Raw genomic sequence first — 71,085 nt, forward strand, 5'->3', positions numbered from 1 at the left:
CACTTCGGTTGTCTTTTGCTCTCTTTGTTTGAACCCATTCTTGGTCTTTTTATTGGTTTGTTGTGAACCTTTGGCACCTGTAAAACTTATAATCTAGAGCAAACTAGTTAGTCCAATTATTTGTGTTGGGCAATTCAACCACCAAAATTAATTAGGAAAAGGTGTAATCCTATTTCCCTTTCAATCTCCCCACAAAAATTTGAGATGTCTATGATGGGGGAGTTGAAGTATTTCTTAGGATTTCAAGTGAAGCAACTCCAAGAGGGCACCTTCATTAGCCAAACGAAGTACATTCAAGACATTCCAACCAAGTTTGGGATGAAGGATGCCAAGCCCATCAAGACACCCATGGGAACTAATGGGCATCTCAACCTCGACACGGGAGGTAAATCCGTAGATCAAAAGGTATACCAGTCGATGATAGGTTCTTTACTATATTTATGTGCATCTCGACCGGATATTATGCTTTCCGTATGCATGTGCAAGATTCCAAGCCGATCCTAAGGAAGTTCACCTTAGGGTCGTAAAACGAATCTTGAGATATTTAGTTTATACTCCTAAGTTTGGCCTTTGGTACCCCAGGGGATCCACATTTGATTTAATTGGTTATTCCGATGCTGATTGGGCAGGGTGTAAAATTAATAGAAAGAGCACATCGGGGACTTGCCAGTTCTTGGGAAGATCTCTGGTGTCTTGGGCTTCAAAGAAGCAAAACTCTGTCGCTCTTTCTACCGCCGAAGCCGAGTATATTGTCGCAGGCCATTGTTGCGCGCAATTGCTTTGGATGAGGCAAACCCTTAGGGACTATGGTTACAAATTAACCAAAGTTCCTCTTCTATGTGATAATGAGAGTGCAATCCGCATGGCGGATAATCCCGTTGAGCATAGCCGAACTAAACACATAGCCATTCAGTATCATTTTCTAAGGGATCACCAACAAAAGGGGGATATCGAGATTGCATATGTTAGCACCAAAGAACAATTAGCCGATATCTTTACTAAGCCATTGGATCAACAAACCTTTACCAAACTTAGGCATGAGCTAAATATTCTTGATTCTAGGAATTTTGAATGATATTTTGCCCACATAGCTCATATATATACCTTTGATCATCTCTTTCATGTGTTATGACTAATGTGTTCTTTCAAGTCCATTTTATGCTAAGTCATAGATTGAAAGGGAAAAGGAGTCTTCGGCGAAGACAAGGCTTCCACTCCGCTCCATCGAATCATTCATCCTTCGCCGTCGCTCCGCACCAACTCTCCAACTTTGGTATAATCTTCACTCCTATACTTCTATCCAAAGGGGAGAGAGTAGTTTTAAAGGGCTTATATTTCACTCAAGCATCCGTTTTTGGCGATTCATGCCAAAGGGGGAGAGAGTATTAGCCCAAAGCAAAAGGACCGCACCACCACCAATTTCAAAAATGTAGTCTTTCACTTTGAATTTAGAAAAGAAATTTTCAATTGGTACCGTATTTTTGATATAATTTCAAATTGGTATACCCTCTTCAAAATTAATATCTAAAACCCTCTTGAACACTAAAAGGAAGATTTCATTAAGGGGGAGTTTTGTTTAGTCAAAGGAAAAGCATTTGAACCAGGGGGAGAAAATTTCAAAACTTGAAAATGCTTCTCAAAATCTTATTCATTTACCTTTGACTATTTGCAAAAGAACTTTGAAAAGAATTTCCAAAACATTTTGCAAAACAAAACATGTGGTGCATGCATGGTCCAAAATGTTAATAAGAAGAAAAGCCATCCATGCGTATCTAGTAGTAATATTTATTGGTTTCATTCCAAGCAACCTTTGCACTTACATTATGCAAACTAGTTCAATTCTGCACTTCCATATTTGCTTTGGTTTGTGTTGGCATCAATCACCAAAAAGGGGGAGATTGAAAGGGAAATAGGCTTACACCTTTTCCTAATTAATTTTGGTGGTTGAATTGCCCAACACAAATAATTGGACTAACTAGTTTGCTCTAGATTATAAGTTTTACAGGTGGATGCCAACACAAACCAAAGCAAATATGGAAGTGCAGAATTGAACTAGTTTGCATAATGTAAGTGCAAAGGTTGCTTGGAATGAAACCAATAAATATTACTACTAGATACGCATGGATGGCTTTTCTTCTTATTAACATTTTGGACCATGCATGCACCACATGTTTTGTTTTGCAAAATGTTTTGGAAATTCTTTTCAAAGTTCTTTTGCAAATAGTCAAAGGTAAATGAATAAGATTTTGAGAAGCATTTTCAAGTTTTGAAATTTTCTCCCCCTGGTTCAAATGCTTTTCCTTTGACTAAACAAAACTCCCCCTTAATGAAATCTTCCTTTTAGTGTTCAAGAGGGTTTTAGATATTAATTTTGAAGAGGGTATACCAATTTGAAATTATATCAAAAATACGGTACCAATTGAAAATTTCTTTTCTAAATTCAAAGTGAAAGACTACATTTTTGAAATTGGTGGTGGTGCGGTCCTTTTGCTTTGGGCTAATACTCTCTCCCCCTTTGGCATGAATCGCCAAAAACGGATGCTTGAGTGAAATATAAGCCCTTTAAAACTACTCTCTCCCCTTTGGATAGAAGTATAGGAGTGAAGATTATACCAAAGTTGGAGAGTTGGTGCGGAGCGACGGCGAAGGATGAATGATTCGATGGAGCGGAGTGGAAGCCTTGTCTTCGCCGAAGACTCCTTTTCCCTTTCAATCTATGACTTAGCATAAAATGGACTTGAAAGAACACATTAGTCATAACACATGAAAGAGATGATCAAAGGTATATATATGAGCTATGTGGGCAAAATATCATTCAAAATTCCTAGAATCAAGAATATTTAGCTCATGCCTAAGTTTGGTAAAGGTTTGTTCATCCAATGGCTTAGTAAAGATATCGGCTAATTGTTCTTTGGTGCTAACATATGCAATCTCGATATCCCCCTTTTGTTGGTGATCCCTTAGAAAATGATACTGAATGGCTATGTGTTTAGTTCGGCTATGCTCAACGGGATTATCCGCCATGCGGATTGCACTCTCATTATCACATAGAAGAGGAACTTTGGTTAATTTGTAACCATAGTCCCTAAGGGTTTGCCTCATCCAAAGCAATTGCGCGCAACAATGGCCTGCGACAATATACTCGGCTTCGGCGGTAGAAAGAGCGACAGAGTTTTGCTTCTTTGAAGCCCAAGACACCAGAGATCTTCCCAAGAACTGGCAAGTCCCCGATGTGCTCTTTCTATTAATTTTACACCCTGCCCAATCAGCATCGGAATAACCAATTAAATCAAATGTGGATCCCCTGGGGTACCAAAGGCCAAACTTAGGAGTATAAACTAAATATCTCAAGATTCGTTTTACGGCCCTAAGGTGAACTTCCTTAGGATCGGCTTGGAATCTTGCACATGCATACGGAAAGCATAATATCCGGTCGAGATGCACATAAATATAGTAAAGAACCTATCATCGACCGGTATACCTTTTGATCTACGGATTTACCTCCCGTGTCGAGGTTGAGATGCCCATTAGTTCCCATGGGTGTCTTGATGGGCTTGGCATCCTTCATCCCAAACTTGGTTGGAATGTCTTGAATGTACTTCGTTTGGCTAATGAAGGTGCCCTCTTGGAGTTGCTTCACTTGAAATCCTAAGAAATACTTCAACTCCCCCATCATAGACATCTCAAATTTTTGTGTCATGATCCTACTAAACTCTTCACAAGTAGATTCGTTAGTAGACCCAAATATGATATCATCAACATAAATTTGGCATACAAACAAATCATTTGCAAGTGTTTTAGTAAAGAGAGTAGGATCCGCTTTTCCGACTTTGAAGCCATTAGCAATAAGAAAGTCTCTTAGGCATTCATATCATGCTCTTGGGGCTTGCTTGAGCCCATAAAGCGCCTTAGAGAGTCTATAAACATGGTTAGGATACTCACTGTCTTCAAAGCCGGGAGGTTGCTCAACATAGACCTCTTCGTTGATTGGTCCATTGAGGAAGGCACTTTTCACGTCCATTTGATAAAGCTTAAAGCCATGGTAAGTAGCATAGGCAAGTAAAATGCGAATTGATTCAAGCCTAGCTACGGGTGCATATGTTTCACCGAAATCCAAACCTTCGACTTGTGAATATCCCTTGGCCACAAGTCGGGCTTTGTTCCTTGTCACCACACCATGCTCATCTTGCTTGTTGCGGAAGACCCACTTGGTTCCTACAACATTTTGGTTAGGACGTGGAACTAAGTGCCATACCTCATTCCTCGTGAAGTTGTTGAGCTCCTCTTGCATCGCCATCACCCAATCCGAATCTTCAAGTGCTTCCTCTACCCTGTGTGGCTCAATAGAGGAAACAAAAGAGTAATGTTCACAAAAATGAGCAACACGAGATCGAGTAGTTACCCCCTTATGAATGTCGCCGAGGATGGTGTTCACGGGGTGATCTCGTTGGATTGCTTGGTGGACTCTTGGGTGTGGCGGCCTTGGAACTTGCTCATCTTCCTTGTCTTGATCTTGGACATCTCCCCCTTGATCATTGCCCTCCTCTTGAGGTGGCTCATCTTCTTGATCTTCTTCATTATCTTGAGCCTCATCCTCATCTTGAGTTGGTGGAGATGCTTGCATGGAGGAAGATGGTTGATCTTGTGCTTAAATGGGCTCTTCGGATTCCTTAGGACACACATCCCCAATGGACATGTTCCTTAGCACGACGCACGGAGCCTCTTCATCATCTAATTCATCAAGATCAACTTGCTCTACTTGAGAGCCGTTAGTCTCATCAAACACAATGTCACAAGAAACTTCAACTAGTCCAGTGGACTTGTTAAAGACTCTATATGTCCTTGTGTTTGAATCATATCCTAGTAAAAAGCCTTCTACAGCCTTAGGAGCAAATTTAGATTTTCTACCTCTTTTAACAAGAATTAAACATTTGCTACCAAAGACTCTAAAATATGAAACATTTGGCTTTTTACCGGTTAGGAGTTCATATGATGTCTTCTTGAGGATTCGGTGTAGATACAATCGTTTGATGGCGTAGCAGGCAGTGTTGACCGCCTCGGCCCAAAATCGATCCGAAGTCTTGTACTCATCAAGCATGGTTCTTGCCATATCCAATAGAGTTCTCTTCCTCTCCACTACACCATTTTGTTGTCGCGTGTAGGGAGAAGAGAACTCATGCTTGATCCCTTCCTCCTCAAGAAAACCTTCTATTTGAGAGTTCTTGAACTCCGTCCCATTATCGCTTCTAATTTTCTTGATCCTCAAGCCGAACTCATTTTGAGCCCGTCTCAAGAATCCCTTTAAGGTCTCTTGGGTTTGAGATTTTTCTTGTAAAAAGAATACCCAAGTGAAGCGAGAATAGTCATCCATAATAACTAGACAGTACTTACTCCCGCCGATGCTTATGTAAGCGATCGGGCCGAATAGGTCCATGTGGAGGAGATCGAGTGGCCTGTCAGTCATTAAGATGTTCTTATGTGGATGATGAATGCCAACTTGCTTCCCTGCTTGGCATGCGCTACAAATCCTGTCTTTCTCAAAATGCACATTTGTTAGTCCCAAAATGTGCTATCCCTTTAGAAGCTTGTGAAGATTCTTCATCCCAACATGGGCTAGTCGGCGATGCCAGAGCCAACCCATGTTAGTCTTAGCAATTAAGCAAGTATCGAGTTCAGCTCTATTGAAATCAACTAAGTATAGCTAACCCTCTAATATTCCCTTAAAAGCTACTGAATCATCACTTCTTCTAAAGATAGTGACACCTGTATCCATAAAAAGACAGTTGTAGCCCATTTTACATAATTGAGAAACAGAAAGCAAGTTGTAATCTAAAGAATCTACAAGAAAAACATTGGAAATAGAATGGTCAGGTGATATAGCAATTTTACCCAATCCTTTGACCAAACCTTGATTTCCATCCCCGAATGTGATAGCTCGTTAAGGATCTTGGTTTTTCTCATAGGAGGAGAACATCTTTTTTGCCCCTGTCATGTGGTTTGTGCACCCGCTATCGATGATCCAACTTGAGCCCCTGGATGCATAAACCTACAAAACAAATTTAGTTCTTGATTTTAGGTACCCAAACAGTTTTGGGTCCTTTGACATTAGATACAAGAACTTTGGGTACCCAAACACAAGTCTTTGATCCCTTGTGTTTGTCCCCAACATATTTGGCAACTACCTTGCCGGATTTGTTAGTAAGCACATAAGAAGCATCAAAAGTTCTAAATGAAACATTATGATTATTTGATGCTTTAGGAGTTTTCTTCTTAGGCAATTTAGCATGGGTTGATTGCCTAGAACTAGATGTCTCACTCTTATACATAAAAGCATGATTAGGACCAGAGTGAGACTTCCTAGAATGAATTCTCCTAATCTTATGCTCGGGATAACCGGCAGGGTACAAAATGTAACCCTCGTTATCCTGAGGCATGGGAGCCTTGCCCTTAACACAGTTAGATAATCTTTTAGGAGGGGCATTAAGTTTGACATTGTCTCCCTTTTGGAAGCCAATGCCATCCTTGATGCCAGGGCGTCTCCCACTATAAAGCATACTACGAGCAAATTTAAACTTTTCATTATCTAGCTCATGCTCGGCAATTTTAGCATCTAATTTTGCTATATGATCATTTTGTTGTTTAATCAAAGCCATGTGATCATGAATAGCATCAATGTCAATATCTCTACATCTAGTGCAAATATAAACATGCTCAACGGTAGATGTAGAGGGTTTGCAAGAATTTAATTCAACAATCTTAGCATGTAATATGGCATTTTCATCTCTAAGATTGGAAATGGAAGCATTGCAAACATTTAATTCATTAGCCTTAGCTATTAGTTTTTCATTTTCATTTCTAAGGCTAGCAAGAGAGACATTTAATTTTTCAATCTTAGCAATAGAAATAGCATGATCATTTCTAAGATTGGCATATGAATCATCACATACATTTGAATCAACCTTAGCAATTAATCTAGCATTCTCATTCCTAAGGTTGGCAATCAAATCATGGCAAGTGCTTAGCTCACTAGATAATTTTTCACATTTTTCTACTTCTAGAGCATAAGCATTCTTAACCTAACATGCTTCTTGTTTTCCTTAATTAGGAAGTCCTCTTTGGTGTCCAAGAGTTCATCCTTCTCATGAATAGCACTAATTAATTCGTTCAATTTTTTCTTTTGTTGCATGTTAAGATCGGCAAAAAGAGTGAGCAAATTGTCCTCATCATCACTAGAATTATTCTCATCACTAGAGGTTGCATATTTAGTGGAGGATTTGAATTTAACCTTCTTCTTTTTGCCGTCCTTTGCGATGAGGCACTTGTGGCCGACGTTGGGGAAGAGGAGTCCCTTGTTGACGGCGATGTTGGCGGCATCCTCGTCGGAGGAGGAGTCGGTGGAGCTCTCGTCGGAGTCCCACTCGCGGCACACATGGGCATCGCCGCCCTTCTTCTTGTGGTACCTCTTCTTTTCCTTTCTTCTCCCCTTCTTGTCGTTGCCCCTATCATTGTCACTAGAAATAAAACATTTTGCAATAAAGTGATCGGGCTTACCACATTTGTAACAAACCTTCTTGGAGCGGGGCTTGTAATCCTTCTCCCTCCTTTGCTTGAGGATTTGGCGAAAGCTCTTGATGATGAGCGCCATTTCCTCGTTGTCGAGCTTGGAGGCGTCGATGGGGATTCTACTTGGAGTAGAATCTTCTTTCTTCTCCTCCGTTGCTTTGAATGCAATGGGTTATGCTTCGGGCACGGAGGAGGATGTGCCTTGCTCGATAATCTTTTTGGAGCCTTTGATCATTAGCTCAAAGCTCACAAATTTACCTATGACTTCCTCGGGAGACATTAGTGTGTATCTAGGATCACCTAGAATTAATTGGACTTGTGTAGGGTTAAGAAAAATGAGGGATCTTAGAATAACCTTGACCATCTCATGGTCATCCCATTTGGTGCTCCCGAGGTTGCGCACTTGGTTCACCAAGGTCTTCAAGCGGTTGTACATGGCTTGCGGATCCTCTCCTTGGTGAAGCATGAAGCGACCGAGCTCCCCCTCGATCGTCTCTCGCTTGGTGATCTTGGTCACCTCGTCTCCTTCGTGCGCGGTCTTGAGCACGTCCCAAATTTCCTTTGCGCTCTTCAACCCTTGTACCTTATTATACTCCTCTCGACTTAGAGAGGCAAGGAGTATAGTAGTGGCTTGGGAGTTGAAGTGTTGGATTTGGGCCACTTCGTCCGAATCATAGTCCTCATCCCCTACGGATGGTACCTGTACACCAAGCTCAACAACGTTCCAAATACTAGTGTGGAGTCAGGTTAGGTGATGCCTCATTTTGTCACTCCACATGTTATAATCTTCAACGTCAAAAACTGGTGGTTTGCCTAATGGAACGGAAAGCAATGGAGTACGTTTAGAAATACGAGGGTAGTGTAGGGGAATCTTACTAAACTTCTTGCGCTCATGGCGCTTAGAAGTTATGGATGGCGTGTAGGAGCCGGAGGTGGATGGCGATGAAGAATCGGTCTCGTAGTAGACCACTTTCCTCATCTTCTTTTTCTTGTCGCCACTCCGATGCGACTTTTGTGAGGAGGATTCCTTATCCTTCCCCTTGTTGTGGGACTCTCCCGATGGAGCCTTCCCGTGGCTTGTAACGGGCTTGTCGCCGGTCACCATCTCCTTCTTGGCGTGATCTCCCGACATCACTTCGAGCGGTTAGGATCTAATGAAGCACCGGGCTCTGATACCAATTGAAAGTCGCCTAGAGGGGGGTGAATAGGGCGAATCTGAAATTTACAAAGTTTAAGCACAACTACAAGCCGGGGTTAGCGTTAGAATTAAAATCGAGTCCGAGAGGGCAAAAACAAATCGCAAGCAAATAACAAGTGTAACACAGTGATTTGTTTTACTGAGGTTCGGTTCTTGCAAACCTACTCCCCGTTGAGGTGGTCACAAAGACCGGGTCTCTTTCAACCGTTTCCCTCTCTCAAACGGTCACTTAGACCGAGTGAGCTTCTCTTCTCAATCACACGGGACACTAAGTCCCCGCAAGGACCACCACACAATTGGTGTCTCTTGCCTCGGTTACAATTGAGTTGATCACAAGAAAGAAAAGAAGCAATCCAAGCGCAAGAGCTCAAATGAACACAAATGTCACTCTCTCTAGTCACTATTTGATTTGGAGTGATTTCGGACTTGGGAGAGGATTTGATCTCTTTGGTTGTGTCTAGAATTGAATGCTATAGCTCTTGTAAGGTGTAGGAAGTCTAAAACTTGGATACTATTGAATGTGGGGTGGTTGGGGTATTTATAGCCCCAATCACCAAACTAGCCATTTGGTGGAGGCTGATGTCGCATGGCGCACTGGACAGTCTGGTGCACCACCGGACACTGTCCGGTGCGCCAGCCACGTCACCCGGCCGTTAGGGTTCGACCGTTGGAGCTCTGACGGGTGGGGCCTTCAGGCTGTCCGGTGGTGCACCGGACAGGTCCTGTAGACTGTCCGGTGCGTCTTCTGACGCTGCTCTGACTCTGGCGCGCACTATAGCGCATTGAATGCGTTTGCAGTCGACCGTTGGCGCAAAGTAGTCGTTGCTCCGCTCGCACACCGGACAGTCCGGTGAATTATAGCGGAGCGGCCTCCAATTTTCCTGAAGGTGACGAGTTTGGAGCCGAGTTCCCTGGTACACCGGACACTGTCCGGTGGCACACCGGACAGTCCGGTGCGCCAGACCAGGGCACACTTCGGTTGTCTTTTGCTCTCTTTGTTTGAGCCCATTCTTGGTCTTTTTATTGGTTTGTTGTGAACCTTTGGCACCTGTAAAACTTATAATCTAGAGCAAACTAGTTAGTCCAATTATTTGTGTTGGGCAATTCAACCACCAAAATTAATTAGAAAAAGGTGTAAGCCTATTTCCCTTTCAGGCGAGATTCTCGCTGAAGAGGTTCTTCTCCCGGCGCGGTTGGTTCGTCGTCGGAGACGGGAGTAAATTCCACTCTTCCCTCGATAAAGAGGGTGTCGGGGTAGAATGGTGTCGTCGTAGTGACAAGCTTCTTCCTGTTCTCCTTTGAGGGTGGAGATACCTGGAGAGCAACTTGACGAGCTTTTACCTCGTTTGGTTCCTTTTTCCTTGTGATCCATGTCCATCTTTCCGTAGGAGAGGTGGTCAGCGGAGTCCTTCGGGTAGTCGGATCTTCTGCCCCCGGCTGGTGGGAGGTAGTCTTCGCTCAGAGCGCTGGAAGTTGCGCTATTTCCGGCTTTGCTCCGACTTTCCTGGAGAGTGTTGGGGAAGGCTTCTTCTCCGGTGGATCTGCGATGCGATGTAGAGTTCCTTCTTCGTCTGCCACGAATGAAATAGTTCCGAAGCAGAGTACGGATCTAGGGCGGAGGATGATCTTGTGCTGGAAAGTGGTAGCCATTGAGCTAGCTTGGATCAGCGACACACCCCCTACCTGGCGCGCTAGTTGTCGGTGGTTTGGGTCCGACCGCACACCCGGGGGTTGCCCCTCGAGGTGTTTTTAGGAGTAGGACGGTGTAGCTGACTGTAGCTCGATGGTTCGTGCTAGAGGCACGAGAGACGGTGGGCAATCTTGTGTAGGTTCAGGCCGCTTTGAGATGTGTAATACCCTACGTCCTACAGTGGATCTTTTGTGTGGTGGATTACAAGAGAATTCTCTAGTACAGGAGATGCTAGAGAATCGGGTGAATGGCTGATGAGTAAGATGAAGATGATATTGAAGGGGTGTCCCCTAGGCCTTATATATTCGACCGTGGGACGTTACATGCGGATATGATAACCATGTGTTTCTAAGAAATAGTGAACCGACTGAGTTTATCTTCCTATAGTCTCGCCGACTTATAATCCTTCGGCTCCGACGTCCGAGGGCGTTGCGCGGGAAAGTCGGATCAATGCTGTAGATAGCGTTTGAGTTCAGCAAACCGCATGGGCTCGAGTTGAGCCGTCCTCGTGTTGATCCGTTCTGTTGCAAGTTCCTCCCCTAGCCCACGAAGGGATGGCCTCGCGAAGTAATGGGCCTGGGGCCTTCCGCGAGACCTTCTTGCCTTCTAGTGGACCCAGGGGATATCTGTCCCCCACAGTATCAGAGCCGAGGACTCCATTGTTTGTGGATCTAATCATCCCGGAGTTGGACAAAATGGCTAGTAACAACAATGTGCACATTGGGAAGCCACCGCATTTCGATGGGAATAACTATGACTATTGGAAAATAAGAATGTCAATGCATCTTAGAGCAATGGGTGGAAAAATTTGGCCAATTGTCAAGGATGGGTTTGTTGTGTTGAAACAAGATGAACCATCGGCTAGTGACAATGAAAATATTCTTACAAATGATCAAGCTATGAATGTATTCTATGATGCTCTTGACATAAATGAGTTCAACCGTATCAAGAATCTCACAACTGCTCATGAGATTTGGATTAAGCTAATGGAAATTCACGAAGGAACTACAATTGTGAAGAGTGCAAAGCTATATGTGTGCAAAGGAAAATTTGAGCAATTCATTATGAAAGAAGATGAAAGTGTATCCGATATGTTCAACCGGTTAAATGAGATAGTGAATGAGCTCAAGGGACTTGGTTTTGATGTACCGGATGTGGATTTCACTCATAAGTTTCTTAGATCTCTTCCGGAGAAGTATGAGACTATTGTGACCATGTTAGTAAGAAGTGATCTATCTACAACTTTTCCAACCGAAGTATTGGGAGAAATTCTTACTCAAGATATATTCAAGAAATCTCAAGCCGATGCTATAAGTTTGGCAAAGAAAGTGAAGAATGAATCAATCGCTCTCAAAGCTGAAGCTTCTAAGGCAATTGAAAAAGAAGATAGTGATGATGAAGGAAATGAAAGTGAGAGTGATGGAGATATGGCTCTATTTGTAAAGAAATTCAAAAATTCATGAAGAAGAAGAGGGGTCAACCTAGAAGAGGCCAAACATCAAGAAGAAATGCCTTCAATGATAGAAAGTGTTTTGAGTGTGGGGAACCCGGTCACATCGCCATGAATTGCCCTAACAAGAAGAAGAAGGGCAAAGATGGAGATGATAAGAAGAAGAAATTCTACAACAAGAAGAAAGATGGCAAAGCCTACCTAGTTGAATGGGATTCAGATGATAGCTCGGATGATGATGATGATGATGATGACACCTCATCCAAGCTTAATGCCAGAATTGCCATCAAGGAAGCCCCTTCACTTTTCTCATCCCCTCATTGCCTCATGGCAAAGGGAGATGCTAAGGTAAAAATCATCACCGATTTAAATGATATAGATGATGATGATGATGTTATTGAGGATGATGGATATTCATATGATGATCTTGTTAGAATGTTAGGTGAGGCTGATGACTACAAGCACAAAGAAAAAGAAAAGTTTAAGACCTTGAAGGAATTGTATAAAAACCTCCACGTGTCTTTTGAGGAGCTCAAGACCTCTCACAACGATCTAAAAGAGTATTGTGAGAAGCTTGTGGAAGCTCAAAACTCATCTATTGTGCATGAAGTTGTGGTGGTCACCGAGGATGTTGGGGTCACTTGTGACTTACTTGATAGTCCTACAAGTGAACCACAACCTACTAACTCTATTTGTGATAAATGCAAAATTTTCTTTTATGAATGATAATATTGCTCATGATGAATCACAAATCATTGTTGAGAATGAAGTATTAGTAGATAGAGTGAATGCTCTAACCCATGATCTAGAAAAGGCATATGGTGGAAAGGCTAAATTGGATTTCATATTGGGAAGTCAACGGTGCTCACTTAATCGTGAGGGTCTTGGATATGTTCCCAAGAAAGGAAAGAATGCTTTTGTAAAGCAAAAGACATTGTTTGTGAAAGAATGTGACAAAGTGTGTCACAAGTGTCACAAGAAGGGACATATTAAGAAGAATTGTCCTAAACTCAAGAATGTATCCTCCACTTGTTTTGAGCATTGTTACGTTCTTTCTCATAATGCAAAAGGTGTTCATGCTAAATTTGTTGGTACTTCAATTGTTGGCAATAAGAAGAAAGCTATTTGGGTGCCAAAGACCTTGGTCACTAACATCCAAGGACCCAAGCAAGTTTGGGTACCTAAAAGAGATTGATTTCCTTTAGTAGGTGAATTACAAGGCGGGAGGGAATCATTGGGTGTTGGATAGTGGATGCACTCAACACATGATCGGAGATATGAAAATGTTCACCCAAATGAGTGAGGAAGATTGCTCAAGTTATGATAGTATCGCATTTGGAGATAATCGCAAAGGAAAGGTTAAAGGCTTGGGTAAAATTGCTATTTCGAATGATCATTCCATATCAAATGTGCTCTTGGTTGAGACTTTGAATTTTAATTTACTATCTGTAGCTCAATTATGTGATTTAGGATTTAGTTGCAATTTCACCATTGATGATGTTATTATCTCTAGTGTTGATGGTAGCAATCTTAAGTTTAAAGGTTTTAGATGTGAAAATCTTTATCTTGTTGATTTCTCATCTAGTGAGGCAAAGCTCTCAACTTGCTTATTCTCAAAGGCTTCACTAGGTTGGTTATGGCATAGAAGACTTGGTCATGTTGGAATGAAGCAACTCAATCGTTTAACCAAACATGAGTTAGTCCGTGGTTTCAAAGATGTGAAATTTGAAAAGAACAAATTGTGTAGCTCTTGTCAAGCCGGGAAGCCTGTGGCGAATACTCATCCAAATAAGAGTCAAATGTCTACTCATCGGCCTTTGGAATTACTCCACATGGACGTATTTGGACCAACATCTTTTGTGAGTATTGGCGGTAATTCCTATTGCCTTGTCATTGTGGATGATTATTCTAGATTCACTTGGGTTTACTTTCTTTAGGATAAATCTAATGTGTTTGAAACATTCAATTCATTTGCTATATTGGCTCAAAACCAATTTGATTTTGATATCAAGAAAGTTAGAAGTGATAATGGGTCGGAATTCAAAAATGCTAGAATTGATGAATATTGTGATGACAAGGGTATTAAACATGAATTTTCTTCCAAATATACTCCGGAACAAAATGGTATTGTTGAAAGGAAGAATAGGACTCTCATTGATATGGCTAGGTCTATGTTAGCGGAATATAATGTGTCGGATTCTTATTGGGCCGAGGCCATAAACACCGCTTGTCACATCAAATAGGCTATATTGTCACAAGCTCTTGAAGAAAACTCCCTATGAATTGCTCATTGGTAGAAAGCCAAATATCTCATATTTTAGAGTATTCGGTTGCAAATTTTATATTTTGAGAAAGGGAAGCCGGCTCTCTAAATTTGAGAAAAAATGTGATGAGGGGTTTCTACTTGGATATTCATCAAATAGCAAGGCTTATAGAGTTTTCAACAAGACTCATGGTATTATTGAAGAAGCATATGATGTTGAGTTTGATGAAACTAATGGGTCTCAAGATGAAAGCGATAATTTTGATGATGTTGGTGGAACTCAATTGAGAAATGCTATGAAATCAATGGCTATTGGTGAAATAAAGCCAAAGGAAGAAGATGATGATAATAGTGAGGTTGTCATTCCATCCTCTTCAACCCTAAATGAAGAATATCACCTGTTGGGGGCCTTTGGCTTCCGAAGGTCCTCGAAAATATGATTTAACAATGTTTTCCAAGAGAAATATGTGAACAGGTATCTTCGGAATCGGGTCATGAGTATACAAGAATATGGTCAGTACGAAGCCTGAGTGAGCCGGAAAGCGATTATGACGAAGGATAAAGATGATCACGAAGCTGTGCGCAGAAAAGCTTCGGCATGATAGCAGAGAAGGAGAACCAACTTAAGGATGAAAAGGCAAATTAGACCCCGAAGAATTACTATAGAGTTATTGATAAATGTAAAGGGCATTAATGTAATTCTACACGGGTTGCGTCCCGTGCCTATAAATAGGTGAACAGTACTCCGCTGATTTGGCATTTGCTTTTCGCACCACGCCTGTACCTTTACTTTTCGTCAATCCGAAGGTACATTTATAATTTGTTATTATGATTCTGATAATGCAAAATAATAATAAGTTGATGATAATATCTGTATTATTATTCATATTTCATATATGTATTCTTCTTATCATCATCCATCGAGCTTACGAAGGTCTCTTCCTTCATAACCTTCGTCCGGAATTCATTATATCCGAAGGGACATAATGTCTTGAAGGACGAAGGAGTTTAACATTTAACACTTTTTATGTTGCCTTGTTCTTAACTCTTAGCATTTGAGAACAAGTCCCCAACATTGGCGCCCACCTCCGGTGAACTCACGTCCATTTTTTGAGTTTTGAACATCTTCGGCAAGCATCACTTTCGTCATGCTGCCGAAGAAAGCTTCAGCCACAGAGGCTGCCACTCTGCAACCGTTGGATCCCAATTAGGATGTCCTTTCTCTTAGGGAGGCCCGAAGCCAGAAAAGGAAGGCCACCAGTCCAACGCCTCCGGAGGACGACTTGGATCAAGAAATCCAAAACTTGGAGATGCTCCATCAACAGGTCCAACGGAAGAAGGAAAAGATGGCTCGTCTAGCTGACCTACAAAGGCAGATAGACGAAGCCTCTGAAGAAGTTCGTCATCTTGCTCAAGATGATCAGAACTGAAGGCCTCCGCGCAGAGAGCTTCATCAGGAGGGCTTCTACAACGAGGACGACTGGTATGAAGATTTCCATCATGGAAATTTTGCTTTTGATGATACTTCTCCTCTGTCAACAGAACTGCAGGCTACACCTTGGCCACAGTCTTACAAGCCACCCCAGCTCCCCATGTACGACGGTCATTCAGACCTGAAGCAATTCTTGATGAGCTATGAAGCAACCATATCTTCGTATGGTGGCAATACGGCGGTCATGGCAAAGTCTTTCGTCATGGCTGTCAGGAGTGTTGCACAAACCTGGTACTCCTCTCTTCGGCCAGGGACAATCACCTCATGGCAAAAGCTCAAGGACATGTTGATAACCAGCTTCCAAGGGTTTCAAACGAAGCCAGTCACTGCTCAAGCTTTATTCTAGTGCACCCAGGACCACGAAGAATACCTTCAGGCGTATGTCCGAAGGTTCCTGCGTCTGAGGGCACAGGCACCAACAGTGCCCAATGAAATTGTCATTGAGGCCATGATCAAGGGGCTTCGGCCGGGACCTTCAGCTCAGTACTTTGCCAGAAAGCCTCCTCAAACTTTGGAGAAGCTGCTCCAGAAGATGGACGAGTATATTCGAGCTGACAATGATTTTCGCCAAAGAAGGGAGGAAGCATTCAGGTTCTCTGAAATGACCAGGGGCTTCGGAGGAAGATTTCATTCGAGGCACGTCAGGTCAATTCACAACTCTACTCAAAGTGATGACAGAGGGAGTCAACAGCAAAGGCCACAATACTCCTCGCAAGCTTCGGGGCAGCAGCAAAGCTCTTTCCGACCGCTAGCGCTAAGGGGCAGAGGCGCCAGGGGCTTCGGGGGAAGATTTGGGGATCAACCAAGAAAAATTTACTGCCTATTCTGTGGTGAAGACAAGGGCCATACCACCAGGATGTGCCATGTTACCATCCAGAAGCAAAAGGAGATAGCAGAAGCTGCAGCGCAACAGAGTCAGCCGAAGCAAGTCATGCATACTGCTTCGTACCATTCGCCTTACATTTCAGAATATGTAGGCAATCACCCTGCAGCTTCTGTTGCTTCGGCAAGTCAACCCAAAGCATCTTGGCAACAGCCTCCATCGCCGCCACCAATGCAACGAGGTCAACAGCCAGAAGGGAGTCAGCACACTCACCTTCAGCGGGACTTCAGAGAGGAGTCCGAAGCTCGCACAGTCAATAGCACTGTGCCAGAGTCGAAGCATATTTACTGACAAATATCCTACCTCGACAGTGGCTTTTCGCATTTTCGCATTTCAGTCTTACTTTCTTTTTAATAAGGAACAATTATGGGAAGTTTAAGTGCTTTTTATCGTTTTTTAATCTCTTGTAACAGTTTCGCTTTTTACCATAATAAAAATATGTCTTCTCCGTAGACTTAAGTTGCCGAAGCATAAGAATTTATGGTGGCAAGAAGGACCTTCGAATTATCAAAAATTTGTTCTAAGGAATACAATGCAATTTCTTCGAAGCAGCAAAAAGTCGTTCCTAAGGGAGCGCAGTGTAAGTTTTCCGCTCAAAAGTCGTTCCTAAGGGAGCGCAGTGTAAGTTTTCTGCTCAAAAATCGTTCTGAAGGGAATGCAGAGCTTACAGCGAAAAATAAACGCTGATTCCGCTGAAAGTAAAAGGCGAAGAAGCTCCTAAGGGAGGCTTACAGCGAAAAATAAATGCTGATTCCGCTGAAAGTAAAAGGCGAAGAAGCTCCTAAGGGAGGCTTACAGTGAAAAATAAACGCTGATTCCGCTGAAGTAAAAGGCGAAGAAGCTCCTAAGGGAGGCTTACAGTGAAAAATAAATGTCGACCTTCGGCAAATATCATTTTGCATAACATCACATCATTACATCATTTGCATAGCATAACATCATACATCATAGTGCATCAACAACGCAAGAAGGGGGGTCTCAATATTGATATTCGAAGATCGTTTTGAAGAAATAGCGACATGGCACTAACAATAGCCATTGAAGAGTTATATCTTCGTCAAACTCTAAAATGAAAAGATCTATTGATTATTGATTTTATGAGGATTGGTTACTAATTTTATGAGAACACGGATATTATTTACGAAGCATGAAAAGAAGGGAAGGTGTTTTTTTCGCCGAAGGCTCAAAAACGGTATGTATATAATGTTTCATGCATCGCAAAGAATAGAACTATAAACAGCTAATAAATTACATCTCAAGTCATACAATATTTTACATGATTTTCAACAAACATTACATTCTAAATGTTTTTACAACAGCGTCTAATCTTCCCTTAGGACTACTTCTGCAGCTTCGTTTAGAAGCTAATCAACAACTCTATCCATGATGGCTTCGGCCATTTGTCTAATTTCGTCATCCCCCTTCGTGTGGGGGCCCGCAGATGACTCAGCAGGTTCTGAGGGAAGAGTAGATACGGATTAATTACTATTACAAACCGTGAACAAGTTCGAAATCAAAAAATTACAACAAAGAGTCAAAAACCACTAGTTAATACCTATTTGCCCTTCGGGCTCTGCGCTTTTCTCAGCGGCCTCTGCTACTTTTTTAGCATCATGAATGCCTTTTTCGCTTTTTTGAATAATTTCTTGGGCCATTTCCCGGCCACCATTGTCCCAGATGTCAGTGAAAAATTTTCCACCAACCATGCTTGCTTCGGCCGAGGGGTCTTTTATATCTTCCAAGGATAAGGCAGTTTCGGATTGTGCCAAAGATTTCACATGCTCACAGCCTTTCCTCTCCAAAATAGTAGCAATCCCCCTGGCACCCGAAAAGGCACATATGTCTCCGCGGCTATTCAAAATTTCCTCAAAGGCCTCAGCTTCGTGATTGATCCATTCAATCGGGCCTTCAGGGTTACCCCTTGTGAAGTTTTCCTCGCTCGAGAATGCGCCAACGCTGGCGAAGCTAGTTTTTATTTTCTTAGCGCATTCTATAGATTTGTCATAGCACCTTTTCTTGGATGCACGAAGCTCTTCAACGTTCCCTTCTAAATGATTTGCCCATTGATCGCTAAGTTCTCGTTTCATCTCTTCAAGTATGCGTTCTTCTTTAGCTCTGGCTAACTGTTTCCGAAGATCCTCGATTTCGTGCTTCTGAGCCTCAACTTGAGCTTTAGAAGTAGCTCCGTCTTCCTTTATCTTATCCACCAATGTAAGCAGAATTTTATCTTTTTTCAAAGCTTCGTTCCTCAGCTTAATAACCTCTGTTCGTAGGTTGTTGAAAGCAATAGTATAGCTCTCGTCTTCAGCATTCCTTTGTGCTCTCAAAGCGTTGCTAAGTATTAAACCCTATATGAAAAGAATTAGTATAAGAATAAAAGAATAATTCAAAAATTATAAATTCCCAAATATACAATTTTCATACCTTCAGACTATTATATGCGAGGCTATCTGCAAGATCATCCTTCATCATAGCGCAGAGGCCAGCTTCAAGCTTCGGGAACCCCATACTTCTAGCCATCTCCCGGCAGACAGATAATTCTTTGTTATCTGGGAGACAGTATAAGAAGTCATCTTCGTCTGTGCCATTGAATACTAAGGCCTCCTTTGGATACTTTAGTTCTCGAGCATAGTGATTAGCTTCAAAAATCTCTTCTTCAGATAATCTTTTTCCCGAAGCATGTCGTACAATATAATCGAGGACTTTGGAGGATGCTTCGGGGGCAGTAGTGCCAGTTTCTTCAACCAAAATTGGCTCTGCCATTTTTGTTTCTTCGGCTTCCAAGGATTTTACCTTGGTGGGCTCCGAAGGCCCAGTTTCAGTTTCAGATTGTTGCTTTGAAGCTTCGGCAACAAAGGCTTTAGTATGCACTTCGGACGTGTCAACAATTTTCTTCGGAGTTGTGCTTGAAGACTTAATTGTCTCCAAAACATCCAACACATTAACCATCCTTTTTCTTTTCGGGGTCACTGCTGGACCCTTTTGGCTTTTTGCTGCCTCAATTTTTGCTGAAGGACTTAAAACTTCTGATGTCTTTGTTTCTTCAGTCCTCGGTTCTTCTGTTTTTTCTGTTGCTGGCACTTCGGCCAGCTCTTCGATTTTTGGCAGTGGAGTTGGTTCTTTAGCTTCGGTGGCCGAAGAGGTCTCACCGATAAACTCAGGCACTGTGACCGGTTCAATATAACGTGGCCGGTGTGTGAGAACCTTTACCCTTTTCCTCTTCGGCGCCGGCTCGCTAGGAGCGGCTGAAGCAGTTTCCTTCGCAGAAGATGTATTCTTTCTTTTTTGACCCCGCGTTGTATAACGGTAGTCGGGGTAGACAAATCCAATTGCATCAAATACTCGGTTGAGTCTCTTCTTCTTTCGACCTCCGAAGGCCGCTGATGATGCAGTATCTTCGGCCTTTGAGTATACCCCAAGCAATTCATCACTTAAGGCCTCAATACTTTTCAACCAGTCATCATCTGGCTCAACGAACTTATCTCTGTATTTGAATGTGTATTTTAGCTTGACTAGTCCACCTTCGTCAGTCTCCTTAATGGTCTCCTTCGGCATTTCCCACTTTTCTACAAGTGGCCATACTCTGAAAGCAATGTGTTCTTGGACCAAATCCCTTGTCCCAATAAAAGAACAAACAACGCCGAAGGCTGTCTGGCATTCTTCGGCTGCTTCATTCATTTCTACCTTCGGCCTCCGAAGGCCGAAGCGTTGCCAGACAGGGCGCATAATGATACCTTTAATATCTTCTCGCGCTTCCAAGTCATTCTTCACATAAAACCATTATGTCATCCAGTCGCCGGGCCACCTCTTTCGAAAGGTTGGCACGGGACAACTTGACCCAGACCGAGCGTCGAAGCTGTAGCAGCCAAAATTGTTGTGGTACTGCTCTTTTCCCCAGGGTTTTGTCTCATACAATAGCTCATGTATGTTGCAGAAACTTTTTGCATTTGGTTCTAAACCTTGACTCCTCACGGCCCAGACAAAGATGCCCAATCTTATGATTGCTTCGGGAGTAAGTTGATGAAGGTAGATTTCAAATATCTTCAGTACTTCTACAACAAAACTGCTCAAAGGAAACCACAGTCCGGCCTTTAAGAAACTTTGGAAGATTACGACTCCATTCTCTTCGGGAGTGGGCACAGTCTTCTCCCCGTCATCTGCCCTCACAGTAGACATGTCTCGAAAGTACCTTCCCCTCATGTTGTCAAGATGACTCTGTTTAATGCTCGATTTTCCGAAGACTGTGTGACTTGGTCGCCACGGTCGATCTTCGGAGTCTTCACACCCACTTTCTACATCATAGCTGTCACTGTCTCCAGTATCTTCAGATAAACCCTCCAAAATCTCCCTAGTGATCTTCTCTATGTTGGTTTTTGCTATTGATTGAAGAAACCCGAGGTGCATCTCCTCAGAAAGGCGCAGCTTCGATTCAGCAACGGCTTTCTTATCTTCAGACATCTTCGTGAAACGCTGAGATGGTGCTCTCAAATCAGAAGCTTAAAATTTTAAAAAGCCAGGCAAGCGTTGTTGCGCGCAGGCAAAGAGTCGAGTAAACAAGAGCAGATGGCAAGAAAGCGTGCCAAATAAACTCGTTGTAAGCTCTTATTTATACACCTGGTGCGTTGAAAACTGGAGGGTCCCGCTTGTCAATGACTGTTGCTATTCTAGCAAAGGGAAGGTGTTTTTTCGGACCTTCGGCTTAAGGCCTTCGTCCATGTCGCAATATGAATTTATCATTCCAGCAAATTAATATTGTGAGGGGCTACTGTTGGGGGCCTTCGGCTTCCGAAGGTCCTCAAAAACATGATTTAACAATGTTTTCCAAGAGAAATATGTGAACAGGTATCTTCGGAATCGGGTCATGAGTATACAAGAATATGGTCAGTACGAAGCCTGAGTGAGCCGGAAAGTGATTATGACGAAGGATAAAGATGATCACGAAGTTGTGCGCAGAAAAGCTTCGGCATGATAGCAGAGAAGGAGAACCGACTTAAGGATGAAAAGGCAAATTAGACCCCGAAGAATTACTATAGAGTTATTGATAAATGTAAAGGGCATTAATGTAATTCTACACGGGCTGCGTCCCGTGCCTATAAATAGGTGAACAGTACTCCCGTATTGTTCACGCTGATTTGGCATTTGCTTTTCGCACCACGCCTGTACCTTTACTTTTCGTCAATCCGAAGGTACATTTATAATTTGTTATTATGATTCTGATAATGCAAAATAATAATAAGTTGATGATAATATCTGTATTATTATTCATATTTCATATATGTATTCTTCTTATCATCATCCATCGAGCTTACGAAGGTCTCTTCCTTCATAACCTTCGTCCGGAATTCATTATATCCGAAGGGACATAATGTCTTAAAGGACGAAGGAGTTTAACATTTAACACTTTTTATGTTGCCTTGTTCTTAACTCTTAGCATTTGAGAACAAGTCCCCAACATCACCAAAGCCAACAAAATGATGAAATTATGCATGCTCATGATCAAGATACTTCAAGTCATTCGGTTCCTCCTCATGCTTCAACTAGCAATTCTCAAATGGTATCAAGAATCCATCATTCTATTGTGAAGGATCACCCAGTTGATCAAATTGTGGGTGATATTAGTAAGGGTGTTCAAACTCGCTCTCGCATAGCTTCATTTTGTGAACATTTCTCTTTTGTATCTTGTATGGAACCTAACCATGTAGATGAAGCTCTACTTGATATTGATTGGGTGAATGCAATGCATGAAGAATTAAATAACTTCACTCAAAATGAAGTTTGGGAGCTTGTTGAGAGACCAAAGAACCACAATGTTATTGGTACCAAATGGGTGTTTCGCAACAAGCACAATGAAGATGGATTAGTAGTAAGAAACAAGGCAAGATTAGTGGCACAAGGGTATACTCAAATAGAGGGATTGGATTTCGGTGAGACATTTGCTCCCGTGGCAAGGTTGGAAGCAATCCGGATCCTTCTTGCTTATGCTTGTGCTCATAATATCAAGCTCTACCAAATGGATGTAAAGAGTGCATTTCTAAATGGTAAGATCAGTGAAGTAGTGTATGTTGAACAACCTCCCGGTTTTGAGGACGCCAAAAGACCTAACCACGTGTACAAGCTTTCTAAAGCTCTCTATGGGCTTAAGCAAGCCCCACACGCTTGGTATGAAAGGCTTAGGGATTTCTTGCTTTCTAAAGACTTTAAAATTGGGAAGGTTGACACTACCCTATTCACTAAAAGAGTTGGCAAAGATTTGTTTGTTTGTCAAATTTATGTTGATGATATTATTTTTGGATCTACTAATGAGTTGTTTTGCGAGAAGTTTGGAAAAATGATGTCAAAGGAATTTGAAATGTCTATGATAGGAGAATTGAGTTTCTTTCTCGGTCTTCAAATCAAACAATTGAAAGATGGAATCTTTATAAGTCAATCAAAATATTTGAAGGATATGCTCAAGAAGTTTGGTTTAGAAAATGCAAAGCCTATCAAGACTCCTATGGCAATAAATGGTCATCTAGACTTAGATGAGGGAGGTACTATGGTTGATCAAAAACTTTTTCGCTCAATAATTGGTAGTTTGCTTTACATTACCGCATCTAGGCCCGATGTTATGTTTAGTGTTTGCATGTGTGCTCGATTTCAAGCTTCACCTAGAGAGATTCACTTGAAGGCCGCAAAAAGAATTCTAAGATATTTGAAGTATACCCCCAATATTGGTCTATGGTATCCCAAAGGTGCTCAATTTGAATTAATTGGATATTCGGATTCGGATTATGCGGGTTGCAAAGTTGATAGAAAGAGCACCTCCAGTTGTTGTCAATTTCTTGGGAGGTTTTTTGTTTCATGGTCTTCTAAAAAGCAAAATTCCGTTGCTCTCTCTACCGCCGAGGCGGAATATATATCGGCCGGTAATTGTTGTGCTCAATTATTATGGATGAAACATACTCTATTGGATTATGGGATCATTTTTAAGAATGTGCCTCTCATGTGTGATAATGAGAGTGTGGTAAAATTGGCTACAAATCCGGTCCAACACTCAAGAACGAAGCATATTGATATACGGCATCACTTCTTGAGAGATCATGTTGGAAAGGGAGATATCACTATATATTCGATTGGCACAGATGATCAATTGGCCGATATATTTACAAAGCCATTAGATGAAACGAGGTTTTGCACATTAATAAGTGAAATGAATGTGATAGATCTCTCAAACGTGGCTTGAGGTTGAATACACATGTGTAGTATTGCATTTCAATTCTAAATATGCTCTCTAGGCTATTTATTGGGTATTTTTTATTCTTGTTTGATCTAAATATTTTTATATGAAAATTTGTATTCCTCAAATACATCATGTGTATATGCATGCATACTAACCCTTGGATTTGTCAAAATGTCCATATATGAGCTATAGATCAAATTTGAAATCCAAAATCAGAAAGTGGACAAAGATTGAAGATTTGAGTATCAGGTCGCGGACCGTCCGGGTAAGGACTGCGGACCGTTCACCCTATCAGGATCTAGACAGTCCGAGTCAGCATAGCAGACCGTTTGAATTGTCAGGGCGCGGACCGTCCGCAGTCCCTACGCGGACTGTCCGCGACAAGCAGATAAGTCGGGCAGAGGCAGCCAGAGTGTCACTTTCAACGGTTGTCTCTCTCTCACACACACACCACATGCCAAAAGGTGACTCTTGTCGATTGTGAGTGGACGGTGAAGCGAACTTGCGCACGGAATGTCCGAGAGATTGCTAGGAGTTCCTCAACCATGTCTTCATCTCGGTATTTCAAAATCTCATGGACTTTGTCTGATTTATTCAAATTTGGGGATTCTTCGGATTTTCTCTCTGATCTAGAATTGGGCAGTGGATTTACAAATATGATTGGTGGAATTGCTAGTATTACTCATCGAGAATGTTGTGCAAAAATTTGAACGGATTTGGATGGTTATTTTCTGTCGAATCGTTGATTGGATGGATGGGGCGGCTAGGGTTCTAGAAAATCACCCTAGGACGGTCGCAGACCGTTCGCCAGGATAGCGCGGACAGTGCGGCCCCCTAGCGCGGACAGTCCGGTCCCTGATAGAAAGTTACACTTTCCTTCTCTATGTTGTGGCGTCTTCAACTATTAACCAGTGGATATTCCTCATATATAATGCAGTGGTCTGGTCGGTCTTAAGAAGAAGCTTGCAGGTCGTTTCAAGTCAAAGCGCCCTCGTGCAGATGATGCAGATTACAACCCAGCTACAAATTCTGAGGCCCAATCCTCAGCTGGGGGAAGCATCTCCATGGACATAGATGATGTTCCACATTCTCATCCAGACTATCCAATTGACATCACAGGATGGACTTATCCAAAGAGAAGGTTCTCTATGGCTGAGTACTGCTCCAGGAGGACAGTTAATCAGTATGCTCTGCCCTCATACACCAACATTCAGTTCTTTCATACTCAGCTTCAATTTGATGTCATCTGGGGAACCCTAATGGACACAAAATTTCACAAGCATCAAGTCATTGATTGGAACTTCATGCTGGGTCAGTCAGTCATGGAGGGCTTGATTCCAAAGTTCGAGGCATGTGGTCTCTATGACTTTATGGGCCAGAAGACAGACTTCAGTGAGATGGTTGTGACACAATTCTTGGCAACTGCTGAGATTGACATTGATGAGCAGTCAATCACTTGGATGACTGGCATTAAGAGGTATTCTACAACCTTTGTTGAGTTTGCTACTGCAAACAGTTTGGACTATGGAACAATTTCAGCTGGGATTGATTTGTATACTGAGGACAACTTTGAAGAATTTGTAGAGTTCTATGAGCCAGCAAGGCTGGGCATTCCCAGGAGGTTTAGTGAGACTGCAGGATTGAGGCATCATCCTGTTGTGATTAACAAGATTGCCATATTTACAATTCTTCCAAAGAGTGGAGATAAGAGCAAGATCAGAGATAAGTTCTGGAACATTATCCACCATATCATGAATGGTAAAGTAATGAATGTGGTGCTCTTTATGATGAGGCAATTAAATGACCTCAAGATGGACAAGAACCAGAACTTGGCTTATGCTCCATACATTATGGCTCTCATCAAGGCTAAGACCAGATTTGAGGGGCACTGTGAGATAGCTCACACTCCATTTAGGCCCTTCAAGAATGAGATTAGCTTCCTCACCATGCCTCTTACCCCTTTCCCAGATGATGAGGAAGAAGCTGGAGATGATAAAGGAGTTGCTCCTGAACCTGATGCAGCTGAGCAGATGCCTCCTCCTCCACCTCCTCCTCAGCCTCAGCAGTTCTGGCAGCCCGGTCCAGGCTATTTTGATCCTTATTTCCAGCAAATGCAGCAAGGGCTCCAAACACACATGGATGGCCGCTTTCAGGGCATGATGACCCATATGGACTAGCGCATGGATGCCATGCAGACTCACTTTGATGAAAACCTTGATGCGCTAAACTCTTAGCTTTCTGAATTTTGCTCTCACATCCAAGAAACTATTCATGATCCACTTATGACTAGAATGAACAATATGCAGCAGAGTTTTCATGATAATATGGGGGCCTTGTCCAGTCAATTTGACAACCTGTCCACCAATGAAGGTATCTAGGATATCCGTCAGAGGCAACAGTAGCTCCAGAATGACTTTGGGTAGTTCTCCTCTCTCTTCGACACTTTCAGCACCCATTACTACAGCATGTATCCTCCACCTGGTGATCAATGAAACCCCTCCTTTGTGGCAATTGATGCCAAAGGGGGACAGAAGAGAAGTTGTGGGATGTCGAAGTTGTGGGATGTCATATTCAGGGGGAGCTCATGTGGACATTGAGACATGTCGAAGTTGTGGGATGTCATATTCAGGGGGAGCTCATGTGGACATTGAGACTTTGCATATGCATGTTTACTATTTGAACTTTATGTCTTATGCATTTGGTGAACTATGTCTTATGTTTGTGAACAAATGTTTGTAATATTTTGTGGATTGAACTATGTTTGTTAAATCTTATGTTTCTATTAGTTCGAATTATTTAGTGAATGGTTGATCGAGGAGTGATTAAATTTGCTGCGCTTATTTTTTTTACATATTACTTCTTGTATGCCTCGATAACCATGACTATAGGAAGATCTCCATCAAAACTCTGATCGATTATGTGTGTCATATCTTCAACTAGAAATATCATGCACACATATAGGGGGGCTATTCCTACACTCTGAGTTTTGTTGAGACTTATCTATCTCTCGGATGGAACTTAAAATCAAGATAAGTCTTATGAAACTCATCTCTAAAATCCTTCTTATACCTAATATATGAGGAAGATTTGAAAATCAAAACTTCTCTTGGATAAAATGTGTAGTGTTGTCATCAATTACCAAAAAGGGGGAGATTGTGAATTATCTAGGCCTCTTAGTGATGTTTTGGTAATTAATGACAGCTATTTGTGGACTAACGGTTCTTGGAAAAATAAGAATGCAGGTTGGACCACATACAACAGAAAATCTTGGAGACTTATAAGCATTGGTTGTGGATCAAGTGAAGGCAAAGGTATAACATAGGTTTTTGTTTTTGCCGGTCTCCAGGAGTTTAGAGAAGATATTTGACCGGATTAGTAGGCTAGATGGTCGTACTATTAAGAGGGGTCAATGACTTTGGTCTATGTATAACTTAGTGCCTCATAAAGCATCTAGTGGTTGCATTTGAATGAGGACTAACAGCGCTCCAAGTTTCGAGAGTTAAAAATCTTTTCGAAAGCGTGTTTGAAAAGTTGCTAAATCATGGGGTTGGCGGACCGTCCGGGCCAAGTGCGCGGACCGTCCGTGATCCATCCAGTGGGGTCCGAAGTATGGTCACTTCGGACTAGTCCTGTACATTTGTACTGCGGACCGTTTGGGCCTTGGGGCCAGACCGTCCGCAGTACTGACCAGAGAGGGTCGCTCTCTGCATAATCCCTGTATTATTGGGCGGACTGTCTGGCCAGGGTCGGCGGACCGTCCACAGGTGTCAAATTGGTTTGGGCAGGGACTGTGTGTTTTTGGGTGTTTGTATTACAGACTGTCTGGGGCCTAAGCCCGGACAGTACTGACTCCCAGGTCGCGGACAGTCCGCATGTGTTAACCCTTCATGGTCAGAGCTCTAGTGCTCCAAGTTGCCAGGTCTCGGACGGTCCGGCCAAGGTTGGCGGACTGTCCGGACCTCGCTTTTCTGACAGCTCTGACAGATTTCAAACAGGAAAACTAGCCGTTACCTGTACGGTGGACCGTTCGGCCTAAGGGCGCGGACCGTCCGCGTGTGCGCAGAATCTGTGCTAGTTGCACATAACGGTTGGAATTTTGAAGTGGGCTATAAATAGAAGGGGAGCTCGTGTGTGAGAGCTCTCTTGGCCATTTCTTGCAGACATTGAGCTCATTTGTGATCCTCCCACTCATTCTCTCACACTCCTTGCTTGAGATTTCATTCTAGTGAGAGTTTGAGAGTTCCTAGTGCATTTGCATCCATTGGTGATTCTTGAGGCACTAGGTGGTACACCGGGCAAGCGTCATTGGCTTGTTACTCTTGGAGGTTGCCGCCTCCTAGATGGCTCGGGTGTTTTCTCCGTCGAGCTCTCCAAGAAGATTGTGGAGGAGCCACGGTGTCGATTGTGAGGGGTTCGCGCCTACCTCGCCAGAGCGGAAAAGGTGACATTAGTGGAAACGAGGTATTAAGTGATTTCTTGTCCACTTGGCTCAAAGATCAAGCTGCGTCTTGATAGAGGAGCAAGTGAGAGCTTGAAGTCCACCTCAACGTGGATTAGGGGTGATCGGGAAATCACCGATACCACGGGATAAAATCCGGTGTCTTTCTTCTCTTGCATTATTTATTACCGTGAAAGTAATTAGTATTTCGCATATTGTTCTTCTTGTATACAATTACCATAGTTGATTCTCACAGATTGCTTACTAGTTGTCACTAGAGAATTTATACCTCTTGTCACATTGATTAAATTTCTCTAGTGTTTTTTGTTTTAGTCAAAACCGTCTATTCACCCCCCCTCTAGCCGGTGTTCTAGATCCTACAACTATAAAGTGTGGATCACAAAGAGAACCCTTATGAGTAATGTGGCATACAGTACCATCAGCTGTCTGCACTAAAGCACAATCTGTGACAGGTGTAGTAGAAGCCAACTTTGACTGATCAGATGTGACATAAAAGGAGACTCCTAAATCAAGTACCCAGGCTGACTCAAAAGTACAAGTGGATGAAGTGGCAGCAATAGCAACTAAGCCTCTAGTAGATGGTCCTGGACCACGACCACGAGCAGCACGTCGTGCACGGAAATCAGTCAACTTCTCAGGGAACTTGACAAAGCAAAGCTCAGATCGATGATTGGTCTTGCCACAATGATCACAAGGCTTAAAAACATTCTTAGGTTTCTGGGCAGCAGCCAATACACTATGAGTATTAGTACCAGTAGAAGACAGAGAATTTAAGACGAGTCTCTTCAGCAAGTAAATCAGACAACGCCTTAGCCATTGTGAGAGTGTCAGAACCTTGAAGTAAACGAGCACGAAGAGAATCAAACTCGGCCCGAACGCCCATAACAAATCTATAAGTGAAGAACTTCTCAATAAACTTATGAGCTGGACATGGATCAGCAGTACAAGCAGGCACCATAGATGTCAAAGCACTCATCAGACGATCAAAGGCTGAGTAGTACTCATCAATGCTCATATCATTTTGCTCAATAACATGTGTCTGCTGCATGAGAGTGTGTAATAGAGCACCACTGTCCTGAACAAAACGCTCCTTCAAATGAGACCAGATGGCTTTAGCAGTTTTAAATTTAGACAAACTCATAATCATATACGGTTTAACATTGTTCACCATAGCAGCCATCACTTTACCATCATTAAGCTATCATGTTTTGATATCAGCAGCATTGCGACAATCATCCGCAAGTACGGGTGCCGCATCAGTAAAATGAAAGAGTAATCCATGTCCCCTGGGTGCAGTCTCAACACAAAAAACCCACTCCGGATAATTTTGGCCATCAAGTGATATTGACCACAATAGCATTTGTCGCCATATTGAATTCAATGAAAATCAAGAAGAACAGGAGACCGAAAACCAAACAAACCAGAGGAACCACAGCTGACAGCAGCCCGAGTCGGACAAGTTGACGGAGGTCCTGGTCGCGGAAGCCGAGTTGGACAGTCTGCCCGCAATGGCAGCCACCGGCGCACGGCGCAGATGGGCGCGGCAAACGGCGACGCAAATCCGGATCTATAGGCTGATTGCGGCGTGATTATCGGGTCGATGGCAGTTGCACAAATCTTCTCCTCTGCAGCGACTGTTTGTGGCGTGCAGCAGGCGGACGACGGCTGAGGACAGCAACCGGGCGCAGCAGGCAAGTGCGGACGACGGACGACGACTGCCGGGGATGGAAGAAGTCGCGGCTGGGCACAGCAGGCAGGTGTGGACGGCGGAGAGCGGCGGCCCGCGGCAGAGGCGGGAAGGGGCGGGATCTGCCCAGATCCGCCCGTGGTAGATGCGGGAAGGGGCGGGATCCGCGGCGGCGGACGGGCAGCAGCCGGGATCCACGAGGACGGCCGCAGATCTGGACAGTTTCCGCGACGGCGGACGGGCAGCGGTCAGGATCCACGATGATGGCCGCGGATCTGGACGAGAGCAGCGCAGATGAGCCCGCAGCGACGGGATCCGCGACACCAGACGGGAGGCGGCCGGATCTACGCGACGGCGGTCGGGATCCGCGATGGCTGATGTGGATAGGGGCGGCGCAGATGAGCCCGCAGGCGGGAGGAAGGTGGAGGGAGGGCCGCAACGGCGGCGGAGGAAGACGCGACGGCGGCGAAGGAAGACCGTGACGGCGGCAGGGAGGAGACGATAGTGGCTAAAAAATCTAAGAAACCCTAATCGTGACCTGCTCTGTTACCATGTCACTAACCTTGATTAGGCGAGATAATAGCCCTCTCGGGTACTGTAGCATATATATAGGCAGATAAGAATATATGGGCTTTATGGGCCTTAACACAATTGACCCTACTTTGTTCTATACTCCTGTGAGTATCAAAATTATAGTTAGATGTTGGTAATGCATCTGGTATAACACATGCAATCTCTTCTCCGTGCAGGGCCAATCTGGGGCGGCATCCAACAACCCTCATGAACCACCCAGCCCATTGCAGCACCAGTCCAACCGCCCACCTCGATGAGAGTTCTGTTTTTAGTGTTTAGACTTCAGAACTTGTGTTGAATACTTATATCAAAGCTTGAGACTTATGTGTTGATACTTCTGAACTTGTGTTGATACTTATGTTTGTGTTGAGAACTTGTATATTAATGTTTGTGTTGGATATTTATGTCTATGATGATATCTGTGATGTATATATGTGATATATGTGATAATATATGTGATGTATCTTTTGTTTGTTTGGATGAAATAGAAAAAACAAATAAAAAAGGTGTGTACTGGTCACTTTGCCGAGTGTTACACTCAGCAAAGAAGGGCTTTACCGAGTGTCAGGACTATAGCACTCGGTAAAGAACCAAGACCTAGGCACCGGTATAGCTTCTTTGCCGAGTGTGGTTGCCCTGGCACTCGACAAAGAGGCACGCTTTGCCGAGTGCCATACAGATCACTCGGTAAAGAACCTGACAAAAGGGACCCGCTGATGGATTCTTTGTCGAGTGCTGGCTGGTAGGCACTCAGCAAAGAAGTAACTTCTGTGCCGAGTGTATTAGAAGACACTCGGCAAAGGTAACTTCTTTGCCGAGTGTCACCTAGAACACTCGACAACGACGTCATCTCCGTCACCCGGCGCCGTGACGGCCGCTTTTCTTTGCCGAGTACCGTCTGACACTCGGTAAAGTCTGTGCCGAGTGCCCGAGAAAAAGTACTCGGCAAAGAAGCCTTTGTCGATGTACTGTTCGCCGAGCTCTCTTTGTCAAGTGTGACGGTCGATTCCGGTAGTGACGGTAGTGACGGTCGAAGCCGCGAGCCGACTAACGCTCGTCGACGCGGGTCCAGGGCGAGTCGGTCATGCTCCTGACCTTTCTCCGTGCATGTCATCGAGGAGGATATGGTGGCGCCTGTCACGCTTAGGTTATCTTAGCGATGAGGAGTCCAGTTCTGAGATATTGGACAACTAAGGCCTGTAGCGTGGCAGCAGTCGGCATATACTACGGAGTTGGTGGCGGTGTTGTGTCGCTTCGGCGGGTCCAGGGCTGGGAAGACACTCGCCCTTCTCGGACTGACGCCTGGTGCGGTACCTCTTGGTTTGGAGCTGCTCTGGCTGCGCTTCTTTCTCCGCTTGCGTGCTCTCTCCCTATATTTCTAGTGGTATGTCGCCTCCAGATATCCAGGTCTTCGTCGTGTCCTTCTCCGGCAATGAACAGGTATGCCTACCTCTTCCCTTCCCCTTCTGCTCTACGAAACCTTGGAAGTGGGGGAGGCGGGGGATGGAGGTATCTGATTTGTTGACTATGATACTCGTGCGTTCGTCAAAAAATATTATGCGAAAAGTGAAGGCAACAAATAAAAAAATTTGAGATCTTTTTGGTGGATAATTTACATGGGTATTGTTGTAAGCCGTCGCAACACACGGATACCCGACTAGTATTTGTTAACGTGATTGTTTTAACATTGTCTTATAGGACTTCTTATAAGATTTATGTGCATCATTCTTCTTATAAGATGCGACGTCATACTCGTAATCTATTTTGTAAACATCCGAGGCTAAGGAGGCGATGGTCAGCGGCAGGGGAGAGATGCTCCTAACCGAAGAAGAAAAAAAAGTGGGAGTTGGTGCCATATATAACTGATCAATGAAATTAATCCTCCTAAGGTTTGTATCAATAGACATGTGTAGTACTATAGTATGCATTATTGGCAGGAAGGATGCATCATCATACGGTGGTTCTGAATATTGTTGCCTAGTGCCTAGTGAATTAATCAGCTTAGTAAGATGCATGGTGCAGCATCCCAATTGGTAAGAATGCAATGCCCCACACGCAATAGGAATCTCTGCAGGAACGAAGCAAAACAAGCATGCAGCTAGCTGATGGACAGCCGAGCATCGGAAGCTGGATTGAAGAATCATCACATGACATGTACTAGCTACCACTTGATAGAGGACTCGATCGGAGCAAGGAAGAAGGTATCAATATAATTATCATTGTCCGCCACTACTTGATGATGTAGTACTTATAGATTATATACTTATATATGTGCGTAGAACATGGTCGTCTCAGGCAAGGAATCCGAGCTTCTCTCCGTTCTTCTTGGCGAGGCGGATGAGGCCCTGCCGCTGCTTGGAGTCGGCGCCGATGGTCTTGCAGAACTCGGTGATGACCTGATCGAAGTCGAAGAGGGGGGGGGGGAGATGAGATGACGATAAATGGATGAGAGCAGGAAGCCACCCAAGAGAGAGAGAGAGAGAGAGAGCGACCGACCTGCGAGTGCAGCGCGATTGCCTTCCCCCTGAGCTGGTTGAAGCGCTTGCGGCCGATGATGTTGCGCGCCACCACCACGAGCGGCGCGAACAGCCCCTTGCCGGCGTTCACGTTGCCCATCATCCGCGCCGGCGACCGCGCGCGACACCGGGGCCGCACCGACACCGACATGGCCAGCGCCGCGGAGTAGGAGCGGTGGTGGTCGTCGCCGGACACGGAGCTGGACCACGTCGGGAGAGCTCGCACCCGGGAGAAGGACACAGCCGCCGCCATGCCCGTTGCCCTCGCTCGCTCGCTCTTGCTGGAGGCTGGCTAGCTCGAACAGAGAAGCGCGGAGCTGAAGCTTCGGGGAAGCGAGTGGTCTGGTGGTCGTGGCGGGTGGGTGTCCGACTCCGAGCTAAGGGAGGACGGGAGAAGAGATAGAGATAGAGCGGGGTGGGGGGAGCCTTGTGGTGGGGAGGAAGCCACTCAACTCGTTGGCTGCGTGCCTGCCTGCCCTTTCTTCCGCCAACAAATCGGTCTCCAATTCGAAATGTCTGGTGGTCTCGCTCTCAGCAACCAACGACTCCAGCAGATGAGGAGTTTCTGGGCAGCAACCAACGGCCTCTGTCCTGCTGACACGTCAGATCCTACCTCAGCACGTGTCAGGCTGGCATAACACACCCAAGTGGCGGCCCCAAGGGCCAAGGCCACTACTCACTCGGCTTCAGCACAATCATACAACCCAACATGACATGGCCGGGCGTGTTTAGATACATCCATAACTTGCCACAGTTTGCTACTATTTCTAAGCCCGTGTTTAGTTTCCTGCAGATAGAATCTGCTATCCCATAAAATACAGCATGTACTTGATTATGGGATTTTGTTTCTTGGCTCCATAATGTATTTTCAAAATTAGATTTTCAATATCTACGAGAAGCAAAACATAGCCTAAGATTAGTTAGATTTAACAGCTTAGATATACGTTTGATTTATAGCTATAATTGTGGTAAGGTTTCTCCTGCCGTGTTGGTCTCACTCGTCAGTGAATTTTAAAAATAAAGGAAGATTCACTTACGCGTGCTAAGATGTGACAACAATTTGAGCAACTAATTTTAGACAATATGCATACAACCAAACAGGCCTGCAACGCACCAGCGACATACTAGTTCACTCTCCGACCGTCCCAAGAATTGTGGCTGACATGAAATGGTCAGATTCTTTTTATCACCATGTACCAAGCTGACATAATAACATGGTTAAGTCTTAGGCGTTCTTTTTACGCATACACAATCCCAGGCTAATTTAGATGCCACTACATGGCATAGGTTACTAGGTCGCTCAGCCTGCAGCATTTCCGTCCATAACACCATTCACCAAAATCATCCACACCTATCTACACTTAATACTAGCTGAGGTGATGGTACTGCATTACTCCACATCAAACACGAAACCAGACCCCCCCACAGCAAAAGTTGGTGTGCTCAACTCCAACCAAGTCCGCGCTCCCTGCCTACTTTCGCTTAGCAGCTGCTCTACCCATCCTCCCTGCCAGAAACAAACCATCATACATACATGGTTCTCCGTTCACATCCAAAGGAAGCACTGAAAATGGCAACATACTTGGATTGTTCGGATCGCGGCAGTATCTACTTCCACACATGCATCTGAACGGTTTACTGGGCCCTTCCATGTCATCAAAATCGATGCCATAATCCTGGAATCACAGTTTCAAACATTTATCTTGTCAAATCAGCACCCTACATGTATGCCAACAGAGGGCCCAAAAAAAATGACACTTACCCAAGTTAACTCTTCAAATGCCTCCACTTTCTTGTTCGTGAAAAATGCCAGCTGTGCAACATCAAATAGTAAACAATTAGCATGTAGTGCACTTGCTCTTTTCACTAACCCATTAAGGTCAGCAGATCACTTACATGGTGATAATGATGATCGGGCGTCTCAACTTCTACAGGGATCTGAACTAAATTTGCATTGTAGCATCTAGTCATAGCATATGTTCGTTACCAAAAACATAGCGGAGTAGCAGACAAAAGACTGTAATACACAAATTATGGCAAGATATTTACAGCAAAAAAAAACGAGCAAGTAACCTACATACCGGTGGTTGATAAACCGCCCGACATTCCCATAAAATGAACCATCAAGGCTACAAGCGTCCTCATCCCTCAATACTACACCTGAACCCCAACCAGCGTCCAGGAGCACTTGATGCATATGCTTACCATTTCTTGCATTCTCAATTGCTCTTTCATGCAATTCAGCACTTGTTAGTATCTCTCCAACATATTCACAGACAAAGGCACCTCTTGGGAGATCTTCCACTGTGCGTACTCCCCAGCCTTTACCCTCACGTGTAAAGAACACCTATACCATGTAATAATGCGACATCATAAAGGAAAGTTGCGGGAACAAACAAGAACCATTAACTAGATAAAATTCAAGAAAGGAGCAAAGAGACAGTGATTTTTTGTTTGGAAAGAACTAAGCAATACACATGATAAGCATATATAGCAGCACATAAATGGAAGCATTTCAAGCAATGGCCATCATTTCAATAAAACCAGAACCAGCAAATATTGCACATTAATAAGCTATTGGTGACAAACATTTAGAAAGGAGCATTCCATTGCAAATCCCTTACATACCTGTAATTTGCATGTTATACCACGCTGAATCACACGGTTTCCACACTGCATGCCACATCCACATTTACTCCAGCATTCTTTAATGAATTTTCTGACAATATGACCTTTACATGGACCAGGTGAGCCTTCGTTCTTAGATCTTTCAAGAGGGCAAACTGGACAGTAGAACCTATGGTGCTCTTGTAGGAAATGATTCACTGAGGTACATTCATCAAGGAATGCTGTCTTAAGCAGGCCCTCAAGTGTATAGGAGAACTCGCCCCCTGTTATTCTTGCACAAGAACATGGAACTGGCGCTGATAAACAGTTGCCAGAACAATCAGCACAACAATCTTCATCACAAATTCGAGAAATCGAGATGTTAACATAAGCGTTTTGGAAGACAAGATTTCTTGGTATGTAATAAAAGGATGGAGGACAGGTCTCGCTGCCAAATTCATTTACTACAGGTATTCTTACCCGCTCTTCGCCTTTGGATATATCAGTAGTATCATGGGTTGTCTTTTGATTACAGTGAGCCAACTCAGGATTCCAAGCAACAAGTGAATTCTGCAAACAAGGTTCTGAGGATTCAAGGACTGATGACCCACCAGCCACATCATCACTTATGCCCACAGCAGCCTCACAAGAGATTGGCTTCACAAATGGAACAACTACTTCATTATGCAAGCTGCCACTGTCCCTATTAACCTCAGAATGCATAGTGCCCAACTGCACAACAGATTGGCATACCTCACTCAGCAGCTTGCCAATAGAAAGATCTGAAGGTAGCATCTTGTATGAGTGAAGGCACTTCTCCTCCACCATTTTGAAAACCTCCTCCATACTAATGCTGAAATTTGAAGAACCCAAGCTGCATTTCAATGACATCTTCACCTCACCATTGGCTGAGGAAGCAACGTCCACCTCCACAATCGAAGTCTCATGAGTATTTTGAACTGTAGACCCTACCCCATTCTTGCACACTGCGGCTGCTTGCAGGCTCCTGCCAAGACTTTGAGCTTGGTGAACTATGTTGCCTCTTGCACCAAAACCCGAAGTTTGTTCTGCAGTATTCAGTTATCATCACTTTGCAACAAATAAAAGTTTTAGAAAATATAGGATTGTTTCTTACATTTACAGTGTGCAACAGAAAAGATCTATTGTAAATTTTCAGTTTGATTTATACAGCACATAAACACATGTATAAAATGCAAAATTCTGCTGAAACTAAAAGAAGGATAAATACACACATGGACATGGCTTTTGTACAAAAGTAATAGTGTGCATCTGGGGAGGTCCTTCCGTGACATTCAATTGATTTATAAAGCACACAAACATATGTACAAAATGCACACTCACCTGAATCTAAAAGAATGACAAATACAGAGTTACATACATGAATGCATCTAGTCGCTGTACAACATTGAACATAGCTGAACCCAAACTTTACCTGAAGATCCATCATTGAGTTGTGTGGCATTAGGACCAGCCACAAAATCTTCTGCTCTATCAATTTGTGGTTCTGGTTTGGGTTCTTTCACAACTAGAGCATCGTTGACAGCTAAAGGATATTCATGGCCAGCAGCGTGTGGCTCTACAGTCAAGGACCGAGTTTGCCGACGACTCGTTTGTGGTGAAGCAGGCAGAGCACCTTGGGTTGAAACACTGGATTGCTGTGGTGGCTGCAGCTCTGGTCTGAAATTAGCGGTGCCCATCCTGGGCCTCTTGACCAGGGGTGTTTCATTATCATCTTCACATGTGTCATCAAGGCTAGCAGAAAGATATTGTTGCCGATCGTCCCTTGTTGATCTAAGAGGCTCCAAGTCCGCATGGGCTGCTTGGGTGCCCTGATAGAAAAGATCGATAATGTACAGCGTTAAGGAGTTAATGGCAAAGAAAGGAAGGTATAACCTGTTGATAAGCGAGGTTGATAGGATAATGATAATTAACCTGTTGGGAGGGAGGGGTTTGCTTGCTGTCTTGCCTATCGAGGATGGCATCTGCGAGGGCACGGTAGCTCTCATCCTCAATGGGCTCCCAGTTGTTGTTGAAGATTTTGAGGAGTTCCTTGAGTACTGGGATGGCCTGCTTCTTAGAGAAACCGATCAGCTTCATGGCGCCCAACGCCTTCCTGGCCCTTTCCGTGTTGCTGCCCATGTTGGTGTTGATGGTGGGAGAGATGACGAACAGGGATGATGGCGGTTGCTCCCTGTCCCACTGCAGCAAAACAAAAACACATGAGAATGGATTAATGGAATACTATAACAGTACCAGTACTAGTTGTTGTGGGCAGTAGCTGATTCAAGCAAAACCCAAAAAAGTAAGAGAAAATATCAATCCCCAATGTCTGAACTGAATCATCAGAACAAATCAGATCGCGCCCAAAAATTCATGACGGAAATCCAAGACAGAAACGACGGTGAGAAATAGTGAGAGGCGTGTCGCCTCGAAGGAAGACACGAAATCCCCAGTGCGTGAACTGGATGGCGGCTTAGGTTTTCCGAGCCCAATGCGTGAACTGAATGGTAGCTTAGGGTTTACGAGAAGCATCCGAAAGATTAGATTGCAGTCGCACCTTAAAAAAGTGATTAGTCTTTTCTCCCTACCAAGAACTAGTATTGGAAACAAGTGCCTAGACGAAATGGAAGGTGGCTTGAAGCGGTAGAACAAGGCCAATCGGCAGGGGGTCAACCACATTCGAACCACGGGAAGAGAGATGAGTGAATTCTGACGGAGGACTGGAAGAGAAGGGACAAGAGCAATACAAGAACCAAGAGAGACACACCTGTACTTCAACGGTCAACGGACTCGGGTGGACGAGGAACGGACGGATGAAATGGAAAGGATTAAACTGCAATCAAGAGGGAGAGACAGCAAATCCCCACTCCATCCTACAGCTGTGTGCGTGATTCGCTCGCCGATCTCACGCAAACCTGGAGGAGGGGCGGAGGAGACGAGGAGGGCTCTCCCTCAGTCCGTCTACACTCTAGCGTTTGCTTGCTGGGGTTTCGCTTCTTTAGAACAACTCCAAAACAGTACTTAAAAGTTTTCAAAAAAAATATTAAGAGCATCTTCAAGGCACTCTTTTTTTCTCTCTATTTACCTATCTATTTACCTTTTCATAAAAATTATAATTTATAAAAATTATAATTTATATATAGCACATCACTCCAATAAATTGTCTATATAGTTTAGCTGTGACTAGCTAAGTTTAGCTAGTGAGGAAACCAATTTAAAAAGTTAGATACCTTAGCGAGTTACATTACTAATCTGTTGAAGAGTTATTTTGCTGTTGAATACCTAAAATTTATTTTAACAAACTATTTTACTAATCTCTTGGAGTTACTCTCATTAAAGACATACTAAAAAAATTTAGAAGTGAAATACTATGACTACTCCAACGGTTCCCTTAAACAAAACTGGAAGACAAAAAAAACTAGCCTCAAACTTTTAAAAAAACCTCGTTAGTACAAGTTTAATATTTTAATATATATAATTTATTTATTTTTCTTATCAAACGCAATATTATAAATATGAATAAAAGTTTGCATAAATAATTCTACACGTTATTATTTTTAAAAAAGGTGAAAACATATTCAATTTGAATTTCAAATTTATATCTAGCACTTGAAAAGATGTATAATAAATTTGAAATTTATCTTTTATGAATCTTTACAAGTCTAATATAAAAATAAAAATATAAATTTATATGACATATTCTATATTCTATTTATTCATAATAAAAAAGACCAAAAAATGATATATGTATTCGTTTTCATCCCTACACTACAGTCGTGTGTAAGCATATACCCAAACTATACAGAACATTTAATCTATTTCGAACGATTTCTCCCCTCACATATTGAGAGAGAGCATTCAACCTAAATTCATTCGGTGCAAGAGTAATATGGAAAAGTAGAAATACAAAAATAGCAGATATTATTAAATGTTTGGAATGATTTAGTAGGGAAAAAGCTATGCGTACGAGCAGAAATCCACAGTGTGATCCTGAACTATGAGTGGTTTACAGAGATGAAATGAACATGGGTAGTGTGCTCACACAAGAAATGCCTAATAACAAGGCAAAAAGGGTAGAGTGAAAGGGGCAGTCAAAGGTTGTGGATATGATAGTATAAAACACTTTTTTTTTATAAAGTGAAGTTTAAAATAAGAGATAGAGTGAGTAAGTTGTCGGAGATAGAAGTGAGTAAACACTTTATAAAGTGTGTTTGGTAAATTGTTGTGAGTTGTCTGCTGTGCAAAAGATTCTTTAGTTCAAACTGATGTTTTTTATATACACTTTATTTAAATAAATCTATTAATTAATATATATAACACTTTTTATTTATATTAAAATATTTTTATTAATATTAAACACATTTTTATTTTATTTATTATAAGGCTTAATATTTTAAATCAGATTTTAGTTTCTAACTGTCACATCTCATGATGAACGTGGATAAGTAGCAAAAATATGGTCTAAACCATTTTAAAATTTGTATAAAAAGTTGTTTTTGTAAAGTAGCTGCAGAAGCAGATTTTAAAAAAAAGAATCAAACGTACCCTCAGCTAATCACATCGTGATTTAGGCCGGCCCAGCAGCTGGACTGGGCCAAAGGGCCGAAATAAAGCGTAACGCAGCCATGAAAGGCCCATATCTGATGGAGTCGTAGGTCGCAAGCATACAAGTAGCAATCCCCCCACGACGCCGGGTTCTTTCGTTCCCCTTTCCGCCGTGCCTCCCACTAAACCCTAGATCTCTCTCTCTAGAATGCCGACGCCTTCGGCTCTCAGCAAGCGCGGCGGCGACGGCGGGGACGGCATCCTGGCCGCCCTCTCCCGTTCGCAGGTGGCGGCGCACGGGCGAGAGGCGGCGGCCGTGGCGAAGAAGCTGCTGCGGAGCACGGGGAAGGCGGCGTGGATCGCGGGGACAACCTTCCTGGTGCTGGTGGTGCCGCTGATCATCGAGATGGACCGGGAGCAGCAGCTCAACGACCTCGAGCTGCAGCAGCAGACGCTTCTGGGCGGGGCCCCGCCGCCGCCGCCGACCAAGTAGATAGATCCGTGCATCGACCCTTTCGTCCCCCCCCCCCTCTCCCTCTCTAGAGGTATCTGTTACTATCAAGTTCATCATTCGAGTTACTATCAAGTTCATCATTCGAGTTACTATCAAGTTCATCATTCGAGTCGAGTTGAGGCTAAGGGAGTTACCGAGTCGACCTGTTGTCGGTTGGTCGTAATCAAAGAGGTCAAAACTGCTTTGTTGATGTTCGTTCTCGATGCAACACTAGTTTAGTTTCCCTTCCATCAATTGAAACGGATTGATCAGATAAGTTGAGCTCGTTCGCTGCTGCTGCTGCTGCTGCCAGGCGCTGCGATCCGCTGCCTGCGTTTTTGCACGCTGCAGCTTGTTCTTCCTATACCTGCCTGTGTTAGCGTTTTTAATGAATAAATATACTTCTTGCTGTTATTCAGCTTATGGCTTTATGCGTTGGGTGTACATTCTTGTTGGTACTATTTATTTATGTGCAACTCTGCTTCTTAGAAGTCCTGCGCGAAACTCTTGGACGGCATTGCTTTGGTTTCTACGTTTCCAGTTCCGATCGATGAAACCTGGCATGCAAGGCTGTAGAATCGATTCCTTTTCAGCGAGCTTCGGATGAAATTGCTCTTCTCCGGATGATGACATGCTCACTGTTGCATCAAAATCAGTATATTCAGCAACATGGAAACAGAATGGAATTGGGTTCATTACCAAATCAAATCAGCCTTGGTATTGAAATTGGCCACAGCTCAATTATGTTGTTTGTACCCTAAGTAATATTCAGCTATTAGCTGATTTTAGCTGAAGACATCCAAATTTCCCCTACACATTGTTTGGATGTAGATATTGGAGCACAAAATTGGGAATTGGAATCAGCTTTCCTAAATTTTGTTGTTTCATAGAATTTGGAATTGGAATCAGCTTTCCTAAATTCCGTTGTTTCATAGAATTGGGAATTAGAACCAGCTTTCCTAAATTTTATTGTTTGGTTACACGTGAAATTGAGATTTGGAATCAGAGGCCCAATTCCCTGAAATTGGATTATTATAACTACAAACCACATCTCCCAATGCAAAGCATCACACTTCGGTATTGCGTGAAATTACATCGCATGATTCCAAACTCCAATTCAATGACATCCGAACAATAGAATTGGAATGATCTCATTTCAATACCATGTATGATTTGGTATTTAACTCAATTCAATCTATTCTCCCTAATATCGACATCCAAACGAATCACTAGCTAATAGTCTAACTAACTATTAGTTGTCCCCTCATTTACCCATAGTTTATTGGCTAGTTAAACTCAGCTAATATTTATCTAGCTAATTTAACTAACAGTTTTTTAGCTAACTAACTATTAACTCAAATGCATTTAAATATAGCCTAAGTGGTATTTGGTTTGATGAATACCTCCATCCAAAATGAAGTGATGCATCATAAGTCTATTCCTCAAATTTGATAGTACTAACTAACTATGAAAAATGCCAAAATGAAAAATGCCAAAATGAAGTGATGCATCATGAGTCTATTCCTCAAATTTGATAGTACTATGAGAAATGAGTTGACGATAAGTCAACTAATTTCATTCCACAAACCAAATAATCGTCGGAGACTAGGGTTGGTGAAAATGCCAGCAAAGTGCAATGGTTGGTGTAAATGCCAGCAAAGTGCAAATATTCACATCTATCATAACAACACGCTCATCCAGGACTTGAAAAAAGTTGCTCACATTTTACCTGTTTCAGTCACCAGGCATGTGAGCGCGTTGCTTCAGTCACCAGACATTGCCGGGCTGCCAGCAGAATTCACATGCAAAGACAGAGTAAATATACCTATTGAGTTTCTTTCAAGCATTAGGCAACTTTGGTCTATCCCTTCAGCAGATCCCACTTACATCGGGCACTGGGCCTATCCTTTCTCCCCTAGAGTTAGGATAGCAAATTTGATCTTCGGTAATCTTGAAAGCATCCGGTGCTGATGAGGCTCCTGTCCACGCCTACAAAATTACATTACCACAAGTGCGCCAACGAATTAAACCTGCTTAACACATGCCATCGGTTCAAACACGTCAAGGAAATTGGGTACTCTCAATCACCAAACACGATTGTGGTAATCCAGTTGCACAGAACCACTGAAAGCTTAACAAACGACGCGACTCCTCTTCTAAGTTGATGGCAAAGCCTTACGTACCGATGTGCTTAAGACGATGCTAGTTACACAGCATACAGATAGACCAGAGACTAGTGATTTCAAGTAGTCCGACTAATCAAAATTAGTCGTCCAATTTGGGTGGGGACGATTAGTTACTCTGAACTCCTAGTTTAGGTTAATAGTAAGTCTGTACTTAGTATTTATGTATTAACTAGTAAGTCTGCAACTCTGCATCATATGAATTAGTGAGTTAGTGACTACTGAGTAGTAACTGATGTACAATTGTTCATGTTCTGAAACCTGCAATCTGAATTCTGTCTTCCAGTATTCATATTTGCTATGTTTGGTAATTGATATTGCTTCCTATATGCTATATTGCTATATATAATTGAGTTAGTGACTGATGTTCATGTTCTAAAATCTGAATTGTTCGGTTACAGTATTCATATTTGTTATATACTTATGTTTGGTGTTGCCTTCTATATGCTATATTGCTATATATATATCAATATTATATACATAGGTCCTCCAAATATACAGGGACACTGTAGGGACGATCAGGTCGAGTAGGACCTGATTAGTCGATATAGTTATCATCCTAATCGCGATTAGTCACGACTACCACGTCGATCGACTTGAAATCATTGCTAGAGACTACTGTGTAAAGCAAGCAGGTTTGCATTCTGAACAAATGATACTACCGGGCCTAATGCCACTGAAAGAAGTAGACAAAGTACATTCTAGCCTAAGCCAGGGGAAATTCAAGCACCGTTAATATATGGTCAAGAATAACAGTTTGCTACAGAACTTGACAACAGCGAATTGGTCGGGGTAGAATTTAGCAGCTGCGCTCTTTTGCAACAGAACAACTTACATGAGGAAACTTTGTGCAGTAAACAACATAGGGTGCAAAACAAAGAAGCTCATCTCTCTCTCTCTCTCTCTCTCTCTCTCTCTCTCTCTCTCTCTCTTTTGCGGCATCGATTAAACACAGGGATTTATTTTTTTCTTTGGCTTGCCTGCACTGGATTGTCCCATAAACAAAGATCAGCCTCAGAAGCAGTAGCAGTGCAAAGGGAAGAGAATAACCAGATTCAGTTTTTGTGTGACACAGATATAAAGTAGACAGAATCACAGAGCTATAACTTTGCTATTTGGAGCCACATTTGAAATGGCTATATGCAATCACAACTTGAGGGATTTGTTCGCTACAGAATCCAGAATACGAGATGATGTGGCAGGAAAAACACCACCTTTAGCAAATACATACCATTAGATTAATTACGAAATGTATTAGCACAATAGATCAGTTTAAAGCCATAAATATGAATACTATTTACCAGAAACCTGGTCAGACATGAATTCCTTGTAGATTCTTTTTTTTCCCCAACACGGAGAGTATTTCCATATAACCCTGTTTAAAAGGATATGTTTGATGAAATTTATAAGTCCAAATTAAGCATCACATCGCTTGAGTTGACCAAGTATATATACATATACATCTGGCAGATGAGAGGGCTTGGCATCGCATCACATGCATGTGCACCCTCATGTGCGCACACGCTCTTGCTTGGCTTTGGTGCAAGGCCAAGGCGGGGCAGTGGACTGTGTTAGAAGCATCCACACGCGATTATTAGTTAGTTTATGGATGGATGTAGATCGGACGAGCTAGGCCAGCTGATCTGATGAGCGGTGAAGGCAAGTCTGCTCTGCTTGTGATGCGATACGTTCTGGAATCTGGGGTGTCTTTTGTTTGACGTGCCGAGCTGAGAGCTCTAGCCGCGTGCATTGGAATTGGAAGCCGAGAGAGCGGGTGCGCGCGTCGCCGTCGCGTGCAGTGGAATAATGGAACGGAAGAAACAATAAGGAACAGCACCTTCAGTTCAGTTCAGTTCCTCCGTCGCATGCATGGTGTGTGTCGTCGTCTCTGCCGTTCGTTTGGTCTGCCGTCGGTATCACACACACCACACACACACACATGCACAGAGACAGGAATGGACGACTCTGTGCGGCGAGCGCGAGGTACGTAGATGACATGACGGTAGATACAGTCTACAAAGCCTGCTAGCTCATACTCATACGCATCCATAGGGGCGGACTACGGAGGAAGAAGTAGTAGAGGAAGAGGAGCAGGAGACACATTAAATTGAGCAAGGGAGAGAGGGGCGACCCTGAGCCTGAGCTGCACACCTCATCATGACAGCGCAGCGCAGCGCAGACTGTGGCAGCAGAGCAGAGTGTGCGCCCAGCGTCCTCGTGGTGAGGGAGCGCCAGCATTGCAAGCGGCTGGTTCTCTGCTGAAATAGAATTCAAGGCATGGCCAGCTCGGTAGGTGAGGGTGGTGGTCAACATCGAATGCCCTCACTCACTCACAAACACTCTGGTGCTCATCGTCTATCTGTCGTCAGATGCTCATCTTAAAACCTTTACATCTTGAGCCGAGCTGAGCTGACTAGCAGAGGGCCATCTTCTACTCTTCTCTCCCGTCTCTCCCAGCCCCCTTGTCCAACGGTTCAGCCTGCTCAATTTTAGTGACCAGTTACGGCAAATGCAGCCCTCGGCGGACAGCAGGAAGAAGAAGCGGCGGCGGCGGCGGCGGAGGAGGCTGGCGGCATGCTGCTCATCGAGACCTGCTGCCGGCGCCGCTCAAGGTCAGTGTCAGTGCGGCTCCTCTAGCCCCGGTGGCGGCGGCGGAAGCGGCAGCCTCGTGGCAAGAACACCGCGCGCGTTCTCTAGCTGCTCAAGCGCCGCCGCCTCGTCTGCCTGCGCGCCGGCGGCGGCCGTCCATCTCGGCACCCAGCACAAGCTGACGGCGCTCCTCGTCGCGCTCGCGCTCCTCCTCGTCCTCCCTCGCCCTCCTCTCGTGGCAGGGGTCCCGGTGTCGCCCCGCAGGATGGCGAGGATCCGCAGCCACGTGGAGAGGATCAACAAGACCCCCGTGCGCTCCATCCGGGTAAGAACACGACAACAGCGCGGGGAGGCCGAACCAATCGATCGGTTATTCCAACGATCCATCCATGGATGAAGCGACAACAACTGTGTTTTTGTTTTTCGTTTTTCTGTCTGTCTCCCGGTTGACGACCACGCATACATACATACATGCATGGCTGATGGACGGTGGGGGGTCGTCGGCTATCGTTTGTTTCAGAGCCAGGACGGCGACACCATCGACTGCGTGGCGGCGCACGAGCAGCACGGCCTGGACCACCCGCTCCTCAGGGCGCACGCCGTCCAGACGGAGCCGCCCGAGGCGCCGAGGGGCGGCGGCGCGCTCTCCTTCCCGTCTGGCTCTGCGACGAACGGGAGCGGGAGCGGCAGCGGCAGCGGCGCAGGCAAGGACAGCAGGCGGGGCGCGTGGCAGACGTGGCACCACGGCGGGCACTGTCCCCGGGGCACGGTGGCCATCCGGCGGACGAGCGCCGAGGACGTGCTGCGCGCCGGATCCGTCTCCCGCTTCGGCCGCAAGAGGAGGCACCGGAAGGCCGCCGCCGCCGCCGCCGCCGCCGCCGCCGCCGCGCGCGCGGCCTACGCGCCGGACGTCATCACCGGCAACGGGCACGAGGTGAGCTGACAGCTGAGGCAGTGCGTACGTACTGTATTTACAACTCTCGTCAAATTAAATTAGGCTAGCTAGGATTGAGATTGATCGGTGGCGCTGGTTCGAATCGAACAACGCGTGTAAAAACTCCTCGATGGTGCGGTACGGTGGCATGCCATGCCTGCCTGATGAATGGAGAACCGGCGGGTGGTGGTGGATCCGGATCCGATGGAGCGAGCGAGGGCCGCAGTCATGATGGGTGGGTGAGGCCCGGCCGGCCGGCGCGGCGGCATGGTGGGTGGCGCGCAATAAGTAAGCTAGCAATGCAGACATGCACCAGGGAGGGAGGGCGGGCCGGGGGGGGACGAGACGACGCGCCTGCTGTTTCTGCTGCACTGCATGCACCTAGCTACTGCAGGGAGGAGAGGAGGGCATGGCCATTACTGTTGTTCCCCCCAGCATTAATTCAGCTCACATCGCTCGTCCATCGCTTCTCCTTCGTAGAGAAGAGTGTATGTGTATCATCTGTGCTGGGCCTGGGACTGGGAGTTGCGTGCTCTCAACTCAAAGTGCTGTGCAGTGCATGCACCTTGTTTGAGACGACGATGGAGCCGGCCGTTCACCATCAATCATGCGTGCGGTGCCATCGATGGTCCATGCACGTCTGCACCAGCATTACCCCTGTTCATTCCTCGAGCGCGGTGCGGTGCTCACCTGGACCGGTAAAAAAAAAAGTATCCGGTGTGGGGATGCATGCGGCTTTTTTTGTGTGGGGGTGGATTATGGGCAAATTAAAGGCGGAGTAGAACATGCAGTAAAAGATTCATGTGCAGAGGTAGGTGAGTGAGCGAGTGAAAGTGAAGTGAGTGCGCTACTTCGCTTGTAGTAAACTGTGCAGTGGAGTGAATCCACTGCACGCACGAGATGCAGTAATAGATCGCGTCTGTCTCTTTGCTGGTGTACGTACATACATCACGTATTGCATCATTCTGTGCAGCACGCGATCGCGTACACGGCGCCGTCGCAGCAGCCGGTGTACGGCGCCAAGGCCACCATCAACGTGTGGGATCCGGCCATCCAGGAGTCCAACGGCTTCAGCCTCTCCCAGCTCTGGGTCCTCTCCGGCTCCTTCAACGGCTCCGACCTCAACAGCATCGAGGCAGGATGGCAGGTCCGCCCCACACCAATCCCCAGTCCCCATATCTCCCCTTCTACTACTTTGTTTCTTCCGTCTTATATATTCCAAGCTTAATTTAGCAGCTATTACTAGTCCAACTGACACTGACGTCGATCAGCACAGGCAAGTACACACGATGAAAGCAACTAGTACCATGTTTTTCTACTAGTTATAGTAGATTAATCTCCATCTCCTAGCTAGCTTACATGATGTTCGACAGTTTATTTAGACTGTTGCAGCTATAATCTATAAAGACAAAATATCGTATAAGTGCTATTGTAGCTCTAATCTATAGAGACACACAAAAAATACCGTATATAAGAAGGTGGTACGGATTAATTAAAGCCAAGCGTACTATGGACACAATCCTGTCAAGGTAGAGTTTGGCCCTATATTGCAGCATGCATGCATTGCATACACGCACATGGCCATCTTAAATGTTTGGATCCATCGGTTGCGCAGAGATCAAGATCCCCGTCGATTATCGTTGACTCCGGAGCTCCCGCTCATCGAGCAGGTTCTCTTTTGCTTGCTCGAGGTCGAGGTCAACCCATTCCCATGCCGCCCTCTCTCTGCCTCTGTTTGCATGGTTGTCCGGCCCACGGTTTTATACTTGTCGAGCTAGCTAGCTAGAAAAAAGATAAGAAAAGCCTTGCCATATTCGGGAGCTAGCTTAATCGACTGTGTGGCGGTGCCGTCGAGGCATCAGAATATATGACTCATCCTCAGTTTGTCTCTGTCTGCATGTGACACAGCTCCATAAACTTCAAAAAAAAAATTGTTTGATTTCGGTGCTACATTAAAACTATATTATTTCAGGATAAAGGAAGTAATAGCAATCAATATGAATCCATATATGTATATAATAATTATTGATGTTATGTATCTCAATCTGAAGCTGCGCACGATTTTTTCTAGTCAGGTCAGCCCTGAGCTGTACGGGGACAGCAGGCCGAGGCTCTTCACGTACTGGACAGTGAGTACCTCCTGCTGCCGCATGCTTGTTGATTTGCATCGCATACAATAATCTAGTACCTTAGAGCATCTCTTAGAGACTAGTTAAATAGCTTGTCAAGCTAAATTTTAGCTACTTAATAGCAAAATAGCTCTTCAACAGGCTAGCCATTTAACTTGACAAGCTATCCGGCTCTCTAAATTGACTCCCTCACTAGCCAAATTTAGCTAGCAAATCTCGCTAGGCAAGCTAACTTGCATGTTGGAGAGTCTGTTGGAATAAGATGTTATATTTTGAGTTTAATCTTTATAGAGTGACGAATAAAGAGTCAAGTAAAAAATAAAGAGTCTTTTCGAGATGCTCTTATTAATATTAATAATTATAATGGGCAATGGATGACACGCATGCATGCACATATATGGCTGCAGAGCGACGCGTACGAGGCTACTGGTTGCTACAACGCGCTGTGCCCGGGGTTCGTGCAGACGAGCTCCCGCATCGCCATCGGCGCGTCCATCTCGCCGGTGTCGTCGGCCGGCGGCGCGCAGTACGACATGACGCTGCTGGTGTGGAAGGACCCGAAGCTGGGCAACTGGTGGCTCAGCTACGGGGACCAGCTGGTGGGGTACTGGCCGGCGCAGCTGTTCACGCACCTGTCGGACCACGCCACCATGGTGGAGTGGGGCGGCGAGGTGGTGGACACCAGGCCCGGCGGGGCGCACACCGCCACGCAGATGGGCTCGGGCCGCTTCGCCGCCGAGGGCTTCGGCCGCGCCAGCTACTTCCGCAACCTGGAGACGGTGGACGCCGACAACAGCCTGGCCGAGGTGGCGCTCGACGCCATCCAGACGCTGGCCGAGGACCCCGCCTGCTACGACATACGCAAGGCCTACGACGACGACGACGACGACGACGACGACGGCCAGCACTCCGCCCGCGGAGGCTGGGGAACCCACTTCTACTACGGTGGCCCGGGACACAACCCGGCATGCCCCTGATGGCCGGATCTCTGTCCTCTGATGGAGTTGTGACGATGAGCGCGCGCGCGGCACCTGACCGGCCGTACGTACCATGGATGGCATGCATTTGATTTAACTTCCGCCTATATATGTGTACGTGGCCAAATTTTGACGTACGTTCGCACGTGCCTTTGCTAGTATTTCAAGCTTTCGCTAATTCTACCTGTAAGGACTTGCAATATGTAATTAACTGTTGATTTATCTGTTATTTCAATCGATCCCAAGGATCGTCCCAGATTTAATTTTCCTCGAAACATAGACAATCCATCGATGCTGCGTGAGTTCCAAAATGCTGCTCATTGATCAGTGGTGTGGTGGACCTAAGATTTGCTCAAGAATAAGGTGGTGTTTGGTTTCTAGAGACTAATGTTTAGTCCCTTCATTTTGTTCCATTTTAGTATATAAATTGACAAATATAGAAACTAAAATAGAGTTTTAGTTTCTATATTTGATAATTTTGTAACTGAAGTGGAATAAAATGTAGGGACTAAAAATTAGTCCCTACAAACCAAACACCCTCTAAGACTAGAACCTCTTTCTAATTCCAGCTGTGGAAACTACCTATTATAACTCTACCAAACCCAATAAAGTCCTATAAGGGAGGAGTGTTTGAATGCACTAGAACTAATAGTTAGTTAGCTAAAAATTGTTAGTAGAATTAGCTATCTAACAAATAACTACCCAACTATTAACTAATTTACTAAAAATAGCTAATAGCTGAACTATTAGCTAAAGTGTTAGGATGTTTCAACTAATTTTAGTCACTAACTATTATATTTAGTACGTTCAAATTAAATACCCCATAATTAATGTCACACAAATAACTAAACTGAAGATGTAACTTCTTTTTTATCTAATGATTGATCTGAAATCTTTAAAACGTTGCACGTTACATATGATGAGATGAAAATGAATAGCTAGTGTACGTCTAGTACGTAGTGTGAGGTGGTACAAGCCGGAGCCGAGCTCGACTCGCTGCGGCTCGTTCATGCAACCCATCTAGCGAGCTTAAAAAACGGCTCGGCTCTGTCGGGTACTATAATTAGGGGTACCCCCAACGCTTCTAATCATGGCTGGTAAACACTCTCAGACCAACTGACGGGTACGGTTCAAGCCAAGACTTCAGCTACCCGAAGGACGCGATCTCATCTGAGCCCAGCCTCGGGTTGGAACAGTGGTCCCAGACGAGTTCACGACTCGCCCGAGGCCCTCCTCAGGCAGCAGGCGCCACCTCGGCTCTCCCAAGGCCCAGCTCGGGCAGGCTTCGTTGTAAAGCAACCTTAGCCATACCGCCTCACCAACCGACCGCTTCGCAGGCGCATTAAATGCGGGGGATGCCTGACGCCGTATCCTGACACACGCGCCACAGTCGGCCAGGCCGAAGTGACCGCAGTCACTTCGCCCCTCTTCTTTACTGTCCGATATGACAGGAAAATAGCGCCGCTCGCTCCGCTCCGACTGCCGTGTCAGCCACCCCGGCAACGACTGACAACAAGTCACGATCAACCACCGAGTTCAAGCCTCGGGCGCAACAGGTCGCCCGACCTCACGCTCCGGCCTCGGGAGGAGGTTTCCGTCTCGCCCGACCTTAGGCTCCGGCCTCGGGAAGAGATCTCCGCCTCACCCGACCCCCGGACTCGGCCTCGACCCCGGTCTCGGGAGGAATCGCGTCCTCGCCCGACCCCGGCCTCGTCCTCAAGAGAAGTCTCCGCCTCGACCGACACTGGGCTCGGACTGACCGCGCTAATAGGGGATGCATCATTTCCCTGTTCCTAGCCTGCTCAGGCTACAAGGAACAAGACCGGCGTCCCATCTGGCTTACCCCGACGACGGGTAATGATGGTGCCCCGCGTGCGCCATGACGCTGGTGGCTCTCAGCCCCTTACGACAGCAAGGAGACGTCAGCAGAATCCCCGCCGCGCTACTAGCTGTGCTCCTACAAGACTCGGGCGCTCCTCCGGCGGCCACGCCATCACATGTACAGGGCCCAAGCTCTCCCCCAACGACCACGTTGGCATGTACACAGGGCTTAGGCACTCCACTGCCGGACACGTTAGCGCATAGCTGCGCCCCCTGTTGTACGCCTGGACTCTCTCCTTGCCTCTATAAAAGGGAGGTCCAGGGCCACCCTGAGGGGGGTCGCGCGAGGGAAGCTGCGGACGAGCTCTGTGTCCCTCTCTCTCTCTCTCCCTCACGCGACACGCTTGTAACCCCTACTGCGAGCGGCACCCCTGGTGCAGGATAATACAAGAATTGTCCCACATCTTGTGTTCCATCCCGCGCCAACCCATCTGGGCAGGAACACGCAGCGACAATTCACTCGTCGGTCCAGGGACCCCTCGGGGTCGAAACGCCGACAATTGGCGCGCCAGGTAGGGGCCTGCTGCATGTTAACGAACATCTTCCCGTTGAGATCCAGATGGGGAGTCTTCAACAACCTCTCCAGCCCGGGACGGTGCTCCGCTTCGGGAGTCTCGAGTTCATGTCCCTCGACGGCAGCTACGACATGGTACTCCTCCCCCCGCGGCGTGACGACAACGACGGTCTCCGACTCGCCCGGCGGTGGCGAGCTCTACGACAGCGTCTCCCCGCGGCAGAAGAGGAGCATTCCGGTCGTCCCCGCCACCCTCCTCGATGGAGGAGGCGGAGACGAGGCAACCATGGCCACGCAGGAGGCGGCACCTTGTCGGCTGTCGCACCAGAGCGAGTCGACAACGCCGGCACTCCCCCGGGGGACATGTCGGACATTGCCCTCGCACCTGAGGCGACGGTGGGTGTCACTCCCCCGCGACGTGTCAGCCCCAAGCGGACTGATGACGCCAGCACCCTCGCAAAGGACCTGCTAGGCGTTACCCTCGTACCTGAGATGACGGTGTGCTCCGCCCCCGACGCGACTTCACCACCGTCCAACGACCAAGAGGTACCGTCCATTTTCCATCCCGTACCTTTTCGGTTCAGCTTCGATCCACCTAGCGACCCCGCTATGGTGAGCGCCTTCGTAAAGGCGTATCCAAACCTTCCGGGGTACCACATGTGGTCGACCTGGGACCGACTGACAACCGTCTCAACCTTCGGACCGGCGGGTTCTGAGGAAGAGGACGACCCCGACTCCGGTTGGGATTTCTCTGCCCTCAATGACCCCGGTGCCATGCGGGGCTTCATATCCGCATGTGACCACTGCCTCTCCGGTTGTTCTGACGATGGCCATGACCTTGACGACGAAGGTTACGGCCCAAGTCGCGAATGTTTCCACGTCGATCTAGGAGATCACAACGAAGGCAACCACCTCGGTATGCCAGAGGTTGACGATCCCCCTGGGCCCGCATCTCGCGTTGACATCCCGCGGGAGCTAGCTGTCGTCCCAGTCCCTCCGGGGGTCAGGACATACAGCTCGAGCAAATCCGTGAGATGCAGGCCCGGGTCGACGGGGAAGCAGGCCGGCTTGTACAGCTCCGACAGAACATCGAACAAGAGTGGGCAGGCCGATCACTCGCCGGAGAAGCCTGCCATCGGGCCCAAGACATCCGGCGCCGCATCGTCGACAATGCCAGGGTAGCGCTGCCTCCGGCCGTCAGCGGGTCCGGCCAGGACCTAGCTGCAGCGGCGATGCTGCTTCGAGCCATGCCAGAGCCATCCACCACCGAGGGATGGCGTATCCAGGGTGAACTCAAGAATCTCCTGGAAGGCACCGCGGTTCGATGAGCCGAGAGCTCCGCCTCCTGCAAGCGAGCTGACCCCTCGGAGCATCACGCGGTGTCCTCCCGACGCATTTGGGAAAACTCGGTCCATCCCGAGCGTACACGGGACGAGGCGCCCGCCGCCCGGGAACGCCTCGGCAACGAGCACCACCATCTCGACCATCGAGCCCGCCTCGATGAGAAGGTGCACCGAGGCTACCATCTCAGGCGTGGGGGACGCTGCAATAGCGAGGAGGATCGCAGTCCTTCGCCCAAACCACCCGGTCCGCGAGTCTTCAGCCGGGCCATACGACGATCGCCATTCCCTGTCCGTTTCCGAGCCCTGACTAATATCACCAAGTACTCGGGGGAGACGAGGCTGGAGCTATGGCTCGTGGACTACCGACTGGCATGCCAGTTGGGAGGGGCGGATGATGACAACCTCATCATCCGTAATCTACCCCTTTTCCTCTCCGACGCCGCTTGAGCTTGGCTGGAGCATCTGCCTCCTGCGCAGATCTCCTACTGGGACGATCTGGTCAGAGCTTTCATGGGGAACTTCCAAGGCACGTATGTGCGCCCTGGGAACTCGTGGGACCTCCGAAGCTGCCGCCAGCAGCCAGAGGAGTCCCTCTGAGAGTACATCCGGCGGTTTTCAAAGCAGCGCACCGAGCTGCCCAACGTTACCGACTCGGATGTCATCGGGGCTTTCCTTGCCGACACCACTTGCCGAGACTTGGTGAGCAAACTGGGGCGCAAGACTCCCACCCGTGCGAGCGAACTGATGGACGTCACCACCAAGTTCGCCTCGGGTCAAGAGGCGGTCGAAGCCATCTTCCGGAAGGACAAGCAACCACAGGGGGAGCCGAAGACAGACGCCCCTGAGGCGTCCGCCCAGTGGGGCACGAAGAAGAAGGCTAAAAACAAGTCGCGAGCGAAGCGCAACGCCGCAGACGTGGATCTCGTCGCTGCGGCCGAGCACAGGAACCCTCGGAAACCTCCTGGAGGGGCTGGCGCGTTCGACAAGATGCTCAAAGAGCCGTGTCCCTATCACCAGGGGCCCGTCAAGCACACCCTCGAAGAATGTGTCATGCTCCGACACTACTTCCATAAGACCGGGCCTCCGGCGGAGGATGGCAAGGGCCATGACAACGACAAGAAGGAGGGCGGCAAGGAAGAGGGATTCCTGGAAGTCCATAACTGCTTCATGATCTACGGCGGGCAGGCGGCGAACGCCTCGGCTCGGCACCGCAAGCAGGAGCGTCGGGAAGTCTGCTTGGTGAAGGTGGCGGTGCCAGTCTACCTAGACTGGTCCGACAAGCCTATCACCTTCGACCAAGGCGACCACCCCGACTTCGTGCCAAGCCCGGGAAGGTACCCGCTCGTCGTCGATCCGATCATCGGCAATGTTAGGCTATCCAAGGTCCTCATGGATGGAGGCAGCAGCCTTAACATCATCTATGCCGAGACCCTGGAACTCTTAGGGGTTGATCGGTCCGAAGTCCGGGCCAGTGCGACACCCTTCCAAGGGATCGCGCCCGGGAAGTGAATCCTACCCCTCAGACGGATCGACTTACCCATCTGCTTCGGAACTCCCTCTAACTTCCGAAAGGAAGCTCTCACCTTTGAGGTCGTCGGGTTCCGAGGAACCTACCATGCGGTGTTGGGAAGACCATGCTACGCCAAGTTCATGGTCGTCCCCAACTACACCTACCTCAAGCTCAAGATGCCGGGCCCGAATGGGGTCATCACCGTTGGATCCACGTACCGCCACGCGTACGAATGCGACGTGGAGTGCGTGGAGTACGCCGAGGCTCTCGCCGAGTCCGAGGCCCTCATCGCCGACCTAGAACGTCTCTCCCAGGAGGCGCCCGACGCGAAGCGGCACGCCGGCAACTTCGAACCAGTCGAGGCAGTCGAGTCCGTCTCTCTCGACCCCAGCAACGACGCCAGTAAGCAAGTTCGGATCGGCTCCGAGCTCGACCCCAAATAGGAAGCAGTGCTCGTCGACTTTCTCTGTGCAAACGCCAAAGTCTTTGCGTGGAGTCCCTCGGACATGCCCGACATACCGAGGGATGTCGCCGAGCACTCACTGGACATTAGGGCTAGAGCCCGACCCGTGAAGCAAACCCTGCGCCGTTTCGACAAAGAAAAGCGCAGGGCCATAGGCGAGGAGATCCACAAGCTACTCGCGGCAGGGTTCATCAAAGAGGTATTCCATCCCGAATGGTTAGCTAACCCTGTTCTTGTAAGGAAGAAGGATGGGAAATGGAGGATGTGTGTAGACTACACTGGTCTGAACAAAGCATGTCCAAAAGTTCCCTACCCTCTACCTCGCATCGATCAAATCGTGGACTCCACTGCTGGGTGCGAAACCCTGTCATTTCTCGATGCCTACTCAGACTATCACCAAATCAAGATGAAAGAGTTCGACCAGCTCGCGACTTCTTTCATCACACCTTTTGGCATGTACTGTTACACCACAATGCCATTTGGGTTGAGGAATGCAGGCGCCACTTACCAGAGGTGCATGAACCACGTGTTCGGACAACACATCGGCAGAACGGTCGAGGCTTACGTCGACGACATTATTGTCAAGACAAAGAGAGCCTCTGACCTCCTCTCTGACCTTGAAACGACATTCAAGTGTCTGAGAGCGAAAGGCGTGAAACTCAATCCCGAGAAGTGTGTCTTCGGAGTCCCCCGAGGCATGCTCCTTGGATTCATCGTCTCCGAGCGGGGCATCGAGGCCAACCCGGAGAAAATCGCGGCCATCACCAACATGGGACCGATCAAAGATTTGAAGGGAGTACAGAGGGTCATGGGATGCCTTGCAGCTCTAAGCCACTTCATCTCACGCCTTGGCGAGAAAGGCTTGCCTCTATACCGCCTCTTAAGGAAGGCCGAGTGCTTCACTTGGACCCCCGAGGCCGAGGAAGCCCTCGGAAACCTTAAGTCACTCCTTACGAACACACCCATCCTGGTGCCCCCCGCTGCAGGAGAAGCCCTCTTGATCTACGTAGCCGCGACTACTCAGGTGGTCAGCGCCGCGATCGTAGTCAAGAGACGAGAAGAAGGGCATGCACTGCCCGTCCAGAGGCCAGTCTACTTCATCAGCGAAGTGCTTTCCGAGACCAAAGCTCGCTACCACAGATCCAGAAGCTGCTCTACGCAGTGATCCTGACACGGCGAAAGTTGCGACACTACTTCGAGTCTCATCCGGTAATTGTGGTGTCATCCTTCCCCCTGGGGGAGATCATCCAGTGCCGCGAGGCCTCGGGTAGGATAGCAAAGTGGGCGGTGGAGCTTATGGGCGAAACCCTATCATTCGCTCCTCGGAAGGCCATAAAATCCCAGGTCTTGGCAGACTTCCTGGCTGAGTGGACTGACACCCAGTTACCGACAACTCCAATCCAGCCCGAGCTCTGGACCATGTACTTCGATGGGTCATTCATGAAAACAGGAGCGGGCGCTGGCCTGCTCTTCGTTTCACCCCTCGGAAAGCATTTCCGCTACGTCATTTGCCTCCATTTTTCGGCATCAAACAACATGGCCGAGTACGAAGCACTGGTTAACGGGCTACGCATCGCCGTCGAGCTAGGGGTCCGACGCCTCGACGCTCGAGGCGACTCGCAGCTTGTCATTGACCAAGTCATGAAGAACTCCCACTGCCGTGACCGAAGGATGGAAGCCTACCGCGACGAAGTCTGGCGCCTAGAAAACAAGTTCCACGGGCTGGAGCTCAACCACATCGCCCGATGGTACAACGAGACTGCGGACGAGTTAGCGAAAATAGCCTCGGGGCGAACGACGGTTCCCCCGGACGTCTTCTCTAGAGACCTACATCAACCATCCGTCAAGATCGACGACGCGCCCGAGCCTTAGGAAGCCTCGGCCCAGCCGAGGTACCCTCGGCCGAACCCAAGGTACCCTTGGCCGCACCGAGGCACCCTCGACCATCGAGGAAGAGGCCTTGCCCATCGAAGAGGAACAAAATGGGGTCACGCCAGATCCGAACTGGCAGACCCCGTACTTGGAATATCTCCTCCGAGGAGAGCTTCCCATCGATAAGACCAAAGCTCGGCGGCTGGCTCGGCGCGCCAAGTCATTCTTCTTGCTGGGTGATGAAAAAGAGCTCTATCACCGCAGCCCCTCGGGCATCCTTCAACGATGCATATCTATCCCCCAAGGACAAGAGTTGTTGCAAGAAATACACTCGGGGGCTTGCGGCCACCATGCAGTGCCTCGAGCCCTCGTGGGGAATGCCTTCCGACAAGGTTTCTACTGGCCAACCGCGGTGGCCGACGCCACTAGGATTGTGCGCTCCTGCCGGGGGTGTCAATTCTACGCAAAGCAGACGCATCTGCCCGCTCAGGCCTTGCAGACGATACCCATCACCTGGCCATTTGCTATGTGGGGTCTAGACCTCGTCGGTCCCTTGCAGAAGGCACCCAGGGGCTTCACGCACCTGCTGGTCGCTATCGACAAATTCTCCAAGTGGATCGAGGTCCGACCCCTAAACAGCATCAGGTCCGAGCAGGCGGTGGTATTCTTCACCAACATCATCCATCGGTTCGGGGTCCCAAACTCAATCACCACCGACAATGGCACACAGTTCACTGGAAAAAGTTCCTGGACTTCTGCGACGACCACCACATCTGTGTGGACTGGGCCGCCGTAGCTCATCCCATGACGAATTGGCAGCCGGAGCGTGCCAACGGTATGATTCTGCAGGGGCTCAAACCAAGGATCTACAACGACCTCAACAAGTTTGGCAAGCGGTGGATGAAAGAGCTACCCTTGGTAGTCTGGAGTCTGAGGACGACGCCGAGCTGTGCCACGGGTTTTATGCCGTTCTTTCTAGTCTATGGGGCCGAGGCCGTCCTCCCCACGGACTTAGAATACGGGTCCCCGAGGACCAAGGCGTGCGACGACCGAAGCAACCAGACCAGCCGAGAAGACTCGCTGGACCAACTCGAGGAGGCTCAGGACGTCGTCCTACTACATTCGGCACGATACCAACAATCGCTGAGGCGCTACCACGCCCGAAGCGTTCGGTCCCGAGGCTTCCAAGTGGGAGACTTGGTGCTTCACCTGCGACAGGACGCCCGAGGGCGCCACAAGCTCACTCCTCCCTGGGAAGGGCCCTTCATCATCGCCAAGATCTTGAAGCCCGGAACATACAAGCTGGCCAACAGTCAAGGCGAGGTCTACAGCAACGCTTGGAACATCCAACAGCTACGTCGCTTCTACCCTTAAGATGTTTTAAGTCGTTCATGTACCTCGTTTACATACACAAAGTCTAACCGTCAAGGAAGGGTCGGTCTTGCTTCAGCAAAGCCCGACCCTCCCTCGGGGGCTAGAAGGGGAACCCCCTCTGCGTCAAAATTTTCCTCGGAAAAATTTTCTACCAAAACAACCTTCGTGCTTTCGACTTCCGTATCGATAGCGGGATCCTGAGAACGACGAGAGTACACGTAAGCGGCAAGGCCGACCGAGCCGAGGAACTCCTACGCCTCCGGGATACGGATACCTCACTCATCACCTTCCACGAGAAGTAACTCTCGGATAAGCGATCCTGCTACCGAACAAGTCCTAACACTCGGGTAGAAAACGACTTTTGCACCTTCTCGACTGTTCCAATAATGGAATCCTTCGACCAAATGAGAGCGCACGTAAGCGGCAAGGCCGACCAAGCCGAGGGACTCCTACGCCTCCGGGATACGGATACCTCACTCATCACCTTCCGCGAAAAGTAACTCTCGTTCGGATAAACGATTCTGCTATTGACAGACAAGTCGTGATGCTTGAAACAAGAGGAGAGAAGACGTAGCTTTTTAAACACGACGACAAAGTGTTTAGGCCTCAGCGGCCGCGAAAAAGCATGCACATGCTACAGACAAACTGTTCCGGCAGGTTCTGTCATCGGCAGGGGAGCAGCAGCACCCTCGGCGTTGTTTCCACCCTCGGCGGAACCAGGCCCGGCCTCGGACGGCGATCCGGGCAAAAGGACCTCCACCTAAGGGAGGACGCCAGCACCGCGCCAGCAGATGTCTTGGCCAAGCTCCAGCGGCTGCTACCACATCTTCCTCGGCCTGGGAAGCCGCCATCTCCCGGGCTGACGAAGTCTCTTTCCGAGCCGACTCCGCGTCTGTCCGTGCTAACACCGCTGCCTCCAGCTCTGGCTCATCGCAGAGCAGCCGAGGGTTCCGAAAACTGAGCAAGGAAAGCCTAGAGCGGCAAGGCCGACAAAGCCGAGGGACTCCTACGCCTCCGGGATACGAACACCTCACTCGTCACCTTTTGCAAAAGGCAACCGACGCTCAGTTAAGTGGTTCGGTTAGCCAACAGACAAGTCCCAGCGCTCGGAATGAGGAAGACACACAACTTCATTCTCGAATACCCAAATGTTCAGGCCTCGACAGCCACAAAGAACATACACTGGCACTCAAGGTGCCATTACAAATGGGACTCCAGTTCCGTTCCTGCGGGTACGAACAACCCCCCACATCGGAGGGCCTGCGGGACGACAAACTCCGGGTGGCTCGCCGGCGACCCATGACAGCAGCGACAACGACCCCCGCTTCAGGCGGCTAAACAGCAGCAGCGATGACCTCAGGACAAACGCTGCTGTGAAGAGGCCCTCGCCCACGTCCCCACACGAGGGGCGAGGACAAGCCGCTAAGGCTGAAGAGTCGGAAGGCGCTGACCGTGGGTTCGAACCCACCGACACCGCGCTGGCGAACAGCGGCCGCCCCAAAGCGCACCGGCAGGTCCTCACTCCCGTCCTCGCCGAGGCCGCCCCAGAACACGAGCACCGCCCTCGCGGCGTACGACGTGCTGGGCAACCCTCTGGCACGGCTGACGGCGCGAGGAAGACCTGGACGTGGCCAGCCCGTGCGCGGCACGACCGCCGCCCGGACGAAGGACGAAAAGCTGCACCCTGTCCAGGAAGCAGCAGTTCGCCTTCCCCCGCATGGCTGGAGGAAGCCTCCGCAGGGCTGGAGGATGCCTTTCTCCCCCAAACGCTGGGGGAACAAAAGGGTTACCGGCCCACGCGGAGGCAACCCCCACTCAGCTCTCCCTCCGCCTCAGCCCGGATGACGAAGATCCTTGAAGCTGAGGGCGGGGCGGAGGCCGCAGCCCGGCTTGCTTCTCCCCACCAAACTGCCCATTGGTGAGGGAATGCAGCCGGGCTGCACGACGAAAATCCTTGAAGCTGAGCGATGGCTGAAAGGTGCCGATCTCCACGAGGCCGCGCTCCTCCAACGACAGCAAGAGCAAGGCGGCGCTGAGCACCCCATCCGGGGGCTCAAAAGGTGGAAGGGCGCAAGGCATGAGGGGAGGACGAAGGCATGGCCACTGCCCAGGGTATTGATCCCCCTTTTATAGGCAGACCTCCTCGCTTGCACCCCTTAGCATCACGGGCGAAATCCCCACTGGTATCCTCCAGGGTTCTCCCCCCACGACACGGGGGCTGGGACCCAAACGTCATACGAGCTGATCCGAAGCACGAAGAAGGCGAACTGCCGCACGCGAGGCATGTAACCGTCCTGCGGTTACAAGCGCTCTCCCATCTTCGCAAAAACCGGTGGTCGAAAGGGTGGACTGCCACACGACAAGCATCCAACTGCACCGCAACTGTGCGCCCCTTCGGCTCCGTCCACATCCGGTGGACCAGCGCAAAGGAAGCGGGCTCGCATGTCATGTAACCGGCGCGCTGGTTACGACGTGCAAGAAGCTACACCGCCACTCGCGCCAATGCTGCGCCTCCTCGACTGCGGAACTAGTACCGCGACTCGAGGTAGCCCCGCGCATGACCCAACAGTGCCAATTAAAGGCGACGACCACGGGTCAGTCAGCCGCGGAGTAGGCACAACGGTTGGCATGGTCAAAAGTGGGCCGGCAGTAACTGCAGCGGCAGACGAGCGGAGGCAGCAGTCAAGTCACCTACAGGCTCACGTCCCCTCCTGAAGCGATGGGATAGCCCTCTCCCACGGCGTGAAGACGACACGCCCGTGCCCCGTTCCTCGAACGGCTCGCACGCGCAACGGGCGCCACGCGAATCGCCCGCCCCGTCGCATTAACTCCACGACGGAGCAGGCAACACCTCTGGCAGGCGAGGCGGGCGTCGCTTCGCCTTCGCCATAATGACCGCGTCAAAAAAGGTGCGCCACTTTATTTAAATTCATATCCTTCCCCTCCTCCTCTCTCTCTCTTGCTACAGGGACCGGGAAAGGGGATGTTGTGGAAAGGATCCTTCCCGGCGAAGGAAGCGGGCCTCGAGCCCTCCTACTGATCAGGGGTTCGAAGGCTGGCTCCTCGGAAGGGTTTTGACAGCCGCCCCAAAGCACTCGGACTTCAAGCCCATTACTGATCAGGGGTTCGAAGGCTGGCCCCTCGGAAGGGATCGACAGCCGCCCCAGAGCGCCCGGGCTCCGTGCCCACTACTGATCAAGGGTTCGTAGGCTGGCCCCTCGGAAGGGTTCGACAGTTGCCCCAGAGCATGCAGAGTGAGGGATGACTCTGGGTACGTTCGATACATAACCAAGGCTCAGGCTACGCTCCCGAGGTACCCTAGGACATTTCCGAGACCAGCGGGAACGATTTGTAACGGAATCCCACCGGAGGGAGGCATCAAGCCCTCGGACCCTGTCGAAGGGGTCTGGGTCCGGCGAATCACCCGCAGGTACTTTTGGAGCGCGCCTCTGGGCCACCAGCCAACCCCTAACGAACGGGGCATGGGCGTCCACTCGGATCACCCATTAGCAGCTCACTGGAAACACCGTGTTCGGCGCCCTCTGAGGGCAACATGGCGCTTTCCCCCCTCCTCCTTGCGGAAAGGCGACGCATGGGCGTATAATAAAAGTCGGGAAAGTCCTTGATCGTCCTCTCGCTCCGTGCAGAGGCTCGGGAGCTGCTCTCGCACCTGGCTATGGCCAAAACTGTTGACAGCGTCAACAAACCAGCTTGATAACTTGGAACCCAACCACGCACCCGGGCTACCACCGGACCGCATGAGGGAACGATCAGACCGGCCAAAGCACCACGAAAAGCATTTAGACCTCAGAGGAGTCAAACCACTCCTCCGAGGCCTCAGGGGCTACACCCAGCGGGTGCGCTCGTGCGCACCCACCAGAACAAGGCAAAACCGAGAAAGGCCGGTCTCCTCACCGAAAACGCGGCAAAAGCCTTCAAGCGAGTGCCATCACTCCCTTCGAGGCTCGAGGGCTACTGTCGGGTACCATAATTAGGGGTACCCCCAACACTCCTAATCATGGCTGGTAAACACCCTCAGACCAACTGACGGGTACGGTTCAAGCCAAGACTTTGTCAATCCGAAGGACGCGGTCTCACCCGAGCCCAGCCTCGGGTTGGAACAGTGGTCCCAGACGAGTTCACGCCTCGCCCGAGGCCCTCCTCAGGCAGCAGGCTGAAAGGGAATTAGGCTTACACCTAGTTCCTAAATAATTTTGGTGGTTGAATTGCCCAACACAAATTATTGGACTAACTAGTTTGCCCAAGTGTATAGACACTACAGGTGTAAAAGGTTCACACTCAGCCAATAAAAAGATCAAGAGTTGGACTCAACAAAAGAGCAAAGGGCCAACCGAAGGCACCTCTGGTCTGGCGCACCGGACTGTCCGGTGTGCCACCGGACAGTGTCCGGTGCACCACCGGACATGTCCGGTGTACCAGAGGACTCCAACGCAAACTCGCCACCTTCGGGAATTTCCAGAGGCACTCACGCTATAATTCACCGGACTGTCCGGTGTACACCGGACAGTGTCCGGTGCGCCAAGGAGGAGTCGCCTCAGGAACTCGCCAGCCTCGGGAATTCACTTCGACCGCTCCGCTATAATTCACCGGACTGTCCGGTGTACACCGGACTGTCCGGTGCATCTGCGGAGCAACGGCTACTTCAGGCGCCAACGGCTACCTGCAGCGCATTTATTGCGCGCCAGCGCGCGCAGAGGTCAGGCATGCCCATGCTGGCGCACCGGACAGTGAACAGTGCATGTTCGGTGCGCCACCGGACATCAAGGCGGGCCCAGAAGTCAGAACTCCAACGGTCAATTCCCAACGGCACTGATGACGTGGCGGGGGCACCAGACATGTCCGGTGCGCCATCGAACAGACAGCCTCCCAACGACCACTTTTGGTGGTTGGGGCTATAAATACCCCAACCATCCCACCATTCATTGCATCCAAGTTTTCCACTTCCCAACTACTACAAGAGCTCTAGCATTCAATTCTAGACACACCAAAGAGATCAAATCCTCTCTAAATTCCACTCAACGCCATAGTGACTAGAGAGAGTGATTTGCTTGTGTTCTTTCGAGCTCTTGCGCTTGGATTGCTTTCTTCTTTCTTGATTCTCTCATTGCGATCAAACTCACTTGTAATTGAGGCAAGAGACACCAAACTTGTGGTGGTCCTTGTGGGGAACTTTGTGTTCCAAGTGATTGAGAAGAGAAAGCTCACTCGGTCCGTGGGATCGTTTGAGAGAGGGAAGGGTTGAAAGAGACCCGGCCTTTGTGGCCTCCTCAACGGGGAGTAGGTTTGCAAGAACCGAACCTCGGTAAAACAAATCCGCGTGTCACACTCTTCATTTGCTTGCGATTTGTTTTGCGCCCTCTCTCGCGGACTCGATTATATTTCTAACGCTAACCCGGCTTGTAGTTGTGATTATTTTTGAGAATTTCAGTTTCGCCCTATTCACCCCCCCTCTAGGCGACTATCAATTGGTATCGGAGCCCGGTACTTCATTAGAGCCTAACCGCTCGAAGTGATGTCGGGAGATCACGCCAAGAAGGAGATGGAGACCGGCGAAAAGCCCACTACAAGCCACGGGAGCACTTCATCGGAAGAGTCCCGCACCAAGAGGAGGGAAAAGAAGAAGAGCTCCTCCAACAAAGGGAAGGAGAAGAAATCTTCTTCTCACCACAAAGAGAAGAGGGAAAAATCTTCTTCCCACAAGCCGCATCGGAGTGGGGACAAGCAAAAGAGGATGAGGAAGGTGGTCTACTACGAGACCGACACTTCATCAACATCAACCTCCGACTCCGATGCACCCTCCGTAACTTCTAAACGCCAAGAGCGTAAGAAGTTTAGTAAGATCCCCCTACACTATCCTCGCATTTCTAAACATGCACCTTTACTTTCCGTCCCATTAGGCAAACCACCAACTTTTGATGGTGAAGATTATGCTAGGTGGAGTGATTTAATGCGATTTCATCTAACCTCACTCCACAAAAGTATATGGGATGTTGTTGAGTTTGGTGCACAGGTACCATCCGTAGGGGACAAGAATTATGATGAGGATGAGGTGGCCCAAATCGAGCACTTCAACTCTCAAGCGACAACAATACTCCTCGCCTCTTTAAGTAGAGAGGAGTATAACAAAGTTCAAGGGTTGAAGAGCGCCAAGGAGGTTTGGGATGTGCTCAAAACCGCGCACGAAGGAGATGAGCTCACCAAGATCACCAAGCGGGAAACGATCGAGGGGGAGCTCGGTCGGTTCCGGCTTCGCAAAGGGGAGGAGCCACAACACATGTACAACCGGCTCAAGACTTTGGTGAACCAAGTGCGCAACCTCGGGAGCGTCAAGTGGGACGACCACGAAATGGTTAAGGTTATTCTAAGATCTCTCATTTTCCTTAACCCCACTCAAGTTCAATTAATTCGTGGTAATCCTAGATATACTAAAATGACCCCCGAGGAAGTAATCAGGCATTTTGTAAGTTTTGAGTGCATGATCGAAGGCTCGAGGAAGATCAACGAGCTTGATGATCCATCTACATCCGAAGCTCAACCCGTCGCATTCAAGGCGACGGAAGAAAAGAAGGAGGAGTCTACACCAAGTAGACAACCAATCGACGCCTCCAAGCTTGACAATGAGGAAATGGCGCTCGTCATCAAGAGCTTCCGCCAAATCCTCAAGCAAAGGAGAGGGAAAGACTACAAGTCCCGCTCCAAGAAGGTTTGCTACAAATGTGGTAAGCCCGGTCATTTTATTGCTAAATGCCCTATATCAAGTGACAGTGATCGAGGCGACGACAAGAAGGGGAGAAGAAAGGAGAAAAAGAAGTACTACAAGAAGAAGGGCGGCGATGCCCATGTTTGTCGGGAGTGGGATTCCGACGAAAGCTCAAGCGACTCCTCCGACGACGAGGACGCCGCCAACATCGCCGTCAACAAGGGACTTCTCTTCCCCAACGTCGGCCACAAGTGCCTCATGGCAAAGGACGGCAAACGGAAGAAGGTTAAATCTAACTCCTCCACTAAATATGAGTCTTCTAGTGATGATAATAATAATGATGAGGAGGATAATTTGCGTGTTCTCTTTGCCAATCTTAACATGGAGCAAAAAGAAAAATTAAATGAATTGATTAGTGCTATTCATGAAAAGGATGACCTTTTGGACTCCCAAGAGGATTGTCTAATTAAAGAAAACAAGAAACATGTTAAGGTTAAAAAGGCTTATGCTCTAGAAGTAGAAAAATGTGAAAAATTATCTAGTGAGCTAAGCACTTGCCGTGAGATGATTGACAACCTTAGGAATGAAAATGCTAGTTTAAATACTAAGGTTGATTCACATGTTTGTAATGTTTCGATTCCCAATCCTAGAGATAATAATGATGATTTGCTTGCTAGGATTGAAGAATTGAACATTTCTCTTACTAGCCTTAGAGTAGAAAATGAAAATTTGATTGCTAAGGCTAAAGATCTTGATGTTTGCAGAGTTACAATTTCCGATCTTAGAGATAAGAATGATATACTACATGCTAAGATTGTTGAACTTAATTCTTGCAAACCCTCTACATCTACCATTGAGCATGTCACTATTTGTACTAGATCTAGAGATATTGATGTTGATGCTATTCATGATCACATGATTTTAATTAAGCAACAAAACGATCATATAGCCAAACTAGATGCTAAAATTGCCGAGCACAACTTAGAAAATGAGAAATTTAAATTTGCTCGTAGCATGCTTTATAATGGGAGACGCCCTGGCATTAAGGATGTCATTGGCTTCCAAAGGGGAGACAATGTCAAAATTAGTGCCCCTCCTAAAAGATTGTCAAATTTTGTTAAGGGCAAGGCTCCCATGCCTCAGGATAACGAGGGTTACATTTTATACCCTGCCGGTTATCCCGAGGACAAAATTAGGAAAATTCATTCTAGGAAGTCTCACTCTGGTTCAAACCATGCTTTTATGTATAAGAGTGAGACATCTAGTTCTAGGCAATCAACCCGTGCCAAGTTGCCTAGAAAGAAAGCTCCTATTGCATCAAATAATCATAGCATTTCATTTAAAACTTTTGATGCTTCTTATGTGCTTACTAACAAATCCGGCAAGGTAGTTGCCAAGTTTGTTGGGGGCAAACACAAGGGCTCCAAGACTTGTGTTTGGGTACCCAAAGTTCTTGTTTCTAATGCCAAAGGACCCAAGACCGTTTGGGTACCTAAAGTCAAGAACTAAAATTGTTTTGTAGGTTTATGCATCCGGGGGCTCAAGCTGGATACTCGACAGCGGGTGCACAAACCACATGACAGGGGAGAAGAAGATGTTCTCCTCCTACGAGAAAAACCAAGATTCCCAACGAGCTATCACATTTGGGGATGGAAATCAAGGTTTGGTCAAAGGTCTTGGTAAAATTGCTATATCTCCTGACCATTCTATTTCCAATGTTTTTCTTGTAGATTCTTTAGATTACAATTTGCTTTCCGTTTCACAATTATGTCAAATGGGCTACAACTGTCTATTCACTGATGTAGGTGTCACTGTCTTTAGAAGAAGTGATGATTCAATAGCATTTAAGGGAGTGTTAGAGGGTCAGCTATACTTGGTAGATTTTGATAGAGCTGAACTCGACACTTGCTTAATTGCGAAGACTAACATGGGTTGGCTCTGGCACCGCCGACTAGCCCATGTTGGAATGAAGAATCTTCATAAGCTTCTAAAGGGAGAACACATTTTAGGATTAACAAATGTTCATTTTGAGAAAGACAGGATTTGTAGCGCATGCCAGGCAGGGAAGCAAGTTGGAGCCCATCATCCACACAAGAACATCATGACGACCGACAGGCCGCTTGAGCTCCTACACATGGACCTATTCGGCCCGATTGCTTACATAAGCATCGGCGGGAGTAAGTACTGTCTAGTTGTTGTGGATGATTATTCTCGCTTCACTTGGGTATTCTTTTTACAGGAAAAATCTCAAACCCAAGAGACCTTAAAGGGATTCTTGAGAAGGGCTCAAAATGAGTTCGGCTTAAGGATCAAGAAAATAAGAAGCGATAACGGGACGGAGTTCAAGAACTCTCAAATTGAAGGCTTTCTTGAGGAAGAGGGCATCAAGCATGAGTTCTCTTCTCCCTACACCCCTCAACAAAATGGTGTAGTGGAGAGGAAGAATCGAACTCTATTGGACATGGCAAGGACCATGCTTGATGAGTACAAGATTTCGGATCGGTTTTGGGCCGAGGCGGTCAACACCGCTTGCTACGCTATCAACCGGTTATATCTTCACCGAATCCTCAAGAAGACATCATATGAACTCCTAACCGGTAAAAAGCCCAATATTTCTTATTTTAGAGTCTTTGGTAGCAAATGTTTTATTCTTGTTAAAAGAGGTAGAAAATCTAAATTTGCTCCTAAGACTGTAGAAGGCTTTTTACTTGGTTATGACTCAAACACAAGGGCATATAGAGTCTTTAACAAGTCCACTGGACTAGTTGAAGTCTCATGTGACGTTGTGTTTGATGAGACTAACGGCTCTCAAGTAGAGTAAGTTGATCTTGATGAGATAGGTGATGAAGAGGCTCCGTGCATCGCGCTAAGGAACATGTCCATCGAGGATGTGTGTCCTAAGGAATCCGAAGAGCCTCCAAAAGCACAAGATCAACCATCCTCCTCCACGCAAGCATCTCCACCAACTCAAAATGAGGATGAGGCTCAAGTTGATGAAGTAGAAGATCAAGCAAATGAGCCACCTCAAGACGATGGCAATGATCAAGGGGGAGATGCAAATGAGGAAGACAAGGAGGATGAGGAACAAAGGCCGCCACACCCAAGAGTCCACCAAGCAATACAACGAGATCACCCCGTCGACACCATCCTCGGCGACATTCATAAGGGGGTAACTACTAGATCTCGTGTTGCACATTTTTGTGAGCATTACTCGTTTGTTTCCTCTATTGAGCCACACAGGGTAGAGGAAGCACTTCAAGATTCGGATTGGGTGGTGGCGATGCAAGAGGAGCTCAACAACTTCACTAGGAATGAGGTATGGCATTTAGTTCCACGTCCTAACCAAAATGTTGTAGGAACCAAATGGGTCTTCCGCAACAAGCAAGATGAGCATGGTGTGGTGACAAGGAACAAAGCACGACTTGTGGCCAAGGGATACTCCCAAGTCGAAGGTTTGGATTTCGGTGAAACCTATGCACCCGTAGCTAGGCTTGAATCAAATCGTATATTATTGGCCTATGCTACTTACCATGGCTTCAAGCTCTATCAAATGGACGTGAAGAGTGCCTTCCTCAATGGACCAATCAAGGAAGAGGTCTATGTTGAGCAACCTCCCGGCTTTGAAGACAGTGAGTATCCTAACCATGTCTATAAGCTCTCTAAGGCGCTTTATGGGCTCAAGCAAGCCCCAAGAGCATGGTATGAATGCCTTAGGGATTTCCTTATTGCAAATGGCTTCAAAGTCGGAAAGGCCGATCCCACTTTGTTCACTAAAACTCTTGCAAATGATTTGTTTGTATGCCAAATTTATGTTGATGATATTATATTTGGGTCTACTAACGAATCTACATGTGAGGAATTTAGTAGAATCATGACACAAAAGTTCGAGATGTCTATGATGGGGGAGTTGAAGTATTTCTTAGGATTTCAAGTGAAGCAACTCCAAGAGGGCACCTTCCTAAGCCAAACGAAGTATACTCAAGATATTCTAAGCAAGTTTGGGATGAAGGATGCCAAGCCCATCAAGACACCCATGGGAACCAATGGGCATCTCGACCTCGACACGGGAGGTAAGTCCGTGGATCAAAAGGTATACCGGTCGATGATAGGTTCTTTACTCTATTTATGTGCATCTCGACCGGATATTATGCTTTCCGTTTGCATGTGTGCAAGATTCCAATCCGACCCTAAGGAATCCCACCTTACGGTCGTAAAACGAATCTTGAGATATTTGGCTTATACTCCTAAGTTTGGGCTTTGGTACCCTAGGGGATCCACATTTGATTTGATTGGTTATTCGGATGCCGATTGGGCGGGGTGTAAAATCAATAGAAAGAGCACATCGGGGACTTGCCAGTTCTTGGGGAGATCCTTGGTGTCTTGGGCTTCAAAGAAGCAAAATTCGGTCGCTCTTTCCACCGCCGAAGCCGAGTACATTGCCGCAGGTCATTGTTGCGCGCAACTACTTTGGATGAGGCAAACCCTGCGGGACTACGGTTACAAATTAACCAAAGTCCCTTTGCTATGTGATAATGAGAGTGCAATCAAGATGGCCGACAATCCTGTCGAGCATAGCCGCACTAAACACATAGCCATCCGGTATCATTTTCTTAGGGATCACCAACAAAAGGGGGATATCGAGATTTCTTACATTAACACTAAAGATCAATTAGCCGATATCTTTACCAAGCCTCTTGATGAACAAACTTTTACCAAACTTAGGCATGAGCTCAATATTCTTGATTCCCGCAACTTCTTTTGTTAGATTGCACACATAGCTCATTTATATACTTTTGATCATATCTCTTTTATATGCTATGACTAATGTGTTTTCAAGTCTATTTCAAACCAAGTCATAGGTATATTGAAAGGGAATTGAAGTCTTCGGCGAAGACAAAGGCTTCCACTCCGTAACTCATCCTTCGCCATCGCTCCAAGCCACTCTCCATCTTTGGGAGAGAGAACAAAAGGACTTCATCTTTGGTATAATCTTAACTCATTTGTTTCTGACCAAAGGGGAAGAAATTACTTCGAGGGCTCTAATGATTCCGTTTTTGGCGATTCATGCCAAAGGGGGAGGGAGTATGAGCCCAAAGCAAAGGGACCGCACCACCACCAATTCAAAAACTTAGTTTTTCAAAGAATAATTTTTCAATTGGTATCCCATTGTGTTCAAAAGGGGGAGAAAGTAGTATTTCAAAAATTAATATCAAAACCCTCTTGAACACTAAGAGGAGGATCTCATTTAGGGGAGTTTTGTTTAGTCAAAGGAAAAGCGTTTGAAACTGGGGGAGAAAATTTCAATTCTGGAAAATGCTTTGCAAAATCTTACTCATTTACCCTTGACTATTTGCAAAAGAACCTTGAAAAGGATTTACAAAAGAGTTTGCAAAAACAAAACATTTGGTGCAAGCGTGGTCCAAAATGTTAAAAATGAAAGAAACAATCCATGCATATCGTGTAAGTATTTATATTGGCTCAATTCCAAGCAACCTTTACACTTACATTATGCAAACTAGTTCAATTATGCACTTCTATATTTGCTTTGGTTTGTGTTGGCATCAATCACCAAAAAGGGGGAGATTGAAAGGGAATTAGGCTTACACCTAGTTCCTAAATAATTTTGGTGGTTGAATTGCCCAACACAAATTATTGGACTAACTAGTTTGCCCAAGTGTATAGACACTACAGGTGTAAAAGGTTCACACTCAGCCAATAAAAAGATCAAGAGTTGGACTCAACAAAAGAGCAAAGGGCCAACCGAAGGCACCTCTGGTCTGGCGCACCGGACTGTCCGGTGTGCCACCGGACAGTGTCCGGTGCACCACCGGACATGTCCGGTGTACTAGAGGACTCCAACGCAAACTCGCCACCTTCGGGAATTTCCAGAGGCACTCACGCTATAATTCACCGGACTGTCCGGTGTACACCGGACA

The 71,085-nt window shown here is 47.0% G+C and overlaps 4 protein-coding genes across 7 annotated transcripts; 2 read left to right on the plus strand and 2 right to left on the minus strand.

The window, feature by feature from the left end:
• Positions 1 to 32,611: 32,611 nt before the first annotated feature.
• Positions 32,612 to 33,512, minus strand: LOC100285080 (uncharacterized). Its single transcript, NM_001157975.2, has 2 exons — positions 32,974 to 33,512; positions 32,612 to 32,873 (listed from the first exon to the last, which is right to left on the minus strand). Exons 1-2 carry the CDS (start codon positions 33,244 to 33,246, stop codon positions 32,769 to 32,771), a joined length of 378 nt encoding a protein of 125 aa, NP_001151447.1. The 5' UTR covers positions 33,247 to 33,512; the 3' UTR covers positions 32,612 to 32,768.
• A 633-nt stretch (positions 33,513 to 34,145) lies between these two features.
• LOC103643167 (probable inactive histone-lysine N-methyltransferase SUVR2) lies at positions 34,146 to 38,638 on the minus strand. Of its 2 annotated transcripts, none has more exons than XM_008666326.4 (9): positions 38,389 to 38,638; positions 37,554 to 37,820; positions 37,054 to 37,450; positions 35,622 to 36,667; positions 35,075 to 35,340; positions 34,890 to 34,956; positions 34,756 to 34,806; positions 34,576 to 34,669; positions 34,146 to 34,500 (listed from the first exon to the last, which is right to left on the minus strand). In XM_008666326.4, the coding sequence occupies exons 2-9, from the start codon at positions 37,758 to 37,760 to the stop codon at positions 34,466 to 34,468; spliced, it is 2,163 nt and encodes a 720-aa protein (XP_008664548.1). In that variant the 5' UTR covers positions 37,761 to 37,820; positions 38,389 to 38,638; the 3' UTR covers positions 34,146 to 34,465. The 2 variants fall into 2 exon arrangements, with proteins under 2 accessions (XP_008664548.1, XP_008664549.1); XM_008666327.3 differs by having other exon boundaries at positions 38,179 to 38,601.
• Positions 38,639 to 40,317: 1,679 nt separating this feature from the next.
• LOC100856982 (mitochondrial import receptor subunit TOM22) lies at positions 40,318 to 41,074 on the plus strand. Its single transcript, NM_001324061.1, has one exon. The coding sequence runs from the start codon at positions 40,375 to 40,377 to the stop codon at positions 40,657 to 40,659; it is 285 nt and encodes a 94-aa protein (NP_001310990.1). The 5' UTR covers positions 40,318 to 40,374; the 3' UTR covers positions 40,660 to 41,074.
• A 3,100-nt stretch (positions 41,075 to 44,174) lies between these two features.
• LOC100279181 (uncharacterized) lies at positions 44,175 to 49,746 on the plus strand. 3 transcript variants are annotated; one of them, XM_023301907.2, is made up of 6 exons: positions 44,175 to 45,131; positions 45,358 to 45,756; positions 45,952 to 46,365; positions 47,339 to 47,512; positions 48,441 to 48,494; positions 48,902 to 49,746. In XM_023301907.2, the coding sequence occupies exons 1-6, from the start codon at positions 45,120 to 45,122 to the stop codon at positions 49,469 to 49,471; spliced, it is 1,623 nt and encodes a 540-aa protein (XP_023157675.1). In that variant the 5' UTR covers positions 44,175 to 45,119; the 3' UTR covers positions 49,472 to 49,746. The 3 variants fall into 3 exon arrangements, with proteins under 3 accessions (XP_023157675.1, XP_023157676.1, NP_001360908.1); XM_023301908.2 differs by lacking the exon at positions 48,441 to 48,494; NM_001373979.1 differs by having other exon boundaries at positions 44,946 to 45,756; positions 48,902 to 49,743.
• Positions 49,747 to 71,085: the final 21,339 nt, after the last annotated feature.

Source organism: Zea mays, chromosome 1 (assembly GCF_902167145.1).
Source record: "Zea mays cultivar B73 chromosome 1, Zm-B73-REFERENCE-NAM-5.0, whole genome shotgun sequence".
Lineage (NCBI taxonomy): Eukaryota > Viridiplantae > Streptophyta > Magnoliopsida > Poales > Poaceae > Zea > Zea mays.

Bases quoted from the DNA above. Each gene is read 5' to 3' on its own strand.
- LOC100285080 (NM_001157975.2), bottom strand. From the start codon at position 33,246: ATGGCGGCGGCTGTGTCCTTCTCCCGGGTGCGAGCTCTCCCGACGTGG. The intron at 32,874-32,973 runs GTCGGTCGCTCT...GACTTCGATCAG, and splicing joins CAATCGCGCTGCACTCGCAG to GTCATCACCGAGTTCTGCAA.
- LOC103643167 (XM_008666326.4), bottom strand. From the start codon at position 37,760: ATGGGCAGCAACACGGAAAGGGCCAGGAAGGCGTTGGGCGCCATGAAG. The intron at 37,451-37,553 runs GTTAATTATCAT...CTTTTCTATCAG, and splicing joins AAACCCCTCCCTCCCAACAG to GGCACCCAAGCAGCCCATGC. The intron at 34,501-34,575 runs GTATGTTGCCAT...TGTTTCTGGCAG, and splicing joins CCGCGATCCGAACAATCCAA to GGAGGATGGGTAGAGCAGCT.
- LOC100856982 (NM_001324061.1), top strand. From the start codon at position 40,375: ATGCCGACGCCTTCGGCTCTCAGCAAGCGCGGCGGCGACGGCGGGGAC.
- LOC100279181 (XM_023301907.2), top strand. The intron at 46,366-47,338 runs GTGAGCTGACAG...CATTCTGTGCAG, and splicing joins TCACCGGCAACGGGCACGAG to CACGCGATCGCGTACACGGC. The intron at 47,513-48,440 runs GTCCGCCCCACA...TTTTCTAGTCAG, and splicing joins GCATCGAGGCAGGATGGCAG to GTCAGCCCTGAGCTGTACGG.